The sequence below is a fragment of the Plectropomus leopardus genome, chromosome 15, assembly GCF_026936395.1.
Source record: "Plectropomus leopardus strain MGB_pleo_1.0 chromosome 15, ASM2693639v1, whole genome shotgun sequence".
Lineage (NCBI taxonomy): Eukaryota > Metazoa > Chordata > Actinopteri > Perciformes > Serranidae > Plectropomus > Plectropomus leopardus.
This window is the reverse complement of record NC_142190.1, coordinates 29,154,777-29,210,710: the sequence shown is the minus strand read 5'-3', so window position 1 is coordinate 29,210,710 and position 55,934 is coordinate 29,154,777. Positions and strand designations below refer to the sequence as shown.

The following is a 55,934-nucleotide window of genomic DNA, read 5'->3' as shown; positions in this document are numbered from 1 at the left end:
ACTAAGAATGTGCTCAGCAAATTTCATTTGATAAACACTGGTGAAGGTGCCAGAGGAGATGTTAAGGGTTCACTTCAACATCTGGATCCCTCCTCTGTGGCAAATTAATATGAATTTGAGATTTTAAAGCAAATTGGGCCAAACATTTTTGAGATCTCTTGATTTCATCATGTGTGCAGACAGTTTGTGTTAAACTGTAATGGGTCATCTAACATTTTTCGGCTGACTAAATTGTATCAGACAATTTATCATGTAAGAATAGAAAAACCTAAGATATAATTAAACGTGTGGAAGATTACTGGACTGGTTTAAACGCTTCAAACTGCACTGTAATTACTGTGTTCCTGCTGTGAAGAGAACTGCACTTTACCACAGCAGTGCAGTGTTTGACTTATGTACCCCTGATGGGGCTGGAGCAGTTCATGTCCCTACACATGACCAACTGAGCTAAAATGTCAAGTGTCTGTGTAGCGTCTAATCAAGTGAATATTGTCTCTGCAACTTGGGACATCCCAGAGCTCTCTGCACTGGCTGTGACAAATCCAAACGCCTGCCATTGTTAATAAGAATCTTAGCCCAGGTATTAATGTGCAATGTTCCTGTGTGCATGTGAAAAAATTAATTCAGAACGAGCATGTCACATCAGAGGAGTCTGAACAAGTACCAAGAGTTTTTTTCCTCCTTGTGCTACTGTTTCACTAACATGGAGGATTATTTGTAACTCTGCCATGGCTTCATATTAGCCTATATTTCACAGCAATGGATCGGATTATGGTGTAACTACTGGTAAGCAGGTCAGTACAGCTCCTTGTGAGGAGGTTGCCATGACACCTGATGGAGATGTGTGGGTGTTTAAAGCCTCATTTCGTCTAACCTGATGTCCTACATTTAAAATAGGCTATGTTATTTCCTGTCTAGTCCAAGATCCATCTAAAATGAATCCCTCTGGTGGTTTGCAGCACATGCACAAATCAGACAGTCGTGTAGTGCTCGTGCAAATATGTGTGGCACGTACTCTGCATCTACATAAACCATTCTTTTCTGCATTATTTTCCCTAAATGACTGCATGCCCTCTTTTTCCTCTTAATACCTGCCCTTGCAGAGTCCCCTTCCCTCTCCCATTCCCTACTCCTTCCCTTTTTTTCCTGTCTCTAAATCTTCCATTCAGAGATATGACCGGTTGCCATGGAAACTGCCTTCGCCCACTCCCTGCTGATGGAGGGTGCGGCTGCTGCAGCAATCTCTCAGTTAGACAGTGTTGCCAGGCAACAGGTCACATGGCGTTCCCTAGCAACAACACTACTGCAGGAACCTGCCAATCCTCTTAACCTTTCTCTTTCTCCATCCCCCCACACCTCGCTTTTTTTTTCTCCATCCCCCTGAACGTCTCCTCTGCTCTTCCTCTCCAAAATTGCTTTTAATGTTACCGGATTTCTCTTTTTTCATTATTACTGATAATAGCTCCTCTCCCCCTCTGGCAGTAGACAAATGTCTCCTCATCTGCGCCATGGGTCACTTACATAAACACAGTTTTGAGGGTGCTGCATTTGGATGCATCACAGCATATCAGACGACTTCATCATGATAACAATTCACTGCAGGAAAATAAATATCACTTGATGCATAGTAAAGAGGATCAACCTGCAATCCTCTGAATGCCTATGCCTTTGCACTGAGCCACTCCTGACAAATTATTTTTAATACACCCCTTATAGGTTTGCAGTATGCTGTGCACGCTGCTTAAGGACAATATTTGAGTCCTTTTGTGACCAGACAGACAGTTTTCAATATGCTCTTGCAAAAAGACACATTTCTTTGCAAGAAACTCAGAGATGCTGGGGACTGGTACAGCTTGCATTTTGAGCAATTGCTCTCTTTTAAAGCTGACAGAAGGTAAGACATATTCTGTCACTGACTCACCAAGTGATTGACTGTGATGTTACTCTTTACCCTCTACTCTCTACCAATGTTCTAATTCCTGCAGTTAGACAGGAAATCAATGAATAGCAGCTTCGGCTGAAGAAAGAAAGGAGCGGATCACAATGTTCCAAAAGCTGTTTAGTAATCTAAGTTTCAAAAGTTTTCCTGTCAACAGACAAAAGCTATTAGTTAGCTCTGAGGCAGTGTTTCTGGGAAGTGCAGGTCATTTTCGAGGCCAGTTCTATTTGCCACTATGTTGTGTTTGTACATATTGTCAGTGTTGCTGCCCACTCAGGACATCTCATTTTTTATTAAAAAGAAGTGGCCATTTTTTTCAGTCTGCAGCTCTTCATGCTGCCAGCTGCTTTGATGGGAGGATACAGTTGTTTATCTGTGGTTCTGCATAAGGTCCCCAGGCTTCTGGCACCTCAGCTAAACTCTGAACAAACAGCACACAGGAATTATAGATCATGTAGATATTCAAAGCACAGTTCTGTCAAATCCCCAGTTTTACCATGTTGTCTGAAACGCTGCACACTTCATATACCCCAGTGAAATTTCAGAAAGGCAAGCTATGAAATATTACAAACTGCCCAAGCCTACTAGTTGTATACCCCTTCTTTCAGTCCTAAATTTAGCAAACTGTCTTGACTCCAGCTTCATGAAGCATAAAGACATATGAGCTGAAAAAAAAAAATTCTCTTCATTCAAGGTTTAAGATTTGTCTCAAATAATCTTGTTGACAAAACATACATGCTTAACTAACTCATTATTCCGATTGTTTAGTTATAGACTGTAAGTTGACTGAAATAATAGTTTTAAGTTTGCCATAGTGGTATACTGGGTTTTATTCTCAAGGTGTGTACAAAAGGCTTCCACAGCCGGGTGCCTGCCGGCAGTTAGCTTCATCAGGAGGGAGTACATAAGTCACAAGTGCAGAGACAAGGACAAGAACACTTGCTGGCTTCCCACCCGTTTTTTGGCAGAAATAATCAAGGTTACCAGAGGTTCATATCCCTGGTGTCTGCTTTAACAAGCCTTTCAACAAATAGCTTGGAGTTGTACACATTACTCAAAGACATTTCAGTACACCATTCATACAGTTCTACTTTTTAGACATTTTTAATCAAGATCAATGTAATTTTGCTCAGTTTCCTTTTTTTTCAAATGACCTTTTTTTTTTACTCTATCCTGATTGCCAGACTTGTGCTCACCTGCAGCGCTGGACACAGTGGGCCAGTTCTGGACCAGCATCCCCTGGGCTCCCTGCATCACAGAGGACTCCTCCATGTGGACAGAACTGAAATGCATAAGACATTGAGCAAACTCAGTGAGAAACAGCAAAACAAATGTTAATTTGACCTTTAATTTAATTTTGGCCTAGTATTTCTTGTGGTCTTGTTTCATATTTTAGTAAAAGAAGTATCTTAACCTTAATTTAAAATCCTTTGCCTTAAAAGAATTCTACAGAAGTCCTTTAAACCTTACACCTAAATAGAAATTAGCCAACATTTAATTTATTTACACCTGTGCTTTTCCAACACTTTCTCATCACAACTCTTCACATGATGGTGCTCTGTCAGTGACCTTCTGCCTCTACTTGTGACGTTTTAGGTATCACTCTGCATCAGCTGTTTATGCTCAGGGATGCTGTTACTGTGATGTCAACAAATGTACATGGTGGGATGACGCTGCAGAGTCCTTATGTTTATACAACAGCCCATGGCAACGTGGACCGTCACGATGGTCAGGATTAGGTAACAACATCACGGATGGTTAGGTTTAGGCAAAGAGGCACATGGCAAGGTGCAGAAAAAAACTCTCATCATGACATCTCAAAATGTCTTACATGAAAAAGGCCCATGTAGAACTTCCCAATAAAGTTGCATGACATCTGCAAGTCATTTCTAAACAGGTAACTACAAAAGACAAATATGACAAGTTTTGTGAACTGTCAATCAAATGCTGAAGACTGGTTGCCTGGCAACAATCAGTAACAGGCCTAAGTTTCTGTCAATCCTTTTGAAAAAAAAAACAAACAAAAAAAAAACAACTAATAAAGCATAAGAAAATTTAGCTTAAATGAGAGACCCAGTAACATAACAGAAATATGCACATTGACTGAGGCAAGAGTTCATGCAGTCCTCTTCAAACTTCCAGTTATGTCATAGCTTCCAAGGAACATAGGACTCGGTGTTGTTTAGAGTTTTCTGTCCCGTCTTTATCCCAGACAAAGCAATTAATAGTACCAAATACCTGCCTGTGTTGTGCAGTTACAAGTGTTGTTCTTTGAATTCTGACTGCAGTTGCTTCACAGTAAAAGCCTTCTACAAACACTGTTTTTATATAAACATAGACATATATTTTATGTCAACATACTTTCCATGACATTTATTTACATATTCAATAAGGATACATAACATATTTAATGTATTTAAGTACTTCCAGCAGATCTTGTTACATATTCATATTTTAATAATTTTGTGTATTAAAAAGTAGGACACTCCTACCACACTCAAATGAAAAATATTAAATATTCACACTACAAGCACAACATAGAGTCACAGGATGGCCCCAAAGTGGTGTTCTCAAAAATTTCAGATGTTTTTCAGAAGTTTTTTCATTAGTTTAAAAACCCAGAGGGTGTACTTTTCTGAGCTCTATGTTTCATTTGACTAAGCAGGTAGGCAAACAGCTCACACAACTCCTGCTTCCACTGTTAACATTCTCTGTGACAATGTATTGAATCTTACAAAATACATATATATATATATATTGAAATATGGCCTGTCTTTATTTTCCCTTTGTCTGATTATTAAGATGATTGTGTTTTATGGTTTTTGGATTTCAGTTTACTGTGTTTTCCTCTCCTGTGTTGCAGTGCTGCATTTCCCTCATTTATCATCTACACACCTGTCCTGCATCTGCTACATTAGTCCTTCCTGCTCCTCAGTTTATCCCAGCCAATCAGCTCCCTGCATGTTCTCCTGTCTCATCACCATATTCCCCTTAACTGAGCTTCTCCACCCTTTTTCTCCACCTGCACTTCATCCTCTCATTAGTCTAGTTTCTATTTAAGTCCTGGTTTTCAGTTCAGTCTTTGTTGGATCCTTGATTTAATTGTGTAATGTTCTGTTGCTGTATCCCTGGAAAAAAAGAGTGATCTTTTGTGTTCCTGCTGCCTGCATTCTTCTACATTTGGGTCCACCTGCTCCATTTTTTCCTGTCATTTAGGCCCTGTTTATATCTGGTATTACCATGAGTTTTTGGTGATCCTATCAGAAGGAACAGCACTTATTACAAGTGAAAACATCCACAAGGCACATTGTGATGCGATCATTTAAACCACACGGTGAGGTCCTTTGGAATGCATGACCACATTTCTTTGTAAACTAGAGTAAATGTCCTGATGCATCCTTAAAGGGATACTTAAATGATTTTCAACCAGCTTTGTATTAAAACAGTGTTATTAGTATGTGTAGATGGACTGTGGTAAACTTTCTTTCATCCAACCAGAGCCTGGATATCCCTCCTTAACTCCTGGTAAAACACCACCAAATGGCATAATTTACATTATTTGGTGGAGTTTCGCTGGCTCTTAAAGCTCAATTACATTTTTGTATTGCCTGCCAACCACCGCAAACCCTGCCACGGCCACTCAAAGTGTATATAACTGATCAAGAGACACATCCGCCCCTCTCTCTGTCTCTAAAACTCTGACAAAAACACTAAAACAAGGCAGTGCTGATCGAATATAAACCAAGATTATGTTACTGCACTGCCTATTTCTCAGCTAAAATATTTTCAGAAATGTAATTTAATGCCCCATTCGCTGTACTCGCTGTAGAGTTTGTGAACAGGAAGTGGGTGCCACTGCTCAGTGAAAACAGTGGCCAAAAAAACAGAGATCAAACCGTAAAACTAAGCACTGACGATCAAAAATAAACCCAGATTCTGCCACTGAGTTGCATATTTCTCAGCTAAAATGTTTTCAGAAACATGTTTTAGCTTATTGTTTGACTTTAATATAAGATCTGTCCGGCCCCTATTGTTTCACATGGACCATTCTACAATATGTCAGGCGCACTGCATCCTGGTAGCTGTAGGTTTTCTACCTATTAAGTAAAAGCATCTTTTTTTTGTTTTCTCTGGTCACATAGCACCAATTTCAAAAGTATTGGTGTCTTTCCACTGCATAGTTGGCCTACTTTTATGTGAGGGCCTTCTTTGTATCTGTATCGTATTGTAATGCTCAATAATTTGCCAATTTTTCAATAAGTTTGACAAAGTGTCAAACCGTCCATTGTTTTGCTGTATGAAAGGAGTTGTTGAATTCTGCTGATAGTGATATCTCCAGCTGTAACGACACAACCTCCTACATGATTAGCGAACAGTTAGCAAGGTTGTGGATGTAACAAATTTACATTAGAGTACGTGACATCGTCAGTAACTAAATCTGAATACAGGTGATCAGCTGGAGATGCATGACAGGCGCAGGTGTGAACGGCGATGTGTCTCAGCTGTCCACTAGTGTTCACATCTTCAAAACACATGTCAATACCAGGTGTAACCAAGCGCTTAGTAACCAGCAATGGGCCTTTTTCACAACAGACATTTTCGACTTGTCATAGCAGGAAAAGCACAGGTGCTGAAAATAACACTAAAGATGGCTGCACTCTATTCAAGTGCTCCAGTGAGAGTGACAGTGAGAAATCAAAGTAACTAAATGGAATTCAGTCATCATTAGTTTTATTATTTAACCCCTTAAAACCTAGCTCGACATTATTTTTGTTGCACTGCATTCAGACACCTTTCACAAGTATTAAAACCTTTGAAATGGGGTTTCTTTGAAAAACATGGAATAAAGGCAATCAGCAATATTGTATGAAATGTCCTGCAAATTGCAAATAAATAAAATATATAACATAAAATAAAAGTGAAAAAAATACCTAAAACTTAGTTTAAAACAATAGAACATTATCAAATGACAAGGGATAAAAATATCACTTAAATCAAAATTTATAATTATCATAAGTATACATTTGATATTAGAATAAATTTTGTGCACCTTTTTACAAATTTCGTAATAATTTTGGGGTCATTTTTTACATTTCTCATTGCCTTCATAATAATAATAATGAAAAAATGACCACACAGAATCACTAAAATTTAACTTTAAATTTAGAAACTATTCTAATGCTGTAATAACCATACAAAGCCAAGCGCATGCAATATTTAACCTGAGATATTTCCTCCTATACATTTATAATGACTATAGATCTCAGTGTATGGGAGGACCTACCCTGACTGCGGCCTCTGCAATGCAGCACCTCCAGCTTCATTCTCAAACTGCAGCTGGCTTATGTGTTACGGGATTTGTCATTGATTTAAAATGACCGTGTACATTCTCATTTTCAAGCTTTTTCCACAATCAAAGGTGCTGATTAAATGTGTAAGACTTTGACACAGTTAACTGGTGTTCTCTACACCAACTGCCTTATACCAGGAATGTGGGTCAGTGATGTGGGTGCTACACGCCGTGTGTGGTGTGATGCGCTACAGCACGCATGTGTCGGGGTTAAGTGTTATTATGAGTCTCTCGGTGTCTGTGCGCGTTACAGGCACTGCCATTTTCGAGATGGCAGCGGCAAATTGCAATGATGATTTATGTTAATGCATGTCATGTTACAGTGACTTGATGACATGATGCACATTATGATAGCCTCCACGCCGTAGAAATTAACACTAATATCCAATTAAATCAAACTTAGACGGAGCAGAAGAGTGCACAAGTGAGCACGGCACATTGTTGGCACGGAATTATGAAAACAGAGTACAAATTAGACATGTGGAGGTAAAACTCATTAGTCCATGACGTTCCAGCTGTCTTCGTATCAAATTAACAACTTTTGTGACCTGATTATTACAGAATTAAAGTGACAAATGAAGATCCAAAAAATGTTGTTCCTAATTGTTGTCGGATCCTCTTAATATCAGTCTTCTTTCATTTGCAGTACGTAGCTAATGATATCTTTAGATCAATCTATAATATCATATCTGAGTGCGTGCCACTGAATTAACAAGTATGACCAGAGTCCAAAATGTCCTCTGCCGTCTGTGTTCACAACTTCTCCTTTCATCTCTGGACAAAAAATGTATAAAAACACACAGAAACTCACACATGTGCGTTGTACATGCAGACAATGATGCATGTGTGCATCTGATGATCTGAGAAAGGTCATAGTCGGCTCATTTGTCCTTCATGCTTCCTGCTTAAAGACTGTAACTGCGGGGGGAGCGATGCTCAGAATGTAGATGACCTATATAGTATTACACTGCAGAGGAGGAGTGCTATTCATTCACTGATGGGAGCTGCAGATGGCTTTTCCCAATGGAGGAGGACAGAGTTGGGGTTCAGACTGATGCTGAGGGGCCACTAAAGGCTATTTCTGATACTGATCTACACCATTGTGTTGCAGTGTCGTATTCAAAATCGTTTTTATAGAAGTGATTTCAATGTGCAGGTGTCTAAATGTTGAATTCAGAGATATTATGCACTGTAGCTGTGGTAAAGTCGAGAGCATTATTAAGGGTCACTTTATAGACGATGTGAGGAAGATGAACAACTTTTATCTAGATGATCAAAAGTTGCAAAAGAGTTAAAGATGGAAAGTGCTTACCTCTGCACCCCTGCCCTCAAAGATGCAGAATATCGCCAGTCAGCATTCGGGGCTTTCGGCTGAGCGAGCAATAGGTAGAGAGAGAGAAAAAAGAGAGAGAGAGAGGAGAGGTGAAAAAAAGAGAAGAGAGAGAGAGAGTTTAGTTTGATCTCATACAGTGCAAAGCCAGGCTGGGCCATGGTCTCATCAATTAATCATGATACATGTCCCAGCTCTGGACGTGAGAGGAACACTGCAGTCGTGTCCCCCTTTGCAAGCGCTCACACACACACACACACACACACACACACACACACACACATGCATACATATTGATATCCTCACATAGACACAGAAGGACTCTAAAAAGGGCAGTGACTGAGAGCCATATTGATGAGTTTTTGGACAGTCTCTCACTCCCTGGCTCTATAAATGTGAGAGCTGGGGGAGTTATGGCCTTCCCTGAGTGCCGGGGTGTTTGCACAGACTGATGTGTACATGTTTGTGTGTAAGTGGAGTATGCGTCTGCTCTTCATGAACCTAGCCTGAGTGCTTGCAACTCCCAGCAGTCCTCTGGTGAATTATTGCCTTTAAAAACCAATAAGTTGTCATCGCGAAGGCAACCACATCCTACATCGCTGGTCTGTATTAACCCAGTGTGAAATAACCATGACCTCCTAGCAACACATTTCGTGGTGGCGGCACACACTTTGTTGAAATTATGTGTGTGCATGGTTGGATTTAGCTGCCAAAACTACTTGGTTAAGGTGTAGATTACGACTGCATTTTCAGGTAAAATAAGTACCTCAGTCACATGTGAAACATAAGTACAATGTAAAGTGATGTACTGTAAGTAAGTAAATGACATGTTAGGTTAAAAAAAGTCCATGTTGATTTTTTGTACACGAACCGCAGCCCTCCAGGTAAAAGTCTGGTGTTTTAACCCATCCAGCACTCCCACCTTCTCCCCATGAAGGCTGTCTTTTTACTATATATTACCTATGGGGTCGTTAAATTAACAACTGCTCATTAATTAAGGTTGTTGAACCAGGGAATTTATGTGTAGCATACTTTTTTTGCCACCACCAAATGCAGTCTTAAGAGGTCTGGATCATTTCACATATTTCTGTACGGTAGGTTTGGAGGGTAATCAAATACAAATATGGTATCACAAATGTGTAGGATTTTAGTGTGTGGGACAAATCATCAAAAATATTTTACAAATTATAACTTTTATTATGTACTGACTGATTTCATCTTCTTCCATTTTTCTTGCTTCGGAGATTTACTTGATTGTGATGATTTCAATCTCTATGATAACTCTACTGTCGTTGCATTGGAACTATTGTATAGACAGCTTTGTGGTACTATATGTTTGCACTGAGATAAAGATAAACAAAATGTTATCTAGATGTGTCTCAGTTTATTGAACAATTTAAGAGGTATTAATAAAATTTAAATACTAAAGCTTTTTGGGCTTAATACTTACATGTTAAATGCTAAATAACTGAAATAGTTTCAATTTTGTTGATGTTTTGGACTGTTGGAGTCCCCATGTTAAAGGGGAAAACCAACAAGTCCTCCATTCCAAACAACCACATAATTCACATGTTCATATAGGCAATATATAGGCTATGCAATATGGTGAACATCAAATTTCACACAACACAACATCCACAAAATTTTTGATCAAACACCTAGATAGCATCAGTGTAATGATATTTTAAGGTTGACTGATGGTGCTTTGCAGAACAGTTGCATAATGAAATTTTTTGATAAATAAGCTAGAAAAGTCTTACTCCAGAAAATTACATCACTTTACTGTAAAGCAGTCTTTGGTGCCAAAAGACTATTGTCTATCCCTATATTCACACCTCTGAATATGACCCATTGGAGCATTTCCTGAGTTTGCACCCCTACTGGTGGACAATGGACGAGCTTATATAACTGTGATTGGTCACAATTTTAAATGTGTGTGGAATATAATGAAATGGTCACAATTGCACCAAAACTGCATGCAAGAAAACTTGACTAGGTTTAGAAAAAACATTATAAAATAAAATAAAATAAGAATGTTTGTTACAAAGGTAACTTCAAGTATCTTATGGGACATACGTCAGAATACCCATGTTTTGTTGTCAGATTAACTATATGATTTTTGATTTCACACGGGACAAAAACACCTGTCTCCTTGATAAAAGTCCTCCTCTTGTTTGATCCTACCACCCTAAATGGACTTACTCCATCTTTTGACTTTGCTTCAATAATAACTACTTCAGCCATTAGAGGTCACCACCTGACAAAAAAATGTAGTACTGGTCGTAATTTTTGCTTCTAAAAATGCCCTATTTGGTACTATATCACTGATTTGACATTTCACACTCTAGCTTTTGGATTTGAGAAAGAGTTTTAATGTTTACTAATATTTTTGGACTGTCTTAGACCATAGGAATAGCATGTATGAGTTTTAAAAATGGGAATAGGTACCCTTTAAGGTTGCCAGGACTCCTGTTCAATTCCTTTTGATGATAGCCAAATTTTGGTGATGATTATGTCTTTAAATTTGAAAAAACATATGAATCTCATAAGAGGGAGAAGTCATATTTTAATGAGCTAATCTCTTATGGCCATTAATTATGCCTGATTATGCTTACTCATTACTTTCCTCATGAGTAGGCACTGTGCACATGCACTGTATGAAATGACTGTGAACATCTGCATTACAGCTAATGCTAAAATCAGTCAGCATCATGTGGCTCATAGTCTCGGACCTCAAGAACACTGAATAAGAAACACTGCGTTTTAAGACACAAACCTGCTCAGGCAGTAGCAAGTGTCCCAGATAAAGATGGCACATTATGTTCTTTAGTTCAATTCAGAGGGGAGTATTTTCTGCTGGTAGACCCAGCCTCTTTGAGTAAATCTAATTTGCAGGGCTGAGGAACAGAGGCTGGGGGATAATTTAATTTACACTGCTACACTTGTCTTGGTCAGAGATTTTCTCATAACTAATGTACCAGTGGCTGGCACCTGATAATTAGGATGATGCAACCCAGAGAGAACATCTTAACCTTTGGAAACTTTGCAGCAACAATCTGACAATAAATATTATATTAATCCAATAATTTATCCAAGAATCTCATCAGCTCAAAGGTAAACAAATCTACCCAGAAATCGTTTGATTCTACAACTAATACACATAAAGATTTAGACAAATGGTGCATGTATGGCTAGACAGTACAAGATTTCTTGATAAAGATCCTTTCAGTTAGCATGTGAAGGCATTAACAGTATCACTCAATTAGAAAAGTTCGCAATCAATGAAGTGTAAAATAGTCTTTAAGCTCAGAAAATAAAATAACAGTAGGCAAATATAAATCTTTTCCACAGTCAGAGGCAACAGCAACTAGTCTGCAGGGCCTTTGATCACGTCAATTAACCCCAACTGCTCCAGTGTAACAGTTTTTCCTTCGCTCGCACTTACAGGTCAAACCCAGTTGCACAGAGTATGAGCCAGTAGTGCAGACTGCATGACCTGTTCTAAGCGTAGATGTGATGACAACCTCAAACCGAAACACAAATCTCTGAATCATCAGAAATAACACGGGACCCTGAAAAGCATCAGGCCTGACACTAATGCAGTGTGAGTGCTGAGCTGGGCTGGGCTGAGCGACAGCACAGTACAAGTGGGAACTGAACAAAAGAGAATAAGGCATGCAAGGACTCAATTCATTGTAGTGGGGGATCAAATCTGACATACTAGAATATCATCACCCTGCAGGAACAAGATAACACACAAAAATGATGCATACTGTACCACTAACCTCAATGAAGAGGGTCCTACATTGTTTGGAGCTAACTAAAATTTAATTGCAGACACTAACATGAAAACACAATGATTCATGACTTTCAGTTATGCATGCAAAGGTAAAACATTAAAAGAGAATGACACACCTCTGGGCAGAGTTGCAGCGAGGCATCAGGCATACTCAGTCTTCGTACAAATCCACTATTACTCGTGAAGAAGCGGTCGGCACCGCTGCCCCAGGTGCCACTGATGGGGCGTCCTGTGTTGTAGAACATGAAAGTGTCACTGCCAGAGGTGGCTGTCAGACAGGTCTTGTAGCAGTAAGTCTTTGTTAGGGAGCCATTTCCACGCACTTCGATGTAGTGAGGCTCCACTTTAAGGTCTCTCCGAAGCACCACGTTATTATTAGGCTGTGCACCGGCTGCACCGCCAGCTGCCCCGCCAGCACTTACACTGCCACTCCCGCCATCTGGAGGGGGCTTCTGTGACACACAGCAAGGGGAACAGGACCCAGGCTGGGTGCAGTAGGCATGGCAGCGGACAATGGCCAGCACCACCACAGTGACCAGGAACACAAAGGTGGTGGCACTCAAAGCCACGATCAAGTAGAGGGTCACATTGGAGAGGAGCAGTGGGCTGTGAGGTCGGATGATCCTCTTAGGGTCAGGGGCCACTTTGGGGGGCACCTCCATGACTGCCACGTTGATGGTGGCAGTGGAGGAGAGGGCAGGCTGCCCATGGTCCTTCACTAAAACGGTTAGAGCAAAGGAGGTGGAGTTGTCCTCTAGGATCCTCCGAGTGGTCCTGATCTCACCGGTGTGTTCATGCACCTTGAACAAGTCCAGGTCAGTGGCTGTCTCCAGTACATACACCAGCCAGGCGTTTGGACCAGCGTCTGCATCGTACGCTACCACTTTGGTCACCAAGGCACCAGGCTCTGCATTCTTTTGTACTGTTTCCAATGAGCGCGTGCCGTTGCCGGGAGGGTTGACTATCAGTGGTGCGTGGTCATTCTGATCCATTATGTAGATGTAGACAGTGGCAACGCGGCTCAGCGGAGGAATGCCCCCATCTTGGGCTTTGACCTGGAAGTGAAACTCTCTTAGTGACTCATAGTCAAAGGCTCGCAGGGCATAAGCCTCCCCAGTATCGGCCTTCACAGACACATACGAGGTGACGGGGATGCCATGGTTGTTGTCATTGAGCACTGTGTAGGTAATGCGTGCGTTCTCTTTGATGTCTGCGTCTTGAGCTTTCACAGTACACAAAGACGCCCCAGGGGCATTGTTCTCAGCCACATAGACGGTATATGAAGTCTGTTCAAATCGCGGTGGGTTGTCATTAACATCGGCCACATCCACCTGTATGGTCTTCTGGGAGGAAAGCGGAGGGTTTCCTCCATCCGTGGCACTCAGAGTGACATTGTAGGCATCGGTGGTCTCGCGGTCCAAGAAGGCTGAGGTAACCAGAGTGTAGTAATTTCTGAATGACTTGATTTTGAAAGGAAGGCCTGCTGGGATCTCCAAGCTCACCTGCTTGTTGGCGCCGGAGTCTCTATCGGTAACGCTAATGAGGGCCACGACCGTGTCTGCACGAGCGTCCTCCCTCACAGGGCTTGACAGAGATGACAGCACTATCTGAGGGACGTTGTCATTCACATCAACCACCTCCACCACCACCTTACAGTGTGCTGCCACGGCCCCAGGGCCTTTGTCCATCGCCTGGATGTACATCTCATAGGAGTTGGTCTCTTCATAGTCAACGTTGCTCCTCACTCTTATGTCTCCTGTATGAGTGTCCATGCTGAACATCTGCCTCACTCTCTCAGGAGTGTAGCTGCTGAAAGAGTAATAAACCTCTCCATTTGTGCCCTCATCCAGATCAGTAGCATTCAGTTTAATAACCAGGGTGTCTTTGGGCGAATTTTCCAGCAGTTTCACCTTGTACACTGAGCTGTCGAACATGGGGACATTGTCATTTGAGTCCAGGACCCTGACATTGATTGTAGCCGTGCCTGTCTTCTCAGGCGTCCCACCATCCACAGCACTTAAAATTAATTGGTGATAAGGCGTTTGTTCGCGATCAACGGGCTTTTTGAGCACAAGCTCGATGTGCTTTGTGTTTAGGGAGGGTTTGTTAGATACCAGCGCGAAATGGTCGTTTGTGCTGAGCTGATACATGCGGACTGAATTGGACCCAATGTCTGGATCTTGAGCGTTTTCAATCGGGTAACGAGACCCCGGCAGAGCAGATTCTGTGATTTCCAGTTGATACTCGTCTCTGGGGAACTGCGGCGCATTGTCATTGGCATCCACAATCACCACCTCGACGTGGTGCACCTCAGTGGGGTTTTCGACCAGCACCTCCAGATTAATAAGACAGGTGTTGGATAAATCGCACAGTGCCTCCCTGTCGATCCTCTCGTTGACGAGTAATTTCCCGTTTTTGGGGTTGACAATCACGTAGCGTTTCCCGCTGTTGGAGGTTACCTTAATTTTTCGGGTGGCGAGCTTTCGAATATCCAGCCCCAAGTCATGCGCCAGATCACCGACCAGTGCCCCATTTTCCAGTTCTTCTGTAATCGAATATTGTAATTGTCCAAACGAAAGGCCACAAAATAAGGAAAATATCACAAAATAAAAAGGCACATTATTCCCTATCCGGTTGCATATCCCCGCCACAGCCATTGCAAGCTCACAGGATCCGCAGACGGATTAAACGCAGCCTTCCGCCTTTTTAGCTTGCAGTATCTTGCATCCCAGCACCTCATTAAGGTGGGCTAATTGGTCTCCCGGTAAATGAAACACAAGCGGCTCATCCATTGTGTTACCCGGCTGAGGTGGATCCTCTCCAGCGCACCCATGTTTCCTTTGTCCGTGATGCGCTTTTTTGTCTCCAGTGCGCGCTGCTGACGGGTGTGTTTCCCTGCTGCTGGAGCTGTGACATCTGTCAAGCTCGTCGAAATAAGTCGCAATTAAACCGGAAACGAGATTTTTTTGCTTTCAAAATAAAATAAGTGTCACCTTTTCTCCACTAAATTAAGGTAGCTCTACTGGAGGAGATCAAGTAATACACGCACACAGGAAGCCTCATATTATCAGTTAAGTGCTAAAATAAAGAAAAAGAGCTGGGAGTCGTTGTTTTAGAGGGTTGTCATCAGTTCCTGACTCATAATTTCCAGCTTTTAACTACAATTATACAATATTAATAAATGGTTTCTCTTTCTATATAAATTCCTCTATTTAGTTTAGTTTATATTCCCATTAAAAATGTGTCACGATGTATTGTGGTTGCGTTTTATTGGAAATGTAGCCACACAGTATTTATGTTTATTCACAAAATATTTATTTTGAAAACAATAACCGGAAATTATGTCATTTAGTGTCGCTGCCTTGACCTTGGATGGACGTGCATCCCACCCTAGCGCGCTCTCAGACTCAAGCTCTCTCCTCTCCACTGTGGCGCAACTCCCCTCCTCCTTCCCCACCCATTTCTCTCCTCTCATCCCTCCATTGCGATGTCGGTGTAGGGTCGGGGAGCTCAGAGACGACCAACACATTAAAGCACCTCCAGAATTAAGAATGGCGGCCACACAAAACAGCCACAGAAATGCATGCGCATTCAGCGACACCGGGCATTTATCGCGTAAATCTGAATTTCTGTGCAGCACGTGGCTGAAAAATCTATGGAAATGGAAAACATAACCCGAAAATGTGGTTGTCGCATTTAATTTGCCGGTGTTAAATTGATCTGGACTCACTTTTGCTCATAATAGCAAGAATCTGATAGATAGAGATAGCAACAATCTGCAGAATAATCAATTAAACCACCTCCTCCAAAATGAGAGATTTTAGCAAAAATTGTGGCTTCATACTGTACATGCACTCGTTTGGGGACTGGCTCATGTCTTCCTTTGTCTGTACGCTGGAGTCGTAAGGATGGTTAATTTGCCGGTAGCGATTCTGCGGCGCAGCCTCCCGCATGGCGAGCGTTTGGGCAAGGCGCAGAAGAAAGAAAGCATCGCAATGACAATCACAACCTTCCCTCCACATGGATCACTGTCAGTGGTAGACCTCAGACTGTCAGGTCACATAATCGTATTTAAGATGCCCGTGGTGGACCCCATAAAGCACAAGTCTCATTTCCTCTCTATAGAGTGTATCCTGAGGAGAAACATGATACAGTATATGGTTATATATGGGCATGGACACCAGGAGGCTGAGAGTGGGCTGAATGCAGCCACATATAAAATAAATGTATACTGAGGTTGTGTTAATTAACACACAAGATATTGGACTGGGCTATTTTTTCACAAGAAGACCCAGTCAACAAATTACAAGTGTCACTCTTCAAGAAATGCAAAAATTCCACATTTTCAAATTCGGCTGAATTTCTAGGAACTCCAAACCTACAGCTGTTGGTTAAGGAAATATATGACTAGACGAAAGACACAAGCATTGTTGTGTAATTTGTTCCTTTTGTCCTTGCAGTTCAAGAAGCTTGTGTGTGTATATTTACCATCTACCCTGTGTCTGCTCAAGCAGGGGCTTAGTTTGATTAGATTAGTGCCTAAATAGATTTTTCCCTATTTAATCTGTTATGATCTTTTAGTCTTTAGTATAAAAGCTGTATCAATGTGTAAACTATTTCATATCAGCATATATTGGTGTTGACGCATGGTGAATTAAACCTCAGTGGGGAGCGATAGAGATAGATGAAACAGACATGCAACATTCTGATGACTCTAGTAGTCCAGGGTAGCATTTTATTGCATGGTTAATGTCCAGTTAACCCCGCAGAGAGGAAGTAAAAAAAACACTCAATACAAAGCAGTTCTGAGGCATTATTGGCTGTATCTTTTGCTAATGGGAGTGGAGTTCTCAAAGATGTTGTCTAAGTGCACTAACTGGTTCGATGGACATAAAAATCTAAAGCATACACCCGTGCTGTCCACCCACCCCAACCTCAATTAGGGCAGACCAATAAATAGTTTCTGCGTTTTGGCTTTGTTGTTTCGATGGCAACTGTCTATGCTTATGTCTATGCTTATGAAACTGAGCTGCCATAAAGTGAATTGAAATGATCTGTTTCACAATATTTGTCAACTGTTAAGTACTGATACTTAAACAAAGCTGGGGTGTTTGGCAAAGCAGAAGAAGCATTAAGTAAAGAATGATTTCAGCACCACGGACAGCTCATCAGGCCCAGGCTGGCTAAGGTGACAGAATGAAGGTATTATAAGCCTGGATAAAACACTTTGCTTCTGGATAGAAGTGAGCACAGTTGTATAATATGTATGCATTTATGCAATATATATGCATCTGACCTGGTTTAGATCTTTGGGTGTAAAATAATAATCCAGTTTAACTCATGTTCTAATTAACATAGATCTAATGAAGATGTAAGGCTTACTCCAATATGAATTATGATAATCTGTTATTTACTTATATTAAAGCCAGAAGCTGTGGTAATTTGGATTACAATCCTATTTACTTAAATTAAAATGTAATAGGTAGATGAAGAACATTTTATTTTGGTGGAGTAACGCATGCACCACCCAGTCCTGGAGAAGAAAATGTTGGCATTGTACATTTATACAAACCCAGAATGCTTTACATGTCCATGTTTCATATGAATCATTTCAAAGTTTCTAAGTTGATGTAATATATGGGCTGACAGGTGGTGGAGGGGGATGGTGGATGTTGTTTTAAATAACCATAGGTCACTGCAGAACACCGAGACAAATAAACAACAAAATTGGTTGTTTTTTTAGTGAGTCAATACTGCATTCCCAACGTTTTTTTTCCTGTCACTATTTGGTCCCAAATGTGGTTGTTTTCAGTGATCCATGGCTGTTTTCCCAGCAAACCTTAAGCACTAAACACAGGCATTTGTAGGAACCTGTCACTGTTAAATTAGCAGATTTTCAGCGCCCCACACATGGTTGTTTCTTTACCAACCCATCACTGTGTTTCATGTGCCTTTTCAGCCCCCAAATGTGGGTGTTTTCTTTTGGGTTTTTTTGTCATCTCTGTTGCTGTTTTTCCATGGGTGTTTTTTAGTAACCCATTGCTGTATTTCCAGTGGGGATAGTAGCATGAAAAGCAACTGCTTTTGCAGAGACATGGCAGCTTTTCCTGCAGGGATGCTGCCCAGAAGCGGGTATTTTAAGCCGAAACATGATCTTGTCATAGTCATATCAAGTGTTTTTCAACCACAAATTAACCAGTGTTAATTAGACAACCAGTGTTGTCTAAATGGAAAGTTTCAATTTATCTGCTACATAATAATTTGCACACGTAATATAACAAAACAGCTTTTTTTATGTGGTGACTGAGTTGGTTCACACATAGCAAATAATATGACGGGACCACCCACAATTAGGTGTAAAGGAAATCTACATAGAATTAGTCTGGCTTTTACTTTATGTTATTTTATTTTATTTTTTATGTGTCTGTATATACCACGTTAGAGTTGTTCTATACTGTCTTTCTAATCCTGCCTCTGGTGTGACTGTAAATCATTTTTGATAGCGTTTTCTCAGTTCCTGTTTTTATTTTTTATTGACAGCTTCAAGTCATTTATTGCTTTGTCTGTGGATAGGGGAGGAGGTGCTGCAATGTCTGAAGCATGATGTGTTACTTTTTACTTTTATAAAAAGTGCTACACAAATACAGTTTGGTTGATTGCTTGAAAGATGTGTGAATGCACTAGAATAACCTTGTTTAATTTGAAGTTTTTACCATTTAATATACATTGGTTTTGATAATATCTGTTTATTATATGTAATCTCTTAAATAAGGATTGTTATGGAAACACATTGAAGGAGTAAGTGAGTCATAAAAAAGGAGACTAAACAGGGATTGCTAGGTCAGTAATCATGGCTCTCTTGTGTAAAATTTGGGGTAGAGCGATAAAGAGAGCGATAGAGAGATAACAACAATCACACAAAAGCTGAATTAGCAGCCTTTGCTTCACGCACTAAAAAAAAGCAAAATGGAAGAATACCACTGAACATGGAACACACAGCATTTTAGTTGACTAACAAGGAACAGTAGCTGTGAACTGTGCCACTGTGTATAAGCAACAAAACTACTTAAGACAAAAAAATATTTCCACCATTTTGCTTTGAGAATGAAGCCACGTTATTTTTGGCCGACGCTAAGGGAGTCTGGGAAATCCGTCCAACACAGACAAGCAAAGTCGGTCACAACAGCTGGCAGGGCAAGGCTGTCCTGATAGCCTTGAGCAGAATAGATCACTGGGCGAACACATCTAATGGAGGAGAGCCATCACAGCTTCTTAAAATAATCTATGCAGAGTGGGCTGGACCACATTAAAGATGGTGTTAATCATGAAAATAATTAGTTTTATAAAATCTTTTCATTGAAAACACACTTTAATACATACGTAAAAAAGCCCAGCAAGCATCTATAATATCAGCAAAACAAGAAGATTTTAATGTGGGCTAAAATATAGAAAAGCATATATAAGTAGTTTGAAGAGAAACATGCAGTCTTAATGTTTACTACCACTCACACAGTCACCCCCACACTGACGGCACAACAGAGATGCAAAGATGATCTGTTACATTCAAAGAATTTAAATTGACTGAATCTGCATTCCCATTCAAACATGTACTGCTGATTGTTCACCTGCCTGCTTATAGGAACCATTTTGGATTTGTTGCATAAGACTCAGAAAATTGTGTTTCCATAGCAACAGCAATTTGATGAGTGTTTCTGTGCCAGCTGTGATCATCATTTTAAATTGAACGTATTGTCACCACACAAAACCACGCTTATTTACATGCCAACATAAAGAAACGTCTGTGGAAGCCATGATTGGCATTCCAAAAAAACAGAACATGTTGCTATACAATTTACATTATTTTCTAAAATGTGGATTTTAATAAGAGTTATTGGGAAGCAAGATGGAGCAAACTGTTTGTCCATCTGTCCATCACATGTGATACTGATTGTCTAAAAGATAAAAGTTTACAAATTGCTCTTGCAGTTTTGAAAATTATTATTATTACAGACTTTTTTTTAAATAAAATATAAAGTATCTGTGCTGTATTCCAGCTGACACACAGTCAGTTAAAACTACCAACACATAATGGCCAATAAAAACTAGTGCAGCAGTGACCCTTTGGCAAGGGCAGCCACACATAAAAAATAATAAAATAAAAAAAACCTGCCACAGGCATCACTCAAGATGGAGCCTAAATTTCACTGCACTTAACTCCATCATAGTACTCCATCAGCCTGGCCACTAGATCAGCAGAGACTACAACAGTCACTGGTTCCCCCGTGAGCCTGTTCCTTATTCATGTATACACTTCCATATATAAATATTACAATAATGTAAGACATAAATTCTCTGTAATCTTACAGCAGCATCTGCCTCATCAAAACAAAATCTCATATGGTGTAACATAAAAGCAACAAGGCAGATGTTGTCTGTGGAGATCTGGTGCATAAAATCACAAACTTTGCAGATGCAGTAATAGATTTGTATTCCTGTCTCGTCTGGCGTGCGTTTTTAAATCAGAGCGACAACCTGTTCATATCCATTTCGCCAGCAATGCAATAACTGCTTTATCTTTTCACACAGCCCAGTCACAAAACAAAACATGTGACACATCAGTCCTCCCTCTGACTTCCGCTCCAGCAGCACAGTGTTGGACACTTGCTTAAGTCCTCTTCACTTTATCCTTCCAGCTGTGGGGGAGACCAAGGCTCTAGGTGTTATAAGACTCATGACCCCATTGTGCATGGGCCCCAGCCAGGGTATCTTGTCTGCTTAGCTGACTCACTCATACAAATGGGTCAAGCACCCACTGCCTGTCTCACACTTTTTTCTGACATAGTCATAACTCTACTTTCAACTTGGATTTACAAACAACAGTCATTGGTTGGTTGGTGTGAAGATGTATTGATTCAGTAGCACAGGCTCTTTTTATCCTAAAAATGTAAATATATATATATGACAAGCTAAAATATTATGAGTATATAGTGTAGTGAAAACCATACATTTGTCATTGCCAAATTTAAGAGAAACCAACACTAATAAACAACTTAGCAAACAAACAGCAGTAGTAAATAGCAATGAAAGAATACTGTATGTGCAAATTTGTATATTTTGTTCCCTTCTGTTTCTTTTTTTCGTATGGTTTCGATGGTAGTGATGCTCGGGGTCAGGTTTTTTTTAAAAAACGCACCAAACTGGCCCAATATGAGAGCCAGTCTGCCCCAACCCGCAAACATATGTGTTTATCAATAACCTGCACCTGACCAGTAAACCCGCAAACCGGAGCAGTTTATTGTAATGACCTACCCATTGTTGGCAATATTATATTATTAGTCATTTCTAATAAATATCACAATATAAAATGTGTTTTCTGTTTTAAAAAGTAAATGTAGAAATGTAGAAATAGAGCAGGTAGTTAGCCATCTTTAAAGTGTACGTCTGAAGCATATGATCTTCGCACAGCTGATACATGGTGACACAGCAGCTTTCTGTGTGAGAGAAACAGAGAGGAAAAGAGAAGGTGGAAGGTGGACTATTGCACAATGTTTCTAAAAATAAAAAAAAAAAATCATTAAAAGTTATTTGTAACATACTCAGAATGCTGCTTTGTCACTTTATGACCCACCTGCCAGTGATATTTTCTTATAATCTTACCCAAATGGCAAGACTTGCAGGCTGTGGCTGAACCCACACATCACTACTGGATGGTTTTTGCCTCTTCCATTTTCTCACATTCATCTGCTTTCCACATACACATCACTCCAACCTACCCATTCATGTTCTAGAATGTTCTGACTGTGATGATCACTCTCTGATGAGCACCTCAAGTTGAACTGCATTGCCAGGACTACAAAGACCAATCGTTAGCATTAAATCTTTGTGTTTGTTTATTTTGTTACACTGGTGGGTATAGGGGTTTATAGTGAGCTGCCCCAGTTTGTGTATAGGAAGATCTGCCACTGCTCATTTTATTCTGTAACTGCAGAAGTTTTGAGAGTTAAATGACGTGCATTTGTACTGCATTTCACTGTTAAACTCCTCTAGTTGGCAAAGTTGCTCTGACATGTTCTAATTAGGTCAGAGCTTTAGAATCTATCACATTAAAAATGGTCAGTGTAGTAATAGCTATATTTAGTTTGCACTGATTATGATTGTATCCAAATCCTTTTTTCAAATCTCTTTCCTCACATCCTCCACATCCTCCAGGCCTGAAAACACAGACAGAGGGCACCAGAGAACACTGTCTGCCTGAATGCCACTTCATGCCAAAGCTAGAATTGACTGTTGCCATCTGCGGACTTAAGCAGGGAATTGGCCTCAAAATACTACTACTATTAAGGACTGAGCCCAAATTACATAAATCTATATAAAAGGAGACATTTAAGATTTGCTAAAGTCTGTTAATGCAAATACACACACTGAAACTGAAAATTGGCTTTTATAGTGACTGGATCTAGACAGGATTGAGTAAATCAACAGAATCTGGTTCAATGTGCTTAAGCAGCTTTCAGCCATCTCCGAAAATCTCCATTTTTAATATTCTAATCCAGTACTCAATATTGAAACAGATAGAACTCGATAGTGAACACGCTTACTGGATCGATACACTGCTCTCGGCTGATCTGGCTCTACACAAACAAAAGCAGTTCTCTGATTATGAAGGAGGCAGATTTTAAAGTGATTTATGATGAAGCCTAAGACTAGAAATAAGAGCACTGCACAAAGAAATCCTAATGATGTTTAATGGGTTTGCGTAATTGCATAACTTTGCAAGACCACAAGTCATCTTCTGATAAAGCTTGTACTACTACTTTGCTGTGGAGAGGGGAAAGTTTTCCAGCGCGGTTGCTTTTTAGTGATTGATATACAGTGTCGTATAAGTGCACAGTGGAAACACTGAAAGGCTACATTAGCTGCTGCTCCCACTCTACAAAAAAAAGAGTCAGTGGTTGGTAAACTCCAAATCCCTCGCCCTCTAAAATGTAAGACAATATTACTAATGTGAACAATCTTTTCATTGATTTTCTAGATTGGCCTGTTCAGGGTCATGTCAGGACTAGATTCTAGCCTTTGATAGGTCACCATCAAATCACAAGGCCATCACATGAATTTTTCAGCATCTGACCTTATCTGTAATCAAACTGAATTGCCATTTAATATTGTACACTATTATTACTTGAATTTATGAACAAATCAGAGATGTGGATGGCTTTTGATTTCACCTTCTATTTATTTTTATGGCATATTATGGTTATTTCTCATGGACGTTTATGCTTTTACTGTTTTGACTCTTGCTGTTTTAAATTTCCCTGATATTGATATTTCTTTTATTTGTTTTCCACCTCTGGCCTGGCTGCAACTTGTTTCCAGAGTTATGGTATCCAGTGCTGTATTTTATTTTATTTTATTTTATTTTATTGATTGTAAAGCACTTTAAGCTGCATTTTCTGGATGAAAGGTGCTATATAAATAAATATTGTTACGATTATTATTATTATTATTATTAATGTTATTTATTGACAGCTATATACTGTTCTTTTTTAAGATATTGTGTAGAGAGATGACTATGTATAATAATGCGTTGTGTTGACAAATATTGCAGGGCCACCCACAGTCAGTTGTTTAACAGAAACATTGTCCAATTTTACCTTCAAGTAAACAGTGTAATAAAAAGAAGCCTTTTGCTCCTCAGTGTCCTGGTTTATAGCAGCTGTGTTGCACAACAGTTTCAGCACCACGGACAGCACCAGCTCTGAAAATGCAGCCCAATGGGAGGAGGACTGATGGTAAGTATTACAGCGATACTCAGCACACATGAATGTAGCCACAGGTGCACCGCTTTATTTCTTCTGACCTACTTCCAATTCTTTTAAAACACAAATAACCAGTAGACCTTAAGGCCTTTGACATAGTTGTGCCAGTGTTGCAAGTGCTGCTGAGATGAGTGGTATTCAGCCACCCAACCCATGATATTACTATTTTGAATTTAATTTTCCAAATGTAACTGATTACCACTTTTTTTCTGGAATGTTGTGGTGTGCAGAATGCAGAATGCACAAAGTCTGATGCACATTTACTGGACCTTGTAGCCCTAGAGGACATACTGCATTTATCAAAATATCTTGCATGTGTGCAACTGCACTTGCAGGGTGTCTACAGGTATCAAACACTGAAGTTCATTGTTTTTTAAGACTTTTTCAACATATTCTCCAACCAAGTTGAAGATATTGAAAGCATTAGAAGATGCATTGCAAGAGAGGAGGGTTTTAGGAATATGGTTATTAGAGTGAGTTAAGTTAATCTTCAATGGCTTAAAGAACTGTAACATCAGAAAGGCAGACTTTCATGCAGAATTGAGCTTAACTCATTTTGACAAAAAAATAAATAAAAGCTGGATAAATTACTTAAGATGTTTGTGGCAATGGGAATCACTTCAGATCAGGACAAATTCATGGGGCCCTCACACATCAGTCTCCTGCAGGACTGCAGACTGAAAGCCCTGTGTGGTCACAGTGTGGACCAGACTGTGCAATTTGGCTCCAGGCTTTTACTAATCCTGACAAAGCTATTATTTGTCTGCTTCTGCGATTTGAACTGCAGGCACATCTCCTTTATTTAGTTTTCAATTTCCAAGAATTAGTACAGAGCGTTATACAGAGAAAGTGGGTCAAAATGTGTGTATGCAAGGGAATTTGAGAGGGAGAGAGAGAGTGTGTGAGAGCGAGAGAGCAAGTGTGTCACACTCCAGCAGTCACTTCCGATAACTGTGTTTCATTTTTCATCACAAACACAACAGAAAGACAGATTAAAAAGCTTTATTCAAACTAGCATGATCAGGCAGAACACTGAAGCCAAATAAGCAACATCAAAATTCTTTGACAATTAACTAGACTTGAAAAAAATAAATAAATCATAGACCATTCTCTCCCATACTGTCTTTGATCCACTAAGTGGGATGGGACCAGATTAGGTTTGATGCCACTCTCGAAGCATACTGTACAATCTGACTGGCAAAGTTAGCAAAGAGGAAAAAACGGCGTACACAAATGAGAAAGAACACACTTTTACTATACCGAGCACAAGCGCCTCCTGTGCCATTTGATCACAGTGAAGACAGAAGATATCAAAAAAGTCTACTGTATAAAAAACACAAAGTATAAAGCAATTTGATTTACAGTAAATGCATTTACCAGTTCTTTAGAGAACGCCTGCTCTGAAACCAAAAGGCTTAGCCCCTGTCCAACAATGCCTTAGCAATTCATGGTAGTTTGTCATTGGGGTACTGTGACTGTAATTTGGAATACTGTATGATTTTATTCATCGACTATATCTTTTACAATGCAGAAGGCACGCAAGGAGCTCATCATATGTGCAATTCAACAATTCTTTAAATACTGTTGGAATCAACTGCTTCAGACACTGTGCACATAACATGTTCTCCACAGCAAGAGATGTCTCATTAAGTGACATCTTCAGGCTGACAGATAACTGTGTTGATGTCTAGGAGGCCCCGGTGCACCACCCAAAGCAGGCAACAGTGGGAGAGGATGAGAGAGGTTAGATTTCACTGACTCAGGATATTCAGCTCGATACATCTCAAAATATTCTGTCCCAGCTGCATTAGTGAGTGAGTGCTGCGATCACATTTAGATCTGCTGCACATTTCAAAGCAGCTGCTTAATATTTCTTATGCACCGTCTATGTGTTCAGCTATTTTTTTGTCTTGCCGAGTCAGCACCAGAATACTGCAACTATAATTAACACCATGTCCTCCCGTCTCTTTACCTCACCCAATTATATTTGATCGTTTAGCACCCTAATAAGCTGTCCTAATGAGCTCCTTGTTTCTGAGTAATGAAAGTCCTGGGCTTCACAGCAGTGCTACGGCACTGTTTCTGAGGTCAAGAAAAGTACTCTAGTTTCCGTAACTTATGTACACTATCAAAACAACATCATATGCACTAAACTACAAATATGCAACACAAAATGCCCTTGAAGAAGCTCACAAAAGCAGCATTAAAAGTTAATACATAAAATATCTATAAAAACAGGAATATTCATAAAACAAGACCTTGCCTGGACCTTATATTCCCTTTTACCTATGGCAGAGATTAATACATTTTAATATCCTCACTTTTATCAATAAACAGAGTATTTATCATTATAAAATATTTTTTTAATTGCACTGTGATTGTATTTTTTTTTATATTTATTACTATGACTTGCACTATCTGCAATTAATAAATGCATGTAATATTTGAATTTCCAGCTTTGTCAGTGAGAATTAGGAATGATATTTGGTTGTTATACACAAAATCTTGTTACAAAGATATTTGAATTGATATTTGACTCTGTTCTGAAAAATGTGGTTCCTGTTTTGCATGCTGCCAATTCTAGCTCCGCCCAAATCTGCAATGTCAGAGTGCCTCTGATTGAAAATTTGATGTGAGAACACCTCCCCTCATGCACCCAATAGCTCACTCACCTCAACAAGAGGAGACAGGTTGAACCAGCTAGAGTCTGAACATGATCATAGTTGAGAAAATTCAATATTGCAGTGAAATACACAACCCAATCACCAGAAAAAAAAAATGATGGCATTGTATGGATCTGCTGAGTGGCAACCTCAACTGAAATACAAGTGTCAAGTGCCAAAAACTGCAGGTCCTTTAATGGCTACAAAACATCCTCATAGACTCTACTGTAAAAATGCCCAACTTTAAAGGCAGAAGAACATGATTACAGCCTGCTACAAAAATAATTTTGGTCTCTAGAGCTATTTTTCCTGTTCTTGCCAACAGGTAATTAAATTTTATATAACTCACCTGTTCACATTTTTTTATGGGCTTAAAGTTATGAATACTTATAGGTGGGCTGCTTAGAGTGACAGGCTGTCTGCCGATAGTGTTCTCAGCTTCTCAGTCAGATCCACCAATCACTTTTTCACAGCACCAGCCTCTCGTCCAAATATGGTCACTTCTGACTCCAACAAACCAAGATAGCAGCAGCCGTAATGCTGAACTTGCGACTTCAAAACAGTCCACACTCATGGCTACTGTGACGTCCCAATGGTTGAAGCTACGTCCTTTATTTTCACGTCTACGGTTTCTTCAGACCTTGGATCTGTAACATAATACATTACATTATTTTGTAGTAGTTATGTTGAAACTTTATGTTTCAACAGCACTGTGGTTAACATGTGGTTAGGTTTAGGCACAAAAACTACTTGGTTATGGTAAGGAAAAGATCATATCCTGGCTTAAAATACCAAGTTTGGGGGCACAATCCCTGCTAGAAAAGCAGCAATGTTTCAGTGTTAAACAACGGCTTTCCGTGGCGCTATTTTTATGTAAAAACAGTAACAAGTCATTAAAAAACAACAGGTTTTGTTGTTGCAGCTTGGCAGGCGTCTTGCCTAGGTATCCCACCATCATCCTCCACCCCCTCCATCTCAGGATGATAAAGTTAGCTTATATACCACTTCACTTTAGAAGCGCTGTTTTTATACTTACGACATGTACAAATGTTACATACTCATGGTGTGCAGAAAGGTACAATGCCAACATTTTCACCTGGTGACTGGGCTGGTAATACAGAAAGATAACTGTATGCCCCATCAGATACTTTATAACAGCACAGATGTCTGTAAGGTGTGCATTGTACACCTGATGTTAGTGAGGGTCATTTTGCTTCTCTGACCTCATTATAATTTCTATAGCACTACAGTATCTACAATCAAATAAAAAAAAGGAACATTGTATCTCCTATGTGGATTTTTTTGTTTTGTTTTACAGTCTTCTTTCATTCTTTTTTTTGTCATTTTCACACATTCATCACTGTTGAGTACAACAAACATTGTAAAAAAAAATCTAAAATCAGATCATTATTTTATCATTAAGTTGCTAGTTGACAGAGTGACCCTTGCTGAACAGCAAGACTCATTATACAGTAAAAATTATTATTCCAAAAACATAAACATCAAGTGCAAAGCCTGAATCAATGATGTAACCAGCTACAGTTCAGTATTACTTACGGAAGAATCATAATCACCCTGATTCGTATGCGTATTTGTGAATAGGCGTGTTTGGAACTCTTGCTTAAAAAAGGTCAATGGCAGCTTACATATATGGTGATGGTTTGTAGAACTACAGCACACGGCGTAAACCCTGGAGAGAAGGCAAATATGTCCACTGAGGAGTTTCAAAGCGTTAAGAATGGGGGATGATTTCACTACATGAGGCAACTCTAGAGATGTCCAAATATCCTGCAATAAATGATTTCAAATCTAAGTCCAAATATTTTGAACATGTTGTAGAACCATGCAGATCCATGCTTTAAGAGAGAAAAGTAGGTATAAAGCTGAGGTGGTCAGTGGTCGATGATTGTACGCAGGACTGGAGGAGCTAGAGAGAAAGAAGGAGTTGGAGCAGAGGGACTGAGGGAGAACAGATGTTTTGCATCTTCTTTGTGAGTCACAGGGAAGAATTCCAGCCAGAGACTGCCATGAGGAGATGATTATATCATGGCAGTTCTCTTCTGGGTTCCTGCTAAGAGACAGAACACAGAATTAGCCGACGCAGGAAGTCAAACCCGATATAAACCTGTAGAAAGTCCTCACTCATGCAACAGTGGATCGTGACTGGTTACTGCCACCATCATTGACATGGCGCTGGATTTCAGGGACATTTGAATTCAAGGTAAAGGTGACTCATATATATATACATACTATATTTTGTTTCAGATAAGAGTTGTTGAGAATTCAGAATTTTCACCAAATCATCCATAGAAATCAGACAGCTAAAAGAAAATATGACAGGGTCATTGACTATAGTAGGGAAGCAAAGCGTGGAATTAAAGCATGCACAAGCAGGCATCACAGGGTGCTATTTGGTATTTCATGGGTCGATATTACATCTATAGAGGGATAAAATACTGAACAAAAATCTAAACACAACACTTTGGTTTAAACCCCCATTTTCACAAGTTTAAGCTAAAGATGTAAGACATTTTTATGCACTCAATAGATTTATTTCTCTCAAATTTTGGTAGGAAATTTGTTTCCATCTGAATTAGTGAGCACTTCTCTATTTCCAAGATTATTAATCTACCTGAAATATCAGCATATCGGGATGATGGTTAAATAGCATCATTACTACACAGGTTTGGCTTGAGATAGTCACAATAAAAGGCCGCTCTAAAACGTGCAGTTTGATAACACAACACAATGCCACAGATGTTACTAGTTTAGAGGGAGCGTACCGTTGACATGCTGACTGCAGGAATGTCAACCAGAGCTGTTGCACAAGAAGTGACGGGGCGTTTACATGGCAACATTCACTTAAAACTTATGTAGAATTTTATTGTTTTGTTTTTTTTAACCAGCATCTTGATATGTGGATGGATTATCTTGAGAAAGTGCAAGTACTAAATAATGCAGATTTTTAAAAATGTGTGATCAAAATCTGCAGGAAATATATCTACTGAGTGCATTAAAAAAGTCTTAGATCATTAACCTGTTAAAAAAATGGGAGCATTCCCAAGTGTCACATTAAAATAGAATAGGGTCCATATGATTATAGGGCATTGCCAATAAATGTGAAACATGCTCTAGGATGTGGAGATACTTTGATACAGTCTGTGCTCTCAGGTAAGTTACACTCTGAGAACCAATTTGGGACAATTCATAACCTGATTCCCCCTTTTTTTTCTATCTGTGCCATCACAAATTTGCCCTGAATCTCCGCCAAGCGAGCCAGATGTGCACAACGCAGGTCTGACCGGCAGCCAATTTTATTCTAATCTCAGCTCTCAGTAAGCTGATAGGTTTTCGCACTTGAGAGACCGGCCAATTTAAATTGCTCTGCTCACAGTGGCATAGCAGTGGAACAGAGTGCCGTATTTGTAGAGGGTCATAGCCTGACCGGGGACAAATGGAAAATATTCGATTCTGCTCTATTTAATCAGGACAGTATGTCGACCGAGGGATTACACCAAATATTGGGAGCTATGACAGTTTATCAAACCAGGACTTTTGAGCCAAACCAAGAATATATACCAAATAGGAAAAAGGAGAGAAAATGTCTACACAATTCTAGTGGCTCTACAGAATGTAGTTAGCAACCAGCATACCTCCAGTTGTAGAATGGACTTCCTTTCATTTTGAGTACTTAAGAACAGAAAAAAGAGACAAGTTCAGTGAATCTCAGACACTCACACTTACAATGCAAACACATCACACACAAATCTCTCTCTCTCTCTCTCTCTGCATGCACCTGTGCATATTCATGTTGTTTAATCTTTCATTGCATCACTTGTTTCAGTTTAGTCTGCAGGTCCAGCTGTACAAAAGCAAACAACATCTGGATGGGTTTCTGCCGTTCTACTCTAATTTACAGTCTACTGTCTGTGTGCAGGAGCGCCGCTGGTGACTCCGCAGACCCCCTGCATGATGCATCTGAGTACAGCCACATCTCTTGTCCTTGAAGAGAACCCCTGCATGTCTGGGCTTCTTTGAAGTGCTTCCCCCACGCTCACACCCACTACTTATGCTCCGATTGTGTGTTATGCATCTGCAATAAATGACCTACATACTACATAAGACATCCAACAGTGGCACATTTTGAGTTTTGTGGGGGTATTTGTTTGGCCTAATTATGCAGTGATAGTTTGTGGTAGAAATACACTGATAATGAATATCAGCATGACTATATACTTAGTTGTTATTTATAATTTCTCAGATTTTTTTTTCTGTTGCATTTGGAAATAAGTGCATTATATATATATATATATATATATATATATATATATATATATATATATATATAGATATATATATCAGTATATCGGTGTAAGTTGAATAGAATGTCAAGGACAAATTCTGGACTTAATGAATGCAGTATTTCTACTTTCTACTTTCATTGAGCTTAGAGTAATATCAGCTAGCACAGTGGTTCTCAATCTTTTCATGTCAAGGACCCCTAGGGATTTTCCTTCAGCTTCCATCTGAAAAAATCTTAGTTGGTAAATATCATTAAGATCAGAATTCTATAGTTGTCGACTAAAGTTGAGGAGATAAGCGTGGAAAAAGTGAAGCTTGTGATCAGAGTCGTCACTGTTACAAACTTTTGGCTCACTTTTAAAGACAATTCAAATGTTGAGTTAAGCTGACTCTTTTTTGTATTACTTTATTACATTATTACTGTTATGGGTGAAAGGTGGGTGTGTTCTTTTTTGTGCCTGTTTCCTGTTTGTTTTTGTGTGCGTGACTGAAGAAGCCAGATGTTGAGGCCAGAGGGTCAGCATGGCAGCGTGGGTGCAATGTGTCAGATTGCAGACACCAAGTGCAACAGAATCGTTGATCTTTACTCCCTGGATGTTAACATTTTGGTTGAGTTGTTCATATTTAAATTTAGTTTTAAAAAGATTTTTTGAAGACTGTTTGTTTATACACTCTATTGCCTTTTTTTGTCTCTATTTTTTTTTAATAATTACAACTTTTCTAAATGAACATATTTCTGCTTGCCTTTTTTCCTGTTTCCTCAGTTTCATTTTTATTGTTATTCCCTTTATCCACTGTGCATGACTGGGGAACGTAACATTTCCTATATTTACTATCATATACATGTAGTATTATATATTGCTTGTATAATTATTTATATTACTTTTTTTTCTCCTTATAGTTATTTGTTCTGCCCCTCTTCTCTCTCCTCTTATCAGCTATAAATATGCACTCATACACATGCAAAAACATGCCATTATTAACATCCTATAATACTGTAAAACAACTGGTCTGCATGTCTGTAATAGCAAGAATATTAATTATCTTTTGCATGTTTCTTGTTTGTCTTTTTTGTTGTTTTTTTTGTTTTTGGGTTTTGTTTTTTTTTTTTTTTTTTAATTAGTTTTGTTTATATTTCCGTCTCCATTTAACCCCATGCATGCATTGTTTGTCTTTACCTTGATTTTCTTCACTTTTTTGGCACTATCTTCTCCAGGAATTAATGAAAAATAAATAAATGAATAGTAAATTAAATTGAGAAACTAAACTATTCCCCTATTTTCTGGGGATCCCCTGGAACTCCCCCAACCACCAGGACTCCTGGTTGGGAACCACTGAGCTAATTGATATCCCATACTAATAATAATAATGATAACTGTTGTTGTTGTTATTGTTATTATTATCATTATTATTATTATTACTAATAAGTAAAACCCTACATCCAAAACCCTACTTTAGAAAAATATACAATCTTTTGTAGCAAAAACCATACTTTGAAATATAAAAATAAAGTTCTTGCTCCAAAGAAAAAACTGCCCACAGTTACTGATACATGAGACTACTACATAGTCTTCTTCATATAACAGACTGAGTATAAAGAGCTTTATACAGTTGGGTGGTTTAGTCCTGTGAGTTCCAATTTTGGATCCTTTAAATAATAAATCATAAGATGATTTACCTCTTCAAGCCTCTAACAATTATTTGAACAAGTGTCTGGGGGAAAATGTTGCAACTCATACACATCTGAAACATGACAGGAGGCCCCAAATGCACACTGTTGTTTTGCAAAGGGTCACAAGCCAAAAAATTTGGGAAGCACTTGTGTAACATTGCATTGCATTTAGAAATCAGATTGGACCCTTGTGTTTTTGTGTAGAATTTACCACTAGTGAGCTTAAACTCTGAACAATGTGATATCTGAAGACCTTCAATTTGAAGAAAATCTCTTTTCAAGTGGTGGCCCCAAAGTGTCTCTGAAACAGCTAAAATAACCAGAAACTAAGATTGATACCTGACACTTAGAAAATTGGCTTTGCAATTTTGCAAATTTTCAGATGTATTCAGTCCTACAAGGTGATGCTATTGTAAGAATCACACAGTTGTAGAGGCACTACTTTGAATCTGCAGACATTATCACCAACTTACATCTACAGTTAATAGAACATGACATTATTTGGCCTTCCAGGAAATTTAGCATGACACTTAAGAACTTTTCAGACCGCAGTAATACCCTGAACACCACCACTTAACCGTCTCGCCAGTATGTTCTGGTTGCCCCCGTGTTGTTTGTAAGCACCCATCTACTGTTTAATTCATACATACCTCCAGTGTAGATGCTCTGGAGTCTGTGGTCTCACTCGGCCCTATGCTCCTGGGTATACTGGAAACAAAATACCCAGCTCCTTTGGGGATTATCGGCTGTCTCACGACTACTTTGCCCTTCCTGGTCTCTGCGAGGAACAAACTGTACCAGTAGGCATCGCTGGAGATCAGGGTGGAATCTGCAATGGTGGAGCTCCTCTGGCTGATCACGCTGTTCCTGCTGATCACGCTGTTTCGGTTAGCCGGGGGGATCTTGATGGCCTTCGGCTTTGGTTTTTGACACTTCAGCACAATAATAACCAAGATGGTTATCAGGAGCAGAAAGGACACGGCCCCTAAACCGATGACTAAGTACAGGTTCAGGTCTGTGAAGACGTCATACTCTAGTGGCAGGTCTGTGGTCTCTGAAAAGGACATGACGTGCTCCACCGTTGATATCTTGATGGTGACAGTAGCAGACAGAGCTGGCTCGCCGTTGTCTTTTGCGACAATTACCAGCCGCTGTTGTCTTGGGTCTCTGTAACTGAACATCCTCGTCGTCCGGATTTCCCCGTTGTACTGATCCAGACTGAAGAGGCTTGCATCGCTGATCTGCAGGAGCTGATACGTGACCCGGGCGTTCTGCTCTGAATCTGCATCAATGGCGATCACTTTGGCGATCAAGTGCCCCTTATCCGTGGACCTCGGTATCACCTCCTCTACGACAGAGCCTTGCGCCCTCCAAGGTGACACTATTAGAGGAGTGTTGTCATTTTGGTCCAGGATGATGATGTGAACTGTCACGTTGCTGCTCAGCGGGGGAACGCCAGAGTCTCTCGCCTCGATGTGGAAGAGGAAATCCCTCTCTCGCTCATAGTCAAAGGTCTTCAGGGCATAAAGATCGCCATTCTCAGGGTTGATGGAGAACAACATTGACATTGATGTGTTAACAATCTCCTTCTCCATTATGAAATAAACTAAATACTGGTTCTCGTTGAGATCTGGATCAAATGCACTAAGAGAAGTCAATAATGCCCCTGGTAGATTATTCTCCACAACGTGGATTGTGTAGAAGGACTGGGGGAACGTGGGTGCATTGTCATTGACATCCAGAATCTCTAAGGTGATGGTTTCATTCTCAGATAATGGCGGCGAACCTTTGTCTGTCACTCTAAGTGTGATGTCATATTTGCTTATGATCTCTCTGTCTAGTGGCTTTGACACCAGGAGCTCAAAGTAACCCTCTGAGGATTTGTTCAGGAGGAATGGTAAAGACTCTTGGCGATTCAAAGTGAGTTCTACTTGCCCGTTAACCCCAGAGTCTCTGTCACTGACGCTGACCACCGCAATCAGTGTCCCTACAGCAACGTCCTCAGTGAGTGAACTTTTCACAGACTTGATGGTCACCTCAGGGTAGTTATCATTCAGATCTGTGACGAATACTGTCACTTTACAGTGTCCAGACTTTGGATTCGCACCTCTGTCCTGAGCCTGTATGTGCATCTCAAAGCTCTGGCTCTCCTCATAGTCGATCACCCCCTTCACCTTGATCTCACCTGAGTTTGGATCAAGCGAGAAGAGCTCTTGAGTCTTCTCTGAGGTGTACAGAGTGTATGAATATATCAGCTCGGCATTCGTGCCTTCATCCAAGTCTGTTGCGTTTAAGGTCATGACCACTGTCCCTGCAGCTGAGTTCTCTGATACATTGACTGCATACACAGGCTGACTGAACAGGGGGGCGTTGTCATTGATATCCAAGACATTAATAACGATGCTGGCTGTGCCGGAGCGGGGAGGCACCCCTCCATCCACAGCTGTTAAAATCAAATTATGAATTGAATGCTCCTCCCGGTTCAACTGGCCGTTCAGCACTAAATCGACATATTTGGAGCCATCGCTGCCAGTTTGTATATCAATGTTGAAGTATTTGCTTTCGCTAAGATAGTAGGTCTTGATTGAGTTCGCCCCCACATCCGCATCCACAGCATTTGTCAATGAAAATCTCTCACCGGGAGGGGTTGCCTCGGATATGTCCAATTGCATTGTCTTTCTGCGGAACACGGGCGCGTTATCGTTGATGTCCATGATTTCTAACTCGATGTTAAATATACGAATGGGGTTTTCAAGTATGACATCCATTTTCAGAAAGCACGAGGTTGTTTTAGTCATGCATATACTCTCCCGGTCTATCTTCTCGCGGATTACGAGCTCCCCCGTTTCTTTGTTGATGTCAAGGTAATTTTTGCTGTGAATGACATCGAGCTTGGCTCTGCGCTCCACCAAACTGCGAACATCCAGACCCAAATCTGTAGCCAGATTGGCAACAAAGGAGCCCTCTTCCATCTCCTCCGGTATAGAGTACCGAGTGATGGAGAGCGCACATCCCCATAGTGCAATGAATGTGAATGCAGCCGCGACAAAGCGTGTCCGTAAAGGTGCAATGATAAGCGCCATCATTGTGGTATTTCTGAATCTAGAAATGAAATAAATCCTTACGATCAGGTTGTCTTCATGCAGGGGAGCGCCGGTGTCATTCTTGCCTCCACCAGTTAAAGCTGGAGCTGCAGTAGGCCATGCACGGTGCAGTACCGCTGGAGGAGCGGGGCTCTCACAGCTATGCTCCGCAGGGGCGTACAAAGCATCTGTGTGGGCTGCACGGGGGGGGGCTCACTGAGATTAAGGGGTGCCCAAAACCTGATACTCAAAAAAATGAATGCAGATTGTTTTATGTTGTTGTTTTATCTTGCATGTTAATTAAGCAGCTCAAGCTCAAATTTTATATTTTTAAGGAAATTTCTAACTATACAACTCATGATTACAAAGTTGTAAATATAGTTTCAGATGCAGTTTTAATTTTTCTCACCTGTGAAATGACAAATATATTGATGCGGTTCAAAAACATGTATTTGTTAATCATAAATAAATGACATTCTATGAACAGTCTCAAGATGTTTTATAGACCAATGCTGAAATTAACTTTTTTTTTGTTTGTTTTTTTAATGTAGTACATTTTACATGACTGTATTTACTGTTATTTTGCTTAATTGCTTGCTTCACACGTGACCTGTACTGTTTAAAGAAAATTTATTTTGGGGGAAATTGACTCTAGCTGTTTATAACATTGATCTAAAGCAAGCACATCTGCCATGAAATTAAAGGACTGAACAAACGATGAACAAATTTTGTGGTTTCTTCTCACAAGGAGCCCTCTTTTGGAAAATATGAATTATGATAGATTTGTGGAAACATTTCTCATACAAAAACTAGATAAAAACAGATATTTCTAGAAATTACAATGGAAATATCACCAAATAGGGAATATAATAAGGAAACATTAGAGTGATATCATGTTTCTTTTTTTTTCTTTTTTTATGTTCTGTCATTCATATCATTTCCTTGCTCTTCAATCACTGCTAATATTTTTATGTAGTATATCATACTGCAAGATGCTCTTGTTATTTGACTGATGGTGAGAATACTTTCTGAAATAATATCACTCTATTTAAAATATGGTCTTTGTCAAAATGTTTAAGTATGAAGTTGTGTTGTGGCTAATCCTCACTCAGTCTGACCTCACCAAACAAACAGATAATATGCTTCAAAGCTGTGTCCACAGTAATGATGAGAAACGTATTCCTACTTTAAAAAACAACAACAAAAACTTAACAATGGGAATAGTGACCACTGTCCGTTGTCCTCAGATGTATTTGTATGAATAAGGGGATTGCATAGTGATATAATGGGCAGTGAGATGGGGTGGTCCTCAACATTCCTCTCCTATAGCGCCATCCTGTGTCAGTTTATAGAATTACAGGAGAATCTTGACTTGACCTACGCACACTCTCACACACACACACACACACACACACACACACACAAACACCTACACACACACACACATACACACACAGATGCACTCACTATATCATCTGTTACTTTAATGCATTAAATAGTTAATTTTATTTAATTATCTTACCTGTTCACACAGTATTCACTCGCCATCTGTTTCATGTCTGTAATCAAAAGGAAATATCTGTGTCACACTAACTGTACATATGTCAGTGGTATGTTGTCTTTACAGTATAAGGTGTCAGAACATTGACATTGTCTGCTCTATCAATATTTTGTTTTTACTACATGTACAAATGTGTTGACATGATGTCAGGCATCATCAGTTTACTTGTGCTGTATTCAGACACCTTTTACAAGCATTAAAACCTCTGCAACCTGAAAAAAATACTGGTGTCTTTAAAAGAAAAACTTGAAAATGACCTGAAAGTCTGTTGTTTGTTTGTTTGTTTTTCAAAGGAGAGATTGATTTATTAGAGGTGTATTTAAAAGTGTGTGTGTGTGTGTGTGTGTGTGTGGGGGGCTCATTGCCTTCTCCCCCCTTTTTTATACCAATTTGCTAAGGTTTTAAGGATTAATTCTAATATGGAAATCAAAGGGTGGATTTCAGGTTAGTTTCCTTCAAATAGCTATCTGTGAGGTAAAGGCACCCCCTAGTGGAGAAAAAGGGGAGAAACCAGAGTTGCTGAAACTGTGGATTGCTGGGAGAGATAAAAGGGATCTGCAGAGAAATAAAGCAACACAGACTGGGCTCTAAACAGATTCTACATGGCACAGAAGCAAGACATACGCTATGTGTCTCTACTTATTGCACATGGGACATATTGTGACTGCTAGGCCTGGCTGTTTTTGGTATCGGTTGTGATACAGTCAGTCATAAGTCTTGGCTTGATTATCTGTAATTATTGGCAGGATATGGTCCTATCTGGATTTGTATCTTAAATTCCTAGTCTCAACATGACGGGGATATACAGTATATCCATTATTTGCCTCAGAGGTTTTATCCTGCTGGCTTGATCTTCAGGGTTCAGAATGAATGTGAAACTGGCCCTTAGCCCTTGGATTTTTGAACATGAAGCAGTTCAATGCAGCAGCCAGGCCCCAGATTAACCCTTTGCTCTGCTACAGCTCAGTTAGAGGTGACGGATCTTGCAGATTATCTCCAGAATGGTAGGTGAACTGCTGGGTTTTCTGACCAGAGTGTCAAGAGGAAATGACACAGAGTCACCCAAGTCACAACAGCTTCTTCTTCTTTAGGCATCATGTGAGCAGAAGTTCATGTCGTAAAGAGAGAATCCTCCTGACTCAGCTTAAGGCTTTCACCTTATCATTGAGCTTTAGCAGGGCTGGCTGAAATAACTAGGTCTGATTGCATCTCAGCAGGGGAGTAAAGGGTTCAAATTGTGCAGTGGCGTTGATAGTGGGTGTCCCAAAAAATGGGACTCCATTGTTCATATGTCTGACCCCTCTGGAGACAAATCTCAATGTCAGCTTCTTGGCACAAAATGAGTGAATTTGTAAAGAGCTCTTTTATAGTGAGGTCAGAGCAGGCCAGATGAGCAGCAGCTTTGCCAGCTTTGCCCCCAGCTTGTTTGAGGGTGGCACTTTTGAAGCCAGCTCGCTAATCATGCTCCTGACACATTTTTATTCCATGCTCTCAATGCCAAGGGACTGCATTTGATCTTATCAATCTGCACAGAATGGCTAAAACTGCACTTAGTATTGTAATTGACACTGTTTGTGTTCTGATATGAAAAGAAAACCTCAATGTCAGCTTTTGATGGTGTTAAAAAAACCTTCACATTCACAAGTTTAGGTTTACTGCTTTCCTGCCTTTGTTGTTGTTGTATTTATTCATCAGCCTGGTCACCTGAGGAAAATCTTGTAGGTTTATAAGTATTGTAGGCTTCTGAAAACAACTAGTAAGTTACATATGCATACATATCATACTATCAACATTTCTAAAGTGAGTGACCATCAGTGCTGAGACCAACAAGTAACAAAACGAACTGTGTTTACACACATACACACACACACACACACACACACACACACACACATATATATAACTTCATAAGACGTAATAATGATAAACTACCCAAACTATTAATATATGCAGATTGTATAGCTTTGTTATTGAACTAATCTAATTAGGTAAATTCCTGTGCATGTTCATACTTATCTCTATTTTAATTTAATTTTATTTTATTTTATTTATTTTTGTCCTTCTGGTTTTCACCTACTTCTGCCATTGTTTTCATATGTTTGGATTGACCACTGAACGTATTGATTTCATAACTGTTAATAACTGATTTTATAAACCAGAAAAACCTCTCTCCGTTGTTTAAGGTCTCCACTTCATGCCCTTAAGTGTTTCCTGCTTCTGTGATTGTCTGCCCCACTCTAATGTGTTTCACCTGTGCCTTACCATCCCCACCTCCCCTGTGTGTTTAGTGTGTGTGCTGCCTGTGCCTGTTTGTCTTCGTACCTCATGTCTGGCATTCCAACATTCCTCTTTGTGTAAGTTTTTCTAATTGTTGAAATCCCTGCTTATGTTTTTTTTACCTCACCTTTTGTCTAACCTCTTTTGCATTGTTTGCCTGTCTGACCGCTTGTGTGCCAAACATTTTGGAGCAAACGCAACATAGCCATGGTATGCAGAAACACACAATGCCAACATTTCTCTGATGATTTGGTTGTTATTTATTCATGGTGAAATGATTGCTTTATTATCCTAGAAATAATTTCAGGGCCACATAATCACATTGGTCCAGCATATCATCCACCAACAAAAAAAATAAAAGCATGTCTGTTTTGTCAAAAAGCAGCAACTACATAGTTTAAGACAGATTTATTGATTTTAATATATACTGTACGTCGCCTATATACAGAGTGTTCAGTCTTACTAAGCAACTGAGTAAACATCTGTACATACACAAATCACACTCGATGATAAAAACAACTCTATAACCAGAATTCTGTCAGCAGTCAAACAATATGAGTGATCTGAGATGTGTGTGTGTTATTTGCAGTGACATTACACCTGTGGTGCTGCTCCTTCTCTGTGCCAAATGTTCGATGTGATGTGTCAGTGTAATGGTCTGCTGCACAGGCCAAATGAGTAAATCCACAGCTGTGATGCTGTTTCTTGTTAAACCTTGTAACCTCAATAAACTCCTGGTTTATAGACACATTGGAGGTTACACTCATCATTTCAATGTCATATCTCTGAAATCAGATGTACTTGCCATTGGGACCTTTTTCTATTGCATTACCTCTGTCAACTGTTTGCATTGCTTGTGCATTGCACTTGGACTGTACTCAGATAAACAACAAATGAACAAATGACATGTCATTAAATACTATTTAGTCAGCTGTTATTGTAGTAAATCCTGTACATAAATCTGTGTCGGGTAAAATCATATTCACAGAGGTTGTTGTTGAGTATAGCACTTATGCTTTTTTAAAAATCCGTATCTTAAATATGTGAACTTTAGGTAGAAACCTCTACTTTGAAGGCTATAAAGCATAAAGTTTCCTGCTAGTACAGTGAATCGGTTCACAACTTTGACACACAGCATGAGTCTCTATATAACAGAAAGGTGTTACTTACATAAAAGTAACTTGGACAACTCTTGTGCAATAGACTGTAAGCTGCTGAAATCGTGAACCTTTTTTTGAAGTTAGACATTCGCCATGACCTCAGTGAGAACCAGCAGCTTCCAAAAAGATCAAATCGCATTTACCTGAGCTCACTGCTGCTGGAAAAGCAAAGTCTTCTCTCTAGTGGTTTACTCCCCTTAAACTACAACTTCATGGTGGGAAAGTCAGCCCTTCATCCCACCGTGACTCGAAATAGACTTTATCTATATTTTATTTCAGTATTTACAAAAAATAAATAAAAAATACTTGTGGGGTGGAGTGTTTTAAATTCCACTGGAAAAAAAAGAAAAAACCTTAGCCTGTTTTGTGGTTATAAATGGAACTAGATAATGCTCTATGTGCATGTCATACACAGAATATACAGAACAGTTGGAGTATCATTTGAAAATCTCATTACTTATGAGACTGTCATCGTTGTCATAAGCTTGTTCATAGTTTGAGATGAATTTTTTCTTCTTTCCAAAAGTAGAGAAGGTGTTGTACACATCCAGCTCTCCTCTGGGTGCCAGCTTCAGAGTGCTGTAGTCAGACGTGGTGCCAGGTATGTACACATTGTGCTGGTAGTCTGGGGCTTCAGAGCTCGGCTGCGTGTACTTTGGAGTCCACGAGTAGTGAGGAACTGCTCCCTCTTGGAGAGCCATCTTGCAGTCTGCAAAAAATGTGCATAAATTACAGTTTGTATCGGAAGATTATTTCTGCAAAGAGCTTGTATTTACATACAGTATACTTGATCTGAATAAGGTGGCTTTAAAGGCATCTTCTTAATTTCAGCTTAAAAAAAAAAAAGCCAAACACATCTTGCAGGGACTTAAGTAATCCTCATATTGATGCATTCAAATCCTCCCCCCACCCCCAGTTTTGGGGCCTGGTATTATCTGCTTTTCAGTTTACCATTTTATATTTCAGAATAAATCCGTAGGCACAGACACAGAGAAACCCCCCCCCCCAACCCCAACCCACCACTCACTTTCATGTGAACAATTATGGGCCCAAATTGCACAGTTGCCACCTACCATTCATATGGTTTCCCCAGGTCCAGTACTGTGGAGCCACAGAGCAGGAAAACCCATGGGCGTCATTTTTTTGTTGACGAGTGAGAGTGCCCTCCATATTAGCTGCACTATACCTGAGGAGATAAAGTATTTAAGTTTAGGCTTGTGCTTTTATGTGTGTTTGTGTGTTTGTGTGTTTGTGTGTGTGTGTGTGTGTGTGTGTGTGTGTGTGTGTGTGTGTGTGTGTGTGTGTGTGTGTGTGTGTGTGTGTGTGTATTGTAACTGGCTCAACTAAAGTATTCCTACCTCTTGTATGCTGAGTTTCGTTGGTTCTTGGTCCAAGTCCAGTCCTTGTTTGAATACCTCAGCTGAACACATAAAACATAAAAAAAACACTTACACAATTTCACTGCATTTATGTCTGGATGCAGTCATGTGTAATGGCAAGTCCAAGGGCATCATGGGTGACACTGTCAGTGTTGGGGAGTAGTGAACAACATGTAATAAAACTAGGAGTATAACTACATTTTGCAGTAACTTGCTGATAGCACAACATTCATATTTTCATAATGGCTCAAGTAAATAAATTAATTTGTGCATTATTTTGTGTGATTAATGACTGAAAGTTCAAAAAAATGTGGGCCATAAAGGAAAGGAATGATTGTTTTTTTATTATTATTATTGTTATTTCATTTTTTCTCTTCAGTAATTGACCTCCTTTAGACCAGCTGTCCATAGGTATTTTTTTCTCAACAAATGTTCAGAGAAGTTGTAGCATTTTAGTTTAGAAGTTGCAGTCACTGTCATAACAAATTAAATACTGGGTTGGAAAATAAGTAATTGCATGAATAATAAAGCAGTTCAGTATGTAATCAACATAGTAAAATCCTAAAATCTTAACAACCAATAAATGTTTATCAAAGTGCCTTGTGGAAAATTAAATACAGAATGTGACATATAATTAAGATAGTCTGCACAAATAACAATAAAAGTTCCTTTTATAAAGCAGCAGCAGTTTTGATTTAAAAAAAAGGCAATTGTATGCAAAACTTAAGCTGACATTCTTCTACTTCCCCATGAATAGTGAGAATTTTTATTTATTTATTTGTTTTTTTAGGTTTATGACCTGTGAACAAGTGAACACTTTTTGCAATAAACTCACTTGCGAAGCATTTTTTGCTGGCATGTGACTTTTTGTATTCTATGTTGGCATTATTTTGTATCACATGTGCATTGCCAATTTGATCGTTTTTTACAAAGTAGTTTGTATTCCTTTTTCAAAGTACATTAAATAACCAAACTAGATTTCTTTCTCTGGGTAGGTTTGCTGTAGTTCAGCTTCCTTCACACTTCCACAGTGAGGTTATTGGTAGCTTCTGAAGCTGTGCTTTCAAATCAGCCTCCCCAGCACTGAATACTGTATAGTCAAAGTCAATGTGACTGACATGCGTTCATGTCAGATGTTCATGCTGAAAGCCAGCAGTCAAGTTCTACAGACATTAAGTCCTATACAGCTCTAATACTTTTCTCACATTGAGAAATTTACAAAAAAAAGGCTCGCTAATGCAACATCACAGTGATGGAGAGAAGATGTCACTTCTCTTAAAAATTGCAGAGTTACTAACAAATCTGCTTATGTGACTATTGTGCAGCTTAATATTGATGGTTATACAAATGATGCTGTTGACTATAGAGCACAAATACAGCAGCAGTGTAAAGAGCTTTCTGTGATTAAGATGTGGGTTTTTTTTGTATCCCTGTCGTACTTTTTATGCCTGCCATTATCCTTAACAAACTGTAGTAATTTGCCATATTACATATTATCAAGGGTGTCATAGTTGAAGAAGTGGGGCTGATTACCGAGGGGATGAGTAGTGCTCAAAAAGCCTGAAATTGAAAGTTTGGTGTATTTTCAATATTTTATTGCCCAATGGCAAGTTATATTTTATATTAATTAGTAAGTGACATAATTAGATTAAAATTGGCTGAAAAAATCAAATGAATGACTGAGATTGTAGAAAAAATAGTGGAAATTCTTAAAGGCTTCTTTTGCCCTTTAAAGATGGAAAATGGTTTAAAGGGTTTTGTTTGCCCATGCACAAGGATTTGTCTCTGAACATAGCTAAAGCAAAAATGAGTAAACAGCCATGTGAAAAACATGGTTCCAAAAAAAGAAAAGGAAAGAAAAGAAAGAAAGAAAGAAAGAAAGAAAGAAAGAAAGACAAAGAAAGAAAGAAAGAAAGAAAGAAAGAAAGAAAACTGATTTTGTAAATAAATAAATAAATAAATAAAAAAATAAAAACGTTTGTGAGACAGGCATAGATCAAGACGGGAAGGATGGGGGGCCACAGACTACTTCAGCATAGGGCTCATAGTTTTATGCTATGCCCCTGCAGTTATTAATGTCAAAATATGTGGGATGGTTGAGGCTATGTTTTCCAATGTCGCATACATTATATTAATGGGATAATTTTCCACATATTAAATGATGATAGTATTAAAATAAATAAATAAGAGTAGCCTACATGGATCGCGTTAGAGCGTCCCCTAGTGCGTAAAAACGCATGGAGACTTCTGCCCCTGAGCCAAACTGTCTCATATTAATTGAAGTGGAACAGCGGGACGACAGAGACATGGCTGGGTTGAGATAGTTTTGGGAAAGGTGAGGAATTATAACAGAAATAACCCCATCTATTATTTTTATTTGTATGCTTCATTTTATTACCTCGTTCGGGGTCGCAGCTCTGTTGTTGGCCAGGTCATTCCGGTCCAGCGCGCTCCAACCAGAGGTGAGGTAATCTGTACTCTTAGCGTTATTCTGCTGCACTGACATTACCGGGCTGCAGGGCTTCAGGAACATAAAGTCACTTTTGGACGACTCCGGCGTCAGACACATTTTGTAGCAATACACCTGAGGAAGCGCCCCGTTGCTGCTGGTCTCCGCGCAGCCGGACGCACCGGAGGACATCCGGACGTTTAAGTTGGACTTTTTGAACACCTCTGTGGTGGTGGATGTGTCTGAGCGCGAGCAGCAGCAGCAACACCCGCCTATGGAGGGGAAGTTGGACTCTCTGCTGGACGCTCTGCCCTTCAGCCTCCGCACTGCAACCAGGACGATAATAGCCACCAGGAATGTGAAGGAGATTGCGCCCAGAGACACGATTAAGTACAGGGTGAAGTTGGAGCTGTGATGTGGGCTTAGTGACAGGTCACCCAAATCGGGCTTCGAATCTGGCAGGCTGTCAACCACTGACAGGATGATGGAAACAGTGGCCGAGAGGGGCGGCTGACCATTGTCCTTCACAAGAATGACCAATCTGTGCCTCGTGGGGTCTTTCTCCACCAGCTGGCGTATCGTCCTGATCTCGCCTGTGTACAGAGCGATGCTGAACAAGCTCGGGTCTGTTGCTTGGAGCAGCTGGTAAAAAAGACGCGAGTTTTGACCTGCGTCTGCGTCCACGGCGCTGATTTTGGCGACGAGGTAGCCCGCATCAACTGATTTAGGCACTGCTTCGCTGGGTGCGGTGCCGTTTTGCGCAACCGGGGACACAATGACAGGTGCATTGTCATTCTGGTCCAAAATAAATATAGTCACTGAGACGTTGCTGATAAGTGGTGGGAACCCTGCGTCTTGAGCTTGAACTGTGATCTGAAAGTTTTTAAGTTGCTCGTGGTCGAAGGATCGCAGTGCGTAAATGTTGCCGTTGTCAGAGTTTATGGAAACATATGTGGACACAGGCATTCCCTGTATGTCTCCGTCCAGGATAGAATATGAAAGGTATGCGTTTTGGCCAGAATCTGGATCCTGAGCTGTCACGGAGCAAATGGATGCTCCCGGCGCATTGTTCTCAGTCAAATACACAGTATATGAAGGCTGTTTAAAGCGAGGCGCGTTATCATTCACGTCAGACACTTGAACTAAAATAGTTTTCCTTGTGAATAAAGGTGGGGAGCCCATATCTCGCGCGGTAAGGGTGATATTATACTCTGCCACTGCCTCTCTGTCCAGAAAATCACAAGTTACTAATGTGTAATAGTTCTTAAAAGATGAATGGAGCTGAAATGGGACATGGTGGGGGATCTCACAGTCCACATTTCCATTTTCACCCGAGTCTTTGTCCATTACGCTGATTACAGCTATCACAGTTCCTGGGGGCGCGTCCTCCTGCACAGGTGTGGACACTGATGTCAAAATCACCTCTGGGAGGTTGTCATTTTTATCCAAAACGTTCACAAGAACTTTGCAGTGAACTGCCACAGCAGAGGGACCTTTATCTTTAGCCTGGACATAAATTTCATGCATCCTGGACTTTTCATAATCGATCACACCTTTGACTTTGATTTCCCCCGTGCGCGAGTCCACGCTGAAAAGCTGGCGCACTTTGATGGGCGCGTGGCCACTGAACGAATAGGTGATGTCAGCGTTGGGACCTTCATCTAAATCGGACGCGTTGAGTTTTATGACAACTGTGCCTTTGGGTGCGTTTTCTGCCAGCCTCACTCTGTAAAAGGACTGATCAAACACAGGCGCGTTATCGTTCGCATCCAAAACGGTGATATCAATTTGCGCAGTGCCGGATCTCTCTGGCGCGCCTCCATCCACCGCTGTTAGGACCATTTGATGCGCGCTCTGCTGCTCTCTGTCCAGTGGATTTTGGAGGACCAGCTCTGCAAATTTACTGCCATCACTGCGCGTCTGTATATCCAAAAGGAAGTGTTCATTTACACTCAGCAAATATGTGCGCAGGGAGTTGGATCCGACGTCCAAGTCCTGTGCGCTCTCAAGTGGGAAACGTGAACCTGGCGCAGCTGACTCCGATATATCCAGATTAAACTCGGTCCATGGGAAACTCGGGGAGTTATCATTCACGTCCAAAATTTCCATCTCCACCCTGTACAGCTCCAGAGGGTTTTCTATAACAACTTGCAAGTGAAAAGAACAAGACAAACTCTGTTCGCATAGTTCTTCCCGATCGATTCTTTCATTGACAAACAAAACTCCGTTCTCTAAATTTACCTCCACATATTGCTTCTTGGCACCGGAGACTATCCGGAACCTGCGCGCAGAGAGCTTTCCCAAATCCAAGCCCAGGTCCTCTGCAATATTGCCAACAAAAGCTCCATGCTCCAGTTCCTCGGGGATGGAGTAGCGAATCTGTCCCCGGACTGCGTCCAAGAAACAAATGAACAACGCAAAACGGCAAACTATGTGCCATTTCCCACAGAATAGTCTTTTCTTCTCCCCTTGTGTGTCCATCTGGAGGCTGAAGCAGTGCCGTAACTCACACCCAGGACCCTGGTGCGCTCATAGAATTTAAGGCAGAATTGTGCAAAATACAGTCTGTAAAAAAACTTGACATTGGTGGAACAGCGACTGTCGGCTGACGGAGAGAAAAGAGAGGAGAGAGAAAGGGATGTGCAAGGGCTACTAGGCTGTCTCAGATTAGCGTGTGCTCTGTGTGTCTGTGTGTGTGCGTGTGTTTATTATTGGCCCTACTGTTCCAATAGGAGTGAAACGACATCTGCTCTGATAATCTTTCCTGCCTACTAGCCCGATCAAATTCATGTCATAGTCTCGAGGCTTTGCCCGCAGGTCAGACGCACTTGATTCAATTTCTTATGGTAGTGTTTTTTCATCATTTTGAACGGATAGAGTTCAGCATAATCGGATAGAAACAAACCCTCCTGCAGCATATTTACTCTAATTCACTAAACCAATCAAAAGTTTCGGTTTAGACTTTTCTTAATTAAGCTATTTTTATTTATTTATTTCAAAATACTTTGCTTAATGAGGGATTATTTTTGATAGCACAGGGGAGTAAAAAATGTCATTCTAGAGTTTTGGAATGACATTGTTCTCTTAAAAGCGTTTCAATAAATTAATCTTCATACCAAACTGGGAGGAAATCATTGTGAAAATATCAGAATTTTTGTTTTTGTTATTAGCCAAGGTGAAAATTTCACTTGCACCTTTATGAAAAAAAGACAAAGAGAGGAGAGGAAGCTCAAATATAAAACTAGCTTTAAAGACATTAACAAATAAAAAAAAAACAATGATAGCAATAATTTATTATGAATAATGAAATACATAATAGAAATAGTTGTTTTAAAGGAGCAGTGTGTAAGATTTAGGGCTATTTAGTGGCATCTAGCGGTGAGGATTACAGATTACAACCATCTGAAACTTTTCCTGCTTAGAATACCTTCAGTGTTGGTCGTTCAGAAGGTTTTAACCAGAAGCTGAATTATCTGCAGAGGTCTCTTCCTCTCCAAAACAAACTGAACAAGTGACTAAAAGTGGGGAAAAACACAGAATAAAGCAGTTTAATGTTAACACACATCAGTGTTTCTCCAATGCCGTTTCTTGTCACAGAGGGGCTGTGAACTATGGTGGCCGACATGAAAACATGAAAACGTGACTGGCCCTATCTGGTGCCAGTGTCTGGTTTGTCTGTTCTAGGCTATTGTAGAAATATGGTAGTGAACCATTGCGATATTTGCACACGAAGACCTGCTCCCTATGCAGACATTTACAACTAGTTTTAACCCCTTAGGGCCTGCTTTAATATCACATACACTTGTATTGCTCTGCACACAAAATTTCAAAATCAAGCTTTAAAAAATCTCATACATTAGTATTATTTCTACTTGAGTTAAAATTTAACCAACATTCGTCCCAATCATAGATATCAAAGATCAATTAATTTTAGGAATTTTAACTCTTTAAATGCCAGGTTTTTGTCATGATGCCACAATGTTTTTAGATGAAAAAAAAACAACTCAAAAACAAATTGTTTTCAATATACAACATGCAAAGTAGATTTTTTGTTATTATCACAGGCCGGGATATTTCAATGTTTTGCAGCAACATTTATTGTGACAGTGCATTTAGTGTAAATAGCATGTGTGTTTTCCCAATGCCAAATATGAAAGGAAATATGAAGGAAAATAGTAAAAATGACAAATTCCAAGGCAATGACACTTAGAAATAAAACAATGCATTTTTATACTTTGATGGATGTGGGATCAAAAATTGCAGCAAGAATGGGTTTCAAGGGCATATTTAACAGTATGAATGTAGCAATTTTGTTTCCACGGTGTATTTTAGACTTATTGCTGGAAATTCCAAGATTAAACAAAAGTACGCAATCTTGCCAAAATTTCTGCCATATGCATGACCAAAAGCCACAATTATCAAAAATGAAGAATGAAAAGTGCATAAAATGTGCCAGTCCCGAATGGTTAAGGTAACAATTACACGATTCTTATTTTCAGGTGATTATACATTAAAGAAAACATACTTATTATAATATATTCCATATCTGCCAATATATCCTCCTATAGATCCTGCACACTGGACCTTCTAAGTCTCTTAAGCAGAATGTAAAGTGACTCTATGAACAGTATGCAACATCTGTAAGTTGTGAAATTGTCCTCAGGAAGCAACGCCAATTCCCAGCCATCATTACAGTATACTCTGCCAAGGGTTGCTCTTGTTTAATAAAACAGAGTTTTCAGCATATAGTTGAGCATATTAATACTCAAACAGAGCAGTTGTATCTGTTTACCATCCACCTCGGTTTATGCTCCACCCGTTTGCTCTGAAAAACCCAGTTCCCCTGGTTAAAAGCTGAAAACACAATCTGTCTGCAGGAATGAAACTGCAGCAGATGGTGAGGTTTTCCATGGGCTCATGCTCTTTTTAATTAATGGAATGGAGATTAGAGGGCATTTTCCCTGGATCATTAGTGAACAGAGGAATTAAGACATTTTGTGAGGAATAATCCCAAGGCTATCCATGTGATGCACATGTGGTTTTCTCTCAGTGGTCATACTGACCTGCTTTTCACAGCCTAAGTGCATGGCATCACTTACGCACTGCAGAGACTAAGTGGCCGGGATAAGGGGACACAACCACCACATTTAGGGATCAAAATACAAAAGAGATTATCTCTCTGTCACTCCCTCTCTCTCTTGCACACACACACACACATAGGCAATCTCTCCCACTCACCCTCCCTCTCTCTCCCTCCCTCTTTCTCTCACTCAAGGGCAAAAGTAGAATATCAATCCCTTTGTCTTTAACTACTTTCCAGTTTTAAAATTGCAGGATTAGAACAGGTTAGCCTATATTCTGCAGCTTTTAACACTTAAGCGGTTTGGGTTGGAAATAGTGTAGTGCATTCTGTTCTAATGGTCGATTGTCTGTCACGAAACATGTTTCTAAGTGTACCTAATTATTTTTTTTGGTTTTATTTAACCTCTTGTGAGACATTACAGATGCTCTGCACCACCTGGTATGAAGAGCCAGCAGCAAAACTGACAGCAATGACTTCTCACATGATTGACTGCTGTGGTAATGAGGGAAATTATTACAGATATTCTCCTGTTTGTCCTGCCGCCTGGTAGACACATACAACTCTTATATTCCTGTTATATAGATGATTGACATGCAATGGGAACACGGTGCTGAATAGAAATATAAAATATCATAGAAGTTGTTAATCTGATTATGCAATTTGGATAAGCAATTCAAACACCAGAAAAAACGTGGACATTGTATGTTTTGGCAAACCAGATATGTTACATTTTTATAGCAGACACATTGAAAATTTAAGTTACATGCTGTGGTTAATGTATGGTTAGGTTAAGACACAAAAAAACACTTGGTTATGGTTAAGAAAAGATTGTGTTTTGCCTTAAGATATCTGGTTTTTGGGGGCACTATCCTCGTTGGCAATGCAGCAATTTCTCATTAAAAAAAAAGAAACTTTTCATGGCGCTATTTCAACAGGAAATGTTGCCATGTCTTGGCATAAAATAACAACTTTTGATGGCACTATCTTGTCAGGACAACCATTATATGTGGCACTATCTCTACAGGAAATGAGGCAATATCTCGGCAAAGAACAGCCGGTTTTTGTGGCACTATCTTGACAGGAAACACAGTAATGTCTCGGCAAAAAACAACCTCTTTTTGTGGCACTATATCGACAGTAAATGCTGCAATGTCTCAATGAAAATCAAATACTTTTTGTGGCACTATCTGGTCAGGAAACACAGCAATGAAACAGCAAAAAACAATCATTATACGTGGTACTATCTCTACAGGAAATGTAGCAATGTCTTTGCAAAAATCAGTCACTTTTTGCGCCAGTATTGACAGGAAATGCAGCAGTTTCCTGTTGAGATAGTAACACAAAAAACAATTGTTTTTTTGTGTTACTATCTCAACAGGAAACACAGTAATGTCTTGGCAAAATAAAACCTTTGGTGGCACTATCATGGCAGAATATGCAGTGATGTCTTGACGGAAAAAAATAGCTTTTTGTGGCACTCGCATCAGAAAACACAGCAAAGTTGCAGCAAAAAAAAACCCCCAAAAACATGACTGGAAATGCCCCAATGTTGCGGGAAAAAACCCCATTATATATGATACTATCATAGCAAGAAATGCAGCAATGTATTGGTGACAAACAACCACTACATGTGGCGTTATCTTGACAGGAAATGCATCAATGTCTCGATAAAAAACAACCTCTTTTGATGACACTACCACAGCAGGAAACACAGTGATGTCTTGGTAGAAAGAAAGAATTTATTGATCATGGCACATTTCCCGCTTGAATAACAGGAATTGGTCACTAAAAAACACCCATGTTTGTTGCCTAAAAAGCTGCTAGAAAGCGATGATGCTTAAAGACAAGCAGTTTTGTTGTTTGTAGGTTTTGATCAGTGGTCTACAGCTTGGCAGGGGTCTCACCAACCACTATTCCTTCCACCTTGTGAGGATAGTCAGCTCAAATGTGACATCACTCTAGAAACACTGACGTGATATGTATAAAATGTGCAGATGTAACATATTATTGGTTTGCAGAAATAGGCCATGCCAACATTTTCCTCTGGCTGCTTGGCTGAAATAAGATCCTGTCCTAGAGTAAGGCATATGCAAACATTCACATGGGAGTTGTTAAAAAGAAAATGCTGGTTTTAGTGTATCACATGCAGTCAATTAGAACAAATAATAATAGCAGAAGAAAAGCATTTTGGCTCCAATTTGGGTATTCCATCTGTAAACATAGATTTTCATTAATAAATTAAGCAATTCAATAGTCTGCAAAAAATCAATTTGGATATTACCTCATGCGTATGGCTGATTGTGTTTATTATTGCAATCTTTGTTGCACCACAAAAATGTTGTTTTCTTTTCCCTCAGAGTGCAGAAAAAAAGGAAAGTGGTTGAAAGGAATTAGAGGAGGTGAGATGTAAAATCTTTTGTCCTCATTTGATTTTTACAGAAATTGCTATGGAGCCAGTATTTTGATATTAATTATAATATCAGTATCATGTTTACAAGTATTATCACCATCATTAACTGTCTGAAACCTGGACTGACATCAGTTTCCTCGTACTTCGTTCAGATGCTTTTCACAAGAATTTAAGACCTGTGACAGCTGAACAAATTGGCTTGATTTCTTTTCTTTTTAAAAAGAGAGATTATTACAAGAAAATAAACCCAAAAATAAACAACAATAAAAATGTCCAGAAAACATTTATTTATTTATATATTCATTCATTCATTCATTTTTTTCCAGGTCATTGCTTTTGTGTTGTTTTAAATCATTTATTTTTTTTAATTTTAATCAATTAATTTTATTTATTTATTTATTTATTTTACATTTTATGTGCTAATTTCAAGAAAAGTCCTTACAACCTTTACTAATTTCATGCTATTTTTTTGGTCAGGGGGCTTTTCTTATAAAGCTGCTCAATCCCTTTTTTATGTTTTTGAAATAAATCAGGCCAATTTGAAAAGGTTTCAAAGGGTTAAGCTGTGTCTATACTGTTTGAAAAGGAAACCTGGGAGGCTCAGTTTTGTGTGAACCTCTCCTTCTCTGTGCCCCTTATAAATGTATCAGAAGAGGGTCATCACCTGGGTTATTAAACTAGGGTCAGTGTGTTTGTTGAAACTTGACATGGATGTCAGAGGAACAGAGGGACAGCTGAGAGCACAGTTGTTATTGCAGTCGCCACATGGGAACCTCTTGACACTGATAGTTGCTCGGAAAGCCTTAGGATTCATCACTGAAGTCTTGTCTGGGCCACAGCCACAGAGAAGTGAAAGGCAGACCATAAAGCAACCTGCTCCTCTCTCTCTGTTTTCACTTACAAATTGGATGTGTGCATGAGACAACCACCCCAGCAAACAGTGACAATATGACACACTAATGCCATGGCATTAACTGTAAACAGACACGTCTGCAGAGGCTGGCAGTAACATATGGAATATAATGTTGTATCTTAGCATTTCAGGGAGCCCAGATCCAAAACTGAAAGAGTAGGCCCTCTAAAAGTCATCCTTTACCACTTAATTAATATTTTAAACTACGCAATAGATGATTCCTTAGGGGTTTCTCACTTTCTAAAAGTCATGTTTGCAGTCCCGCACTGCTTTCTCCCATTCTAACCTTATCTGTTCAAAATTCTAGAAATTTCTCCAGTGTTCCTCTATATTAACCCTTTGAAACCTGAGCAAATTGCCCTCATTTCTTTAAAAAAAAAAAACATGGGGAGAAGGTGATGAGCTACCTAACAAGAAATGGCCCAAAAATTAGCGAAACAGTTACAAGAAAATTGCCTGACAATGAGAAGAAAAAAAAAAGAAAAAGAAAAAAAGAGAGAAACTGACCCAGGAAGGGCTTGATTTTTTTTCTCTAGCATAATATCAAATTTATAATTCTTAGAATAATGAATGTAGTTTTCTGGACATTTCCCCATTTTGTTATATCTAATAATCTCTCCACAGCTAATTTTTAATTCATTTTCTTGTCACCTTTTACAGATTTAATATAATATACTATATTGCTAAAGACGGTTATTGTTTCCCTACAATAAAACAAATTCAAAACTACTTTTTGTACATTCCCTACCTTCTTAGACTGCATAAGTGATATATCTGCTAAAAATATGTTTACATCTTCGCAGTACCTTTAGAAATAATAATAATAATAATAGACCTCTACTCTGGTAAAGAAAACAATTATGAAAGGTGTGTTGTTAAAAAAAACGAGTAGATTCCTCTGACTAAATGCAGTCTTTCTGCACTGTGAAGAGGGAAAACCTTGATATTCACAATATTTGTAATGAATGACAGGTCACGTCTTTATGCAAAATAGATTTGGGGTTTAAAATTCAATCAAGCTTCTTTATTTTAGGGGTTTAGTGAAGGCGGGTCACTTTTGACCTGCAGGAAGTTAAGACAACACAAGGGCTAACTGCTAATTAACATCTAATAATATGGTTCCCTCTAAGTGCTTACACAGGTCTTATAATTTAAAAGAAACATGCATATGATGCTATTATATACATAATAATAATAATTATCCCCTAAGAACTTATAAGGCTCTTATCACCGATGAATTAACACCTATTACATTATTGTTTATCCTCATAGACTGTCAAAGAAATGCTTACATTTACACATAAACAGCAGGACAGTTTTGCATATGAGGAAGAAAGTGGCTCTTAAAATGCAGACTCAGAGATTACAGAGCAATTCAGGTCATTGGCGGATATGGAAAGACTAAACAATTACCCCACCAACAAGCAGATGTCTCTGCGCTGCTACACAGCAACACCACGCATCAATGGAGAGACTGTTCAGTCTGTGTAGCATGGTCTTCTTTCCCCAAGAGGACAGACTGTTAGACAGCCAATTTGAGAAGCTTCTCCTCTGTTGCTATGATCATTACTTCTCCGAGAAGGGAGAGGCGGACTGCAGACAGCAGCGGCTTTTTTCGTCTGAGTTTGACCTGCCGTGCTGACCCATCATAAAGGCTTGGTATTTATATTTTAAGGCTTTCAGATATCATTTTCGCTGGTCTAATCAACAAAATGTCATTTTTTATCATTTTCCATTTTTTTTGACATTATAAGACATGGGAGTTTTCAAAAAATAAAATGACACAAAGTCTGTGATAAAAAAAAGAGAAGAGAGAGCATAAAATGGCTAGATTAGTAAATAGAACAAGTCAGTCTTGTGTCCAAATTCTGTATTACCATGTGCTCACTTCTGGGATGTAATAGTCGAGCCTTTAAATCTGAGCTGATGACATAAATCTCTTTGTATGCTACCTATTCAGGCCTCCAAATGAAACTTTAATTTAATCTTTGGACAGCTTGCAAAGAGCATCGGACACTTTAGTCATTTGGATTAAGCTTGGGCTGCAAGTACCAATTATTTTCATAATGGCTTGATATGTTAATTTTTTTTTTGATTACTTGATTAGTCATTCAGCATATTAAATGTCAAAAAGTAGTGAAAATAACATTTTCTCATAGACCAAGGTGACATTTTATACCTGTGTTGTTCAACTGCCAGTCCAAAACCCAAGGATGTTGACTTTTTAATAACATAAAACAGTTCATTGTCTCATTTTCAAAGTTGAAACTAACTAAGTTTGGGACTTTTTGCTTGACAAATGACTTACTCGCTTTTTGAAATCGTTTGGCATTAATTTTCTGTCACTCGACTAATTGTTTCAGACCTAGATTCACTAATGGTCCAGGAAGTATCCTGACTCTTTACTTAAAGGCTCTGCACACCCATCGCAAACCCACGCAGGGGATTTTAATTGTTTGGGCTGATTAGACAATTTATCAGGACTGTGCTTGTACAGACAGTGCTTGATTCATGTCCCCCTCACTTGTTAGTAATGCTGCATCTGTTTGTGCGGGACAAATTACACCTTCACTACTCTTAATAAGCCTACACAAACGTCTCCTTTGACCTCAAGTAATTCCACCCACATTCAGTCAGAGCAGAGTTATTAAAAATACTTGTGTTAAAGTAAAAGTAGCAATAGACCATTTTAACAGAATACATTTCGACATGTTGGGAAAGAAAAATATAATTAATAATGGCTGAATT

General features: G+C 39.5%; 3 protein-coding genes across 6 annotated transcripts in view; all 3 read right to left on the bottom strand.

The window, feature by feature from the left end:
* The window catches only part of LOC121952153 (protocadherin alpha-C2-like), a 25,533-nt gene extending 10,193 nt beyond the window's left edge, over positions 1 to 15,340 (bottom strand). Inside the window, exons 1-3 of the mRNA XM_042498668.2 lie at positions 12,535 to 15,340; positions 8,602 to 8,660; positions 3,136 to 3,221 (exon numbers count right to left, since the gene is read on the bottom strand). Of these exons, the coding sequence (XP_042354602.1) occupies positions 3,136 to 3,221; positions 8,602 to 8,660; positions 12,535 to 15,075 (2,686 nt within the window). The 5' untranslated portion in view covers positions 15,076 to 15,340. The remainder of the gene's footprint in view (positions 1 to 3,135; positions 3,222 to 8,601; positions 8,661 to 12,534) is intronic.
* A 9,880-nt stretch (positions 15,341 to 25,220) lies between these two features.
* Positions 25,221 to 36,138, bottom strand: LOC121952997 (protocadherin alpha-C2-like). 4 transcript variants are annotated; one of them, XM_042499904.2, is made up of 3 exons: positions 33,522 to 36,138; positions 30,551 to 30,587; positions 25,221 to 28,965 (listed from the first exon to the last, which is right to left on the bottom strand). In XM_042499904.2, the coding sequence occupies exons 1-2, from the start codon at positions 35,955 to 35,957 to the stop codon at positions 30,576 to 30,578; spliced, it is 2,448 nt and encodes an 815-aa protein (XP_042355838.1). In that variant the 5' UTR covers positions 35,958 to 36,138; the 3' UTR covers positions 25,221 to 28,965; positions 30,551 to 30,575. The 4 variants fall into 4 exon arrangements, with proteins under 4 accessions (XP_042355838.1, XP_042355837.1, XP_042355835.1 ...); XM_042499903.2 differs by having other exon boundaries at positions 25,221 to 28,968; positions 33,522 to 36,137; XM_042499901.2 differs by lacking the exon at positions 30,551 to 30,587 and having other exon boundaries at positions 25,221 to 28,968.
* A 4,047-nt stretch (positions 36,139 to 40,185) lies between these two features.
* On the bottom strand, positions 40,186 to 47,971 carry LOC121952373 (protocadherin-10-like). Its single transcript, XM_088088804.1, has 4 exons — positions 44,730 to 47,971; positions 42,311 to 42,372; positions 42,026 to 42,138; positions 40,186 to 41,661 (listed from the first exon to the last, which is right to left on the bottom strand). The coding sequence occupies exons 1-4, from the start codon at positions 47,259 to 47,261 to the stop codon at positions 41,390 to 41,392; spliced, it is 2,979 nt and encodes a 992-aa protein (XP_087944930.1). The 5' UTR covers positions 47,262 to 47,971; the 3' UTR covers positions 40,186 to 41,389.
* Between the last annotated feature and the right edge of the window lie 7,963 nt (positions 47,972 to 55,934).

Coding starts and splice junctions, on each gene's coding strand:
- LOC121952997 (XM_042499901.2), bottom strand. CDS start 35,957: ATGATGGCGCTTATCATTGCACCTTTACGGACACGCTTTGTCGCGGCT. Junction 28,969..33,521: donor CCAGAGCATCTACACTGGAG/GTATGTATGAAT, acceptor TCTGTCTCTTAG/CAGGAACCCAGAAGAGAACT.
- LOC121952373 (XM_088088804.1), bottom strand. CDS start 47,261: ATGGACACACAAGGGGAGAAGAAAAGACTATTCTGTGGGAAATGGCAC. Junction 42,139..42,310: donor CGAAACTCAGCATACAAGAG/GTAGGAATACTT, acceptor TTATCTCCTCAG/GTATAGTGCAGCTAATATGG. Junction 41,662..42,025: donor CTGGGGAAACCATATGAATG/GTAGGTGGCAAC, acceptor CATTTTTTGCAG/ACTGCAAGATGGCTCTCCAA.